Here is a 72,089-nt window from a genome sequence, read left to right on the forward strand (position 1 = left end):
TGCCTTGAGGGTTGTTTAGCATCATCACTGGCCTCCACCTTCCAGATGCCAAAGGTACCTGTCCCAGGTTGGCTGACCTCCCAGACAACCAAAAAGTTCTGCTCCAGACACTGCCAAGTGTCCCCTGGGGAGCAAAATCCTCACTGCTGAGAATTGCTGCATTAGTGGGGATAGAGCAGAAGGCCCGCCTTCCTCAGAGGGACTTCTAAATGCTGCTAGTGCAGGTCTAGTCTCTGGGCCATTCAGGGCGTTGCAGGACACCTGAGTCTTCTGCAGAGACGGACACTCAGCTGCTGAATGTGCTGTGGGGAGTGGGGTGGTCTCACCGAGAGTCTTTCTCATAAAGATTGTTGATGGATCCTCCTGGTTCTTGCCTCCTGTCCCACTCGAGGGCTCAACTCTCTCAGGCCTGAGCGCTACCTTCTGAGCCTTCCTGAGCCTCACCGCTCAGTCGTATCCTGCCTTCCTGTCCCTCTCTCAGCCGCCACCTCTGGGGCTCTGGGCAGCTGTGATCCCCAGCCTTCACACGTCTTCTCCATCCGCTTTCTCTCCACCGCTGATTGGACAAAAACCTCTTGTCTGAAGAAACTTCTCCCCTTTTCTACATCACTATGGGTTTATTACAAGAGAGTCCCTTACAACACTAGTTATAATCTCTTAAGAGAGGAGAAGTTAACCATGTGGTGCTGACCGGTTCATCTTTAACCGGAAGTCATTCCTCCCATTTGTCTTCTCCTCCCAGAAGCCCCTTGTCCGTCTCCCTGGGCCCAAGCAGCACTCTGGACTTACAGCTCCACCGCAGGTGCTTAGATTGTCTGTCTTTTGTCAGCCTTCCCGACTGGACAATAAGCTCTTTAATTCAAGCATCCTGTCTTTTTTCATCCTTAACATCTCCAGTGCTGAGGCCAGGGGTGCTCACAGTGCAGAGGACATGCTTAGCAAAGGTCATTGAATGCACAAATATCTTCAGCCTTGGGAAAAAAATCCCCTAATTGAAATTCAGCAGCAGTAGACTTTCTTGAACTTTAAGAAAGCTGAAGACAAAAGACTTTGGATTTTTTTGTCTGTGTTTCTCCTCCTGTCTCTGCTTTAATTTGTCAGAAGCTGCATTCAGCCTCTGGGGTTGCGCAGAAGCTCAGACTGGAAATCTCCTGATGTTTGTGATCCAGTGCATTCTACACTGGGATGAAGTCCGCTCCTCTGACGTCCCAGCTGGCATACCCTGCGATATTGCCACAGCGCTAATGCTGCAGATTAATGACATACCCTGACGGAGAGACACCTTTTTCCCAGTTGTGACTAATGTGATATTGATGGCATCCCCTTAGACAGCCATCTAAATATAGATACAGCAGGATGAGCTAAGAGAAGAAAATGCAAATATCAGTTTCTTTGTGTAACAGTTCCATAATATTTTCTGGGAGCCAGCCCAACATTATGAAAATCACTGAGAAGAATCAGACAAGCTTTTCTTCCGAGGGCACTTTTATATTTGCAAAACCACCATCATTGTCAGCTTTGATTAATATTTATCAGTACGGATCAAGGTTCATTTTATTAACTCTTCCCCAGGACTATTAAACTCCAGAACAGTTATGTTACAATTGAGGAAGCAGAGGTCTAAAGAGGTTTGGCAACTTGCTTAAGGCCATGTGGTAAATCTGGTATCAGATTGAGACTGGGAGGCACAGATCTTTAGTATTCAGTTATGGGCGCTAGTGGTAAAGAATCTGCCTGCCAGTTCAGGTAGATGTAAGAGACACAGGTTTGATACCTGGGTTGGGAAGATCCCCTGGAGGAGAAAATGGCAACCCACTCCAGTATTCTTCTGGAGAATCCCGTGGACAGAGGAGCCTGGCAGACTGCAGTCCAATAGGATTGCACAGAGTTGAATATGACTGAAGCAACTTAGCACACATGCACAGCTCTCTGAGAAGGGCTGCGGCTCTGGGTAAGCTCTGGGGATGGGGGGGTTGCCTCACCTTCGTTCACCCACCAGACAAAGTGATGCCGCCTGGTAGCTCTCCCAGACTCTCACAAGGAGCAAGCTTTTAAAATGAAGAGGAAGCCAGCTCTTTTTCCTGACATGCATCACGTCTCTCACTGAAGGAAGAGACCCTCTGCTGCCTGGATTGTGCACTGGGGCATGTCACAGTCTAGACAGCATATGAGAGACAAAAGGCTCACTTGTCATCCGCCTTTCACTGGATGGAGAGACAGCCTGAAAGCTCTGTGAGACGCCGCCCCACATATGAACTGAGAGGAGCATATGTAACAGTTCTAAGCCAGGGGCCATGTGTGGCTGTGGCACTAAAGGTGGGGCTAAATGGAGATTTGCTCAAGGTTTAGGAGACAGGTTCTAGGGTCAGATGCCAAGACTGAATCCATAAGATCATCTTGCCTGCCTCCATCCAGCCTGGTCCCCTGCTCCTTGGTGCTTCCCTTTGCAGCCTGGCTGGGTCCCTATCCCATCAGAAGCTTCCTGGGGGGAATTCAACTTCTTATCCTCTGCTCATAGCCCTTGAGACAGGCAAGGGAGGAAGCGCACCTGCCTCCTAGGGAGCAAGGACACATGTGCAGAGCAGTCTGGGATTGTGATGCACCCACCTGGAGACGCTGCTCAATGGTGAGACAAATCACACGCCTGTTTCGCATCCCTGCTTCTGCCTCCTCCTCCCTTCTATGGATATGGCTTTCTGTGAGTGCTCAGGAAAGAAAGTTATCCGTCCCAAAGCCAGGGACGGAAGTTGAAGCCTGCTTGCAACCTGCCCCTAGTTAGCTGTGTGACCTTAGGCAAGTTCCTTAACCTCTCTGAGTCTCTGAGTCCTCATTAAAATGAGAATGAGAGCGCCCATCTCATCTATGATGCAGGGTCAAATGAGATACTGAACACTGTATAGAAAGGATGCTCCTCGAACATGAATGCTGGTGATGATACCTTTACATCAGCTATGTCAGGTATAATACCCTTACTGTCTTAAGCTGAGGTTAAGAGACACAGAACCTCTTAGGCACCTCCCTTAGAAAAAGAGCTGGCTTCCTTTTCATTTCAAAAGCTTGCTTCTTGTGAGAGTCTGGGAGAGAGTCTGTGATTATGGATAATTATAACTATGAGGATTTGCTGCCCTTCTTGTATCATTATGCTCTGTCAGATAGAAAGACTAGGATGTGCCAATCTATCACCCTGGCAATAATTAAGCACTTACAACATTTAGGTAGACCTTGTGGAGCATAGAAAAACAGACCTCACACCATCCCTCCTCCTAAGGAATAAACTAGAAAAACAAGGCAAGAGTTGAAAATATAATATCTTCTGGGGCTAGCAGTATTCAATCTTTTAGAAATGCCATAGTCTCTTGGGCACCGAAGTGTCTAGAAAGTACATTTTATGTTGCTCTGCAGTGCTGCCCCCTGAATATCACCCCTTAACAAAGGCTCTCTTTTTTCCTTAACAGAAGTAAGGACCAAAAGCAAGCCTCTGATTTCTTTTAAGTCAAGAGACCTCCTGCCCTCTTGCTCAAAACTCTCCTTGTGGATCCTCCTTCAATCTTGAGGAGTCCTTTCTCTTCCTAAGCCCATGGTCCAGATGCTCGTGACACTCACTAGCTGTGGCTCCTGTCTCCGGCTCACTGGTCCCCTGTCCCCAACTCCTGAAGCCGGTGCCCCACAACACACATGCACTTTCTCCACTCTGCTTCGTAGGTGGCCTGGTTGTTCTCTAGCCCTATTAATAGCTTTTGGCCTGTAAAAGCTGAGACCAATTCAAGATTTGCATAACAGTCCAAAGCAATAGAGGATTTGTCATAAGGCAGCGGGTGATTAATCGCCAAATGAATTGCACAGACAGCCTCCTTGTTACAGGAGCGGAGCCTCCTTGGGTCCTTTTGGGGAGAAAGCAGAGCATGCATCATAAACAAGCACAAATGAACAAGCTGACTCAGAGGAAAGAGGTCAGAATGGACAGAGGAAATCTGAGGAACTGGCCCCTGAGGGGTCAGTGACCAACTGTACCATACAGGCAGTATTGGGTCATGAAAAGTTACTGCCATTTTAATAAGTCAAAAGCAGTTGAATATTACTTCACATGATTAAATGTAAACATTTGGGGATTTAGTAAGCATTTTTATTGTATTTTTAATTGGAGGATAATTGCTTTACAATATTGTGTTAGTTTCTACTATACATCCACATGAATCAGCCATAGGTATACATGTGTCCCCTGCATCTGAACCTCCCTCTCACCCCCCACCCCATCTCACCACTCTAGCTTGTCACAGAGCCCTGGGTTTGAGCTCCCTACAGCAAATTCCCACTAGCTATCTATTTTACGTATGGTAATGTATACGCTTCCATGTCACTCTTTCAATGCATCTCTCCCTCTCCTTCTCCCATCGTGTCCAAGTCTGTTCTCTATGTCTGCATCTCCATTGCTGCCTTGCCTTGTTCCATGAAGAGTTAACATGGCTCTTTCTGTCAATTAGAAGATAAGTCTGGAGCATAGTTTAGCTTTCTTATTTGGCCTTTAGTACTGATAGCTAGCATTTGTCGCATCCTTTCTATGTACCTTACACACCACATGGTTTGCCTTATTTCAAACTCATGAAACCTGTCAATTAGGTCATTTCTATGGAACTGAGGCTCAGAAAGGTTAGTTAACTTGCCCAAAGTTATACAGTTGGAAAGTGGTGGAACTGAGAATGGGACTTGAGCCCAGGATTCTTCTAGCTCCAGAGCCCACGTCTTGAAGGTAATAGAGCTTCCCGAGGATACAGCATGGATTCTTTGTTGCTCAAACCTTTAGCTGCTCAATCAGCTTTCCTATTTATAGTTGATGTTCAAGAAACATTTATTGAATCAAACTAAACACACACATCCAAAGGTTCAGTCACTATATCTTCTTCCAAAGCACAGGTATATTAACTGCTTATGCAGCCCATCCAAAACATTTCCCTTTCCTGTACACAGTTACTAGGTATCTCTGAACCACATTTTCTCTTCCAGTAAATATTTAGTGAATATATACTATGTGAAAAGCCTCATTCTTTCTGCTCTCATGTCCTCAATTTCCTCAATTAAAAATATACACATGCACACACAGCCTTGCCAGCCTCTATACTCTGAAAGCACAGAGTTGAATGAATGAGGTCTCCTGCTTCCCATGAACTCAGAGTCAAGTAGAGGAAGTAAACCATAAACCTAAGCCAGTCACTGTCCAACAGTGTGAACTGGAGCAAAATAATAGAGGAATGGATGCGGTACACAGGGTAAGATGTCAGGAGACAGGATGAACCACAAGGGCATCCAGGGGACTTCACAGAGAGCAACGCTTGACAGCTCTACAAGCCCCGGATGCAGTGCCAGGCATGTAGTAGGCGTGCAGTACATTTTGATAAAAAGAATCACATTAACTAAACCTAAAGTTTGAGAGGGACGTGACATAGAATGTGGCTTGAGAGTTTATACTGTGGATTTTTCTCTGCTGAGCACTGGGGCTCTGAAGAAGTTTAAATAGAAGAGCTCAGGCTCAGATTTGCTGGGTATGTGGCCGGTATGGGTGACATAGAAGAAGAGGTGGAAGGAGATGAACATGCTGAATGAGACCACTGCTTGTCACCCCAAAAGCAGGGACAGCGTGAGGAGGGGTGCATGTCTTGCAAGGGACGAGGAAAGAGAGGTTCCAGGGCCACTAGCCCATGGTATCTGGTGTTCTCTAGAACTTCTCTGATTGCTTTCTTTATTTCAGTGTTTATATTTATATCCTACTTTCTAAATTTGAGCTGGTTTATAATACAAGAAACATGTATCATAAGTTTATTATTTTTGTTTTATTTTTAAATTAAATTTTATTTTTTTATTGAAGTATAGTTGGTTTATTACTGTTAGTTTCAGGTGTACAGAAAAGTGATTCGATTATACATATTCTTTTCAGATTCTTTTCCATTATAGATTATCACAAGATACTGAGAATAGTTTACTGTGCTATACAGTAAATCCTTGCTATTTGTTTTATATGTAGTAGTGTGTATCTGTTAGTCCCATATTCCTAATTTATCCCTCTCATCTCCCTTTCCCCTTTAGTAATCGTAAGTTTGTTTTCGATGTCTGTGAATCTGTTGCTGTTTTGTAAATAAAGTCATTTGTATTGTTTTTTAGACTCCATATATAAGTAATAACATGGTATTTGTCTTTCTCTTTCTGACTTACTTCTCTTAGTGTGATAATTTCTAGATCCATTTACATTGCTCCAAATGGCAATATTCCATTATTTTTATGGCTCAGTAAAATTCCATTGTGTGTGTATGTAGGTGAATATATATTGCTTCTTATAATAAATGTATTAAAATAGAAACAGGTTAGGTATATCTCAGAAAGATACATTGTATATTGTATATATGCATATAAAAGTAAGATATCAGAAAGAGAGAGAGAGAGTCTGAAACCATAGTCTAGGCCAACTCTCTACTATTACTGAGTATTAAGTTCGGTCCTAAGCTTCCAAGCAGCCAAAGCGAAAAGCACAGACTAGAGTTATTTAGTCTGTATTGCTTTCTAGGAGAGACAACGTTTTCCTTGGTACTAAATTCTGAAAGGGCTTCTCAAGCTGGACCTTATCCGCGGTGCTAACAACAGCAGGGCGTCCACATTTGCCTCCCACCTGTCCTCAGACGACACCTCCTCTGAGGCCTGTCTGAATCTGCACCCTGCTTTCAAGCGCTGAAGGAAGTACAACCTCTGCTTGTGCACCGCATCTAGGTCTGCACAGTGTCAGCTTTGCCTTAGTTACAACTTAAGGTTACGTTTTCAATTTCTGTCGGGAATGGGTACGGCACAGGGAACTCTGCTTAGCGCGCTATGGTGACCTGAATGGGAAGGGAGCCCAACAGGGAGGGGATCCAAGGTCAGGTGTGGCTGATTCACTTTGCTGTACAGCACGAACTAACATAACCCGGGAAAGCAACTAGACTCCTATAAAAATTAATTGAAAAAAACAAATGCGTATGGACGCTAACACATGAGAAGTCTTTCTGCATTTACTGGAAAACTAGACATTGTCAAGTCTTCATTCCCCAAGTACTTACCGAGAACCCACTCTTGGCAACACATATTTAGGCAAAGATTGTGTGCCAGGGAAACACACAGGTAAAGTTCTCGCCCTATGGAGGCTGTATTTTTGTGAGAGGGCAGACAACACATAAACAAATAAATATATTCCATCAGGTAGGGACAGGTACTGATTGGGAAGACACGGAGCAGGCTACAGGGACCGTGTGTGCTACTTTGGGGCTGGCTTGCTCAGGAAGCCTCCTTTACACGGCTCAGCTTTCATCCCATGACTTTCTATGAGACTACATCACCTTTTCCTTAGCAACAGAACACAGAATAAACATTACAGAATCAAATACCTTTCACCAAGTTGACCGCTAAGGATGGCAGGAAAATGTTCTGCTACTATTTGAGGCAGAGGTTTTTGCCAAACTGCTCATAACAAAAATAACCATTCATACCAGTCCGGTCATTTCAATGGTAAATCTAATCTGAACCTAAGCTGCTGAATCCACGTTCTTTCTGAATTCCCTTCCAGGGTGCCAGAATAGAGTTATTTATGCACACTTATATGGGTCATGCCCTCAACATATGTTAGCTCATGGAAAGAGATTCTTAGTAATCATGAAAGGAAAGAGGCAATAGAGCAGATGGTTAAGAAGCTGGGTTTTAGGGCCAGATTGCCTGGGTCTACACCTGAACCCTAAGAATTCTTAGCTGGTGATCTTAGGCAAGTTATTTGACCTGAGATTGGTCTTCTTACTTTTAATGATAATAAATACCTCAGAAGGTTGTTGTGAGAATAAAGTAGTTAACATATAGGTATATGACATTTAGAATATATCTGGCATAAAACCCTTAACAAATGTTTATGATTATAACTCCAATTCACAGATGGGAATATTGAGGCTCCAAGAGATTAAGTAACCTGAGTTCATACAGGTAATGAATGGCAGATTTAGAAATTAAACCTAGGCTTTTCTGACTCTAAATTCATGCTCTGCTATGACTGCCTCTATCACCATCAATGGGAATTAAAATAATGTTTCTGATAAGAGATTTAGATCCAGATAACAGTAGCAAAACAGAGGCACTCATGAGAAGCTGAGGTCATGTTTTACTGGTGATGATCAACCAGCAATATTGATCAAGTGCTACTATGCCCCTCGGCCTCCCACTCAATAAACAGTGGTAACTCAAAGCAAATGGGTTTAGCCTTTGCCTGAGTTTTCCTCTTCATTCCTTCCTTTGTTTGTTGGTATAACATGCACTGAGCTGTGGGGGATTCACAGGAACAGATGGAATGGTCCCACTCTCAGTCTGGGGAAGAAAGGGCAGAAAACATACAAATGACAAACCAGCAGAGAAAATGGTCCAGTCACGACAGGACTGGAACGAGAAGGATGACCAATTTGTCCCGGGTGGGTCTAGTCTCAAACAGTTTGGTCTAGCCCATGCAGGAAGTGCCCAACATAAACTAGCTTGGGTTCTCTGAAACAATCATGTCACATTTAAGTCCCAGAGAATGAAAGGATAGTGAATAAATTTACGGGTAAAAGCATTACAGATTCAGGGCATGTTTTAGAAATTAGGTTTTATGTGATTGACTCCACATTTGTAACATGTTTTTAATCCATCAGTGTTTGTATGGGAAAAAATCTGATTTAGAAACCTTCATGCTAAAAAAGCTCTTTGGTTCAGCAACTTTTATATCAGTCAGGGTGAGGTCAGAAAATTTTAACAGGATAAATTTAACAAAAAAGAGTTGTTAACCAGATACGTTGTTAACCAGGCAACTAAAGCTGTAAAAAGAAAACTCTACAGTATCACGGGGACTTCCCAAGTGGCACTAGTGGTAAAGAGCCCACTTGCCAATGCAGGAGACCTAAGAGACATGGGTTTGATCCCTAGCTTGGAAAGATGCCCTGGAGGAGGAAAATGACAACCCACTCCAATAGTCTTGCCTGGAGAATTCCATGGACAGAGGAGCCTGGTGGGCTACAGTCCATGGAGCTGCAGAGAGTCAGGCAGGACTGAGTGACTGAACACACAGCACAGCAGAGTAAAATGGAGGTAGGAACTGCAGGAAGGAGTTCCCACCTCTGTGGGGGCTGGGAGGGGACAAGGGAAGAGGTTGGAATTATTAAAACTTAGAAGCTGGGAATGGGGTTTTCTAGGTACTGGGACCCAGACCTCTGAGGAGAGGGTGCTGGCCCAGGCTGGCGTCTCCCTGGAGCCACAAAGAGGCTGGTTCTGTAAGAGTTGGCAAAATTGCAAACTGGACTCAGCTGCCACTGTAGAAAAGTGAAGAAGCATTTCTGGACTGTTCCTCACCGGAATAGGAAGCAGACAAAGGCCAGGAAGCAGCAGATAGGAAGCGGCAAGTCCCTTCTCCCTCCTCCAGTTTTCTTCCACTTTCTAGCGCTCCCTTCGGTAGAGCCTAACGCAGAACTGGTTGGCAGTATGAACAAGAACACAAGACAAGGGTGAACGTGGAGTCAGCCCTCGTTTCAGCCTAGAAGGGAAGACAGACACGGAAACCAGAAGGCACAATACGGTATATGTGATACCAGAAGGCTCTACAAGTCTGAAGGGAGCATTGAATCAGAAATGATTCTTCTCAAGGGAGCAGACAGGAAAGGTTTCATGGTTAATTCCTGAACTGAGCCTTTAAAGGTGAGTCAGGCAGTACTGGTCACTCACGAGAGCATTCCATATAAGAGCAACCTGGACAAAGATATACGAGCAGGAAGGAGCGGGGTGCATTCAAAGTTCATGAAAATAATGCTGCCTGGCTGGACTGTGGGATAAGAAATGATGGATGTGGTAAGAGATACAGTTCATGCAGTAGGCAGGGGTCAGATCATGAAGACTTTCCTGTGCCGGCTGAATTGCTTGAACCCTGTTTTACAAGCAGTAAAAGATTTCAACGAGGGGAGGAATGTGAACAGAACTGTGTGTGAATGACAATGCTGATTTATTAGTATCATGGGAAGAGTTATAGGAGAGCAAAGGAGGACAGTGAGGAGACTGCTGTAATACTCCAGATGTGTAATGGTGAGAACCTTACCGACAGAAATAGCAGAAGGGATGGAGTGGAAGGGATGGACAGGAGAAATGCTGAGTGGGCAGAAATGAGAGCAGCAGGAACTGCAGGGGGAACACAACACCGGAGTCTGGGTTATTGGCTGAGGTCCCTGGATAGACGGCAGTGCTGTTCTCCAAAATGAGAGGTTAGTGGAGGTTGTGCTATGGGTGAGGGATGATGATGACTTAAGTGTTGTGCACATGGATATTTGAAATGATGAGGAGAGTGCCTTAAAAGGCAGGTGAGTTGATGCTGAACTCACCTTTAATAGGACTCTACAAACCGATGACATCAACTACTGCCTTCCTAAAAAAGTGTTGCTCATCAAGAGGATGGAAACCATTCAGTGATTCCAGAAAAGATCTCCAGGATCTTTGACACTTACAGAAGAAGTAGTCATCATTTCCCATATTATCATATTTTCCTTCTGTCCACATGATGATAGCAAGTTCTGTGTTAGCAATATGGCAGGTAACCACAAAGATTGACATGGGAATGGATTTGTCCTGGTACTTAATGACTAACTCCTTAATGTAACTTCTGAACTGAAACCTCCTAAGTAGATGTCCAGAAAATTCTTTTAACAATCTATTATCTTGTGCCTGAAGTGAATTCAAATCTCAGGTGATGATGTTACTGCCATTTTTAAATTCTTGGAAGGAACTGCTATTAATGCTGCTTTAGTGAGCTACTATTTTTATTAGAGCTTACATTTTCATTTTTTCAAGTCTTGTGCATTGACATAGCAAAGATACACACAGAAGTCATTGAAAGACAGCCCTGCAATACAGTTGTTCTTTATAAGAATTTCTAGAAGACTGGCTCTTGGTCTTATTTTTATTTTCATTCAAATCATCTTTCTTTACATACAATATTGTCACTTGAAAGGAAGAGGAGGGAAACACTTGTGGACACTTAGAGGGGCCAGAGATGTCCCGGAATCAGCAGAGGCCACCTCATCTGTCTTGTCCCTTCACTTCTGTGACTTCTCTTAATACACATCTTTATTCACCATTCAGTCATACTCTGCAAAGCGCACTCAAAACCACCTCTTCGGGACTTCCCTGGTGGTCCAGTGGTTAAGACTTTGCCTTCCAATGCAGGGGGTGCAGGTTCGATCCCTGGTCAGGGAACTACGATCCCACATGCCTCTTGGACAAAACCCCAAAATATAACATAGAAGCGATAAGGTAACAAAATCAATAAAGACTTCACAAAATTGCTTTAAAACAAAACAAAAACCATCTCTTTCTCCCCAGCTACTCAAACCCACAGCAACTCTGAGTTCCTGCAACATCAGGACTGTAGAGCTTTGCTAGCCCTGAAGTGTCAGTATGGAGCATGCTATAGCAACTTTTCATGGACATAATCTGTCTTCCTAAATAGAGTGCAAATCTCTGGAGGGCAGAGACTCTCTCAGTTACCCTGTTTATGTAACTTGTGCATACATTACTTCAATGATAGCCTTGACCCAAGGTCTCCTGGGCTAAGCCCTAGAGGTCACCAATATTTACTTAGTGGCTGATCTCTGTCCTCTGCTGTTTACACTCATGCCTCCTGTAACACAGCACACGAGTGTTGAGTAAGCTGCTTCCTTTCCTTAATCACCCCGTTTATCTTATTTATTCCTCCCCACAGGTGAGCCACTTTTTAAAATTTGCACCATATTTTATTAACTCTCCGTCTCCCAATAACATAAAACACATACCTCAAGATACACACCGTTTGATAAATGGAATATTCCACAGCGCTCGGAAGGAAATCAGCCGCCATAAAAGTTAATGTGTTTAGTTCATAAAGAAAAACTCTGCCCACGCACAAGGGTAGCTTGGAAATTGGCGTATTCGCTTTATGACCTCGTTTATTAGCCGGAACGATGCCTTGTTTGGTCTCGGAAACTTGTTTAGGATCATTAGGAAAGGGCTGCCGGGTGTTCCTCACTGTCAATTTATACACTGGCCTTGCGCACAAACTCGGGAAATGAAGACTAAGGAAAATGCAGTTTTTATTTCTTCTAGGCTGTAATTTCTTCTCTCTGACCAGTTATAGTTACAGATATTCTGAGCATCTTTGCAAGACTGTGTTGGTTTATGATTCCCACTTTGGAAAGGGGAGCATTTTTCCCAATAGTAGAAAGAGACTATTTAGGATACAATGGCTCCTTAGAAAAGTCAATATCAGGACTTTGTATCAGTAGTTGTTCTTTGCCTTCCAGCACAGGGATGCAGTTTCAGTCCCTGGACAGGAAGCTAGGACCCCACATGCCTTCAATCAGAAAACCAAAACATAGAACAGAAGAAATTTTATAACAAATTCAGTAAAGACTCTAAAAAACGGTCCACACTAAAAAGTCTTTTTTAAAAAAGAATTGAGCTCTAATATTACACTATCAAATATTATTTTCCTTTTTAAGTAGTTAGTTCCCTCTGCCCTGGAAATTTAGACGTATACTACCTTCCCCCTCTGGTGAGACGCTGGCTGTCAGAAATAGAATTTGAAGGAGCACTTGAGAAAACATAAGAACTGCTTCTATCTCTTCAGGTGATTTATCTCTGTCACAGAGGGTGAGTGGGAGAAAAACACCCATATAACTTTTTACTTCAACTCTCCACCGCTGATGGCCACACTACCTCCTGTCCCCAAAGCACCACTCTGCAAACACAAACATGTCATAGCTTACCTTTGCTTCTAACCTTAATTTTGTAGCAACAATATGTGTTGGATAAAATGAATTTTCCCCTCCATCCTGTATTTTAATTGAGTATTGTCTATGTACAAGAGGATATGATAGGAGAGCCTTTTCTAAGAAGTGGGTAAATTTGCAGTATTAACTCTGCTAGCAAGGCTTTCTGGGCTACCCCAAACCCATTATCAGTTTGTAACTATTTACTAATGAGGCCAAATGTGCTGATTCTGGGGATTGTTTGAACTTCAGAGGAGACTGATCCAGTGGCTCTGTGTTGTCCTTGATGATCTGATTTTTCAGCCTTCCACGGGTAAGCATCATGTTTTGTCTCATGGCATCAACAAGGTTGCTGCGGTTCCAAGCTTCAAATCTAAAGCACACCATCTAGGAAAGAGTCCTTTTTTTTCCCAATCATTTCAATAAAGGTCATGTGGCCATCTCTGAACCAGTGACTGTGGCTAGGGTTATGTGCTGCATTGGTCAGTTTCTGCTACGGAGAGCCCACCCCTGGCGCTGTGAGTCTGATCAGCTTCTCCTGAGATATTTACCTGTCTCTAGTACTCATCTCTTATTCAATCATATCCTATCATTCCAGGCCAGGCCTTCTCGTATCATGCCTGGTCACTTTCTGAGAATTTCCCAGCTGAATTCAGTGATATCTTTTCTCCATTCAGTTTATTTAGGTGTTGCTCAAACGTCTCTCATGTACTGTTACCTACTCTTTATCTTTGCTTCCTCTTCTTTGACATGTTCTAGGATTCTGTTTATTTCCCCCTACTCTTTGCAGTACCGATTAGACCTCTCTCCTCCTGGCAGGATTATTCCTCAGTCTCTCTTTTTTTCCAGCATGTTTTCCCCAGCTACCTGCTAATCCCTCCTCCCCTAGGACTCTCAAAACACACCCTTCCATTCTCAGAAGTAAAATCTCATACCAGAACACAGACAAATGTCACCAACAGTAGATGTTCCATATTTTAGAGCTACATGTAAACTGTCTTTACACTTCCAAAATGGCTATGTTATGTTTCTTCTACTTCATTATCTTTGCACCTAAAATTTAACCAGCACTGGCTCAGTATCTCTTTTCAACAAGTAAGCAAATCAATGAGAACCTTGATGCCCAAATCTTGAGTTCAGGACCCTGAACCAGAACCATAAATCTCACAATGAAATCTAGTCAGTAATAAGGGAATGCAACTTGGGATATGTAAATTACCTTGGTATTCAAATAACCCTCAAGAATTGAGATGCTTATCCTATTCCCAAGATGGAAAGTATCTTTCTTAAGATCTTAGTCTCCTCCAAGATTTGATGATCAATGTTATTATCCCTCTGGTAATTGTGAGACAGATTTTGTACATTTTCCAAAATCTATCAATATTATCTTTTAGGAAATGTTCTGTCCACATATTTCTTTAGTTTGTGGTCACTTCAGTTGGTGAATTTTCCTCATGAACTCTTCCCCATCATTCCAAAAGCAATTCTCTAGAAAATCTATTTTAGAGACATAGTTAGAAATGACAGGAATCAAGGAACCTGTCAGAAAAAACAGATGGTTACTTTCTGTGAGAAACAAATCCTTAAAAAAAAACTTCTTCTATTCAAAAAATTAACCAAGAGAGGCTGGCTCAACTCCAGTGGTTGTTGAGATCTCTGTCAGTTGTCTCTTTGTTAACACTGATGTCAAATCTTTAGGTTCACTGTAAAAAAAAAAAAAAAAAAATTTTTTTATTAATCCATTAAGGTGCAGGGTTGTAAATAGGGGCTTGAATAAATACATGAGTGGATAGATGGATGGATATGTATGCCATAAACCAAATAACCTAAATTAAGAATGGTAAAATATAGATGATGTTTTTTTTTCTTAGTTTTCTGTTTTTTTTAAATTTTATTTTATTTTTAAACTTTACAATATTATATTAGTTTTGCCAAATAGATGATGTTTTTACAGGTGTGCACTGTCTACTTTCAATTTTTCTATGTGTTTTAAATTTTAAAATTGAAACGTGGAGAAACACAGGGCCTTGAACATTGAGATGAACCAGGTGAGAGAGTACACGGACAGACTGTTAGAAGCCTATATCATTGGTTGGGGTGAGGGATTGGTTGGCAAAGGGATTATGGGGTAAGGGGTGGCAGTCACTAGGCAGGACAAGGGGAAGTAAACATCAAAGGTTCCTGCAAGAGATAATCAGAAGGCAGACAATAAAAAGAGCTAGTGGAGGATGTGAAGTGAAAGTCGTTCAGTCATGTCTGACTCCTTGTGACCCCCTTGTGAGCCCCACCAGGCTCCTTTGTCCCTGGAGTTCTCCAGGCAAGAATACTAGAGTGGGTAACCATTCCCTTCTTTAGGAGATCTTCCCAACCCAGGGATCAAACCCAGGTCTCACTCGTTCCTGGCAGACTCTTTACCGACTGAGCCACCAAAATCCCCTCTAATATACTCTGCTTACTACCATAAATTCCTCTTTTCTGAATGCTCAGGCAGAATGGAAGAGAAAGCTCTACCCCTCTGTGTCAAGAGATCTGCCTAAATTATCTCCTTTACTTTTTGCTGCATGCATGAAAGTGGGTTTTATAGGGTTTCTTCATTTGCTTTTTTGCCTTCACAGCATCCCTTACCTCCTTTTCAAGTAAAACCACACTGATCTTCCTTGGGAGACCAACCCTTGAACACTGAGCAGAGACCTGGTGCCCTAGCTTATCTGGTTAAAGCTGTGGATGTATAAGACAAACAAGTGAGGTCAGGGAGGCTCCATCTCCAGGGAGTTTGAGTCTTAAGCACAGTCAACCATGAATGGAAGATGGTTGGAGCTGACAACACAGAAGCCTTGAACAATACATTCATCAGTTGCTGCTACCTGAATCCTTTAGAACTCTCTGGATTCCTTTCATTTTGTTTGGGTGGTGGTGTTTCTGTTGCTTGCAAACAAAGAACTCTAACTGACAGAGGCAGTGTCGTTTCCATTTCAGAAACAAGGAAACCTAAGATCAGAGAGATTTAGTGTTTTGGCTCAGGTCACCATGTGATATCTTTAGGCAAGTCTCTCTGACTTAAAAACCTGTCTTCTTTACTTATTTTGCTCTGTTCCCTCAAATGTTACGGACTGGGGTTAAATCTCATCTCGGCCACTTACTAGCTGGGTAAGTTTGGGAAAGCTATGTGACAATTTGTAAATGTCAATGTCCTGATCAAAGTAGTCATACAGCTCATATAGTTGTGATAAAGATAAAATAAGCAAATTCATGTATTAAGGTACCTGGGACATAAGAAGAGCTTGATCAGTGTTAACTACTATGATGTCATTGATGATAACAATGATAATGATGATGGTATCAGTCAGGGTTCAGGCAAGAAAAAGGGTATATTTGAAGAGAGGTAAATAAAGTGTCTATTTAGAAAAGTGAGGGCAGGGCAGATTTAAGGGAAATCAAAAAGGGTTAGGTGAAGGACCCCAGCAAGCCATAGAGGAGCTCTGCCTAAGATGGACTGGGATCTCTAGCTATGTTTCTAAAATAGTGGTTATGACAGACACAGTCAACTGTAGCCTCACAAGGAGGGAGCCAGGAAAATAAATACCTGCCCTTTCCCTCTCAGCTTACCCTCTAGTCTCTTGCCAGTGCCTCGAATTGGCAAAAGCCAGCTAGAAGCCAGAGGACAAGAGAGTCTGGTTGATGTGGTCCATAGAGGTCAATGTCTCCAGATATAAAGCAGGGTAGAAAAAGGTGGAGACACACTTCACCTTAGCATTCTTTTATCTGTGAGAAAAAACACATGTCCCCAACATGGAGCACCCCCAGCTACCGTACATGGTAAGTGATATAAATTCAGTCAAAATCCCCCTGATATCTAAAATGTTAGCCACCACCAGTGCCATTTATGAAGTGTAACATGGAAATAAAGTTGAAAAAAGAAATGATCAGTATGAAGCTTAGCTGCCCAGGCCTGTTTCTGAGGCTGAGGACTAAAGTGATAAACATAGCTTCCTTCATCTACAACCAACCTGTGTTCTCCAGCCCTTCTACTGGGTTGGGGTACTTATGTGCAAGAACGTTTTAAGAATTGCAGAGTTCAAAGTTCTTGGTCTTGCCTGTGTCTGTCAAACATTCCAATCCCACACCCCAAGTTTCCCTTTTCTGCTCCTTAGCAAATTAGACTTTGATGTTGCAATTCTTAGATTCTAGATTGATCAAACATAGGCTGAAGAGGGTAAGCAATGTTTTTCAAGCTGCCACAGAGATTTTATACTTAGCCCTGAGTGAACCTTAATAACTTTTCATTAGTACTTTTATCCATGCACATTATTTAAAACTGATAGAAACAGCCAGCTCACACCACTATCTTAATAGTTACCGTTGTCACCATAGCAACTAAGGAAGATTACTCATTGGTCTTGCAACACCTTTCTCTCCACTTGCACTGCATCCTAAGCTTTGTTATTTGTAGTAATTTGAATAGCATACCATGGGTTATACATATTTCCTTTTCCTTCATCAAGAAGGTTTTCTGTTCTCAACAAATATGTTAGTAATCCGTGTTAGTTTCTTATTGCTGCTATAACAAATTACCACAAACTTACTGGCTTAAACAACACATTTATTATCTTACAACTCTGTAAGCCAAAAGTCTGATATGAGTCTCACTAGGCTAAAATCAAGGTGTCAGAAAGGCTACATGCTACCTGGAGACTCCAGGAGAGAGCTTGTTTCCTCGACTTTTCCATTTCTAGAGGCTCCATGCATTCTGTAGCCACATTTGAACATGTGGCCTCCATGTTCAAGGTCAGAAATGGTTGGTTTGTCTCTCTCACATCACACCACTCTGACACTGATCCTTCTGCCTTTCTCCTCTACTTTCCAGGGCCCTTGTGGTTACACTGGGCTGATTCAGATCCAATTCAGGATTACCTCCCGTCTTTAGGTCAGTTGATGAGCAAACTTAATTCCATCTTCAGCCTTAATTCTTTTTTCTCACATAACAGCATATTCAAGGATTCCAGGGATCAAGGTGTGGACATTTTGGGGAAGCCACTCTTCTGCCTACCAGTCTGCTGCTGCTAAGTCGCTTCAGTCGTGTTTGACTCTGTTCGACCCCATAGACGGCAGCCCACCAGGCTCCCCTGTCCCTGGGATTCTCCAGGCAAGAACACTGGAGTGGGTTGCCATTTCCTTCTCCGCTTACCAGTCAGTACAACCCTAATATACAATTTTAGAGGTCCATTTCCAGGAGGCCATTCATAGCAATATTACTGTATCATTCTGGGTCCTCTCAGAAAACAAACGGTGCATTCAAAAGGGATTATTGGACTCCTTTAATGGAAGGACAATTTACAATGTTGTGGGCAGGATTAAAGGAAATCAACAAAGGATGAGAAAGCACACTAAAGATAGTAACAGCAGAAAGGAGCAAAGATTGAGGGAAGCAGTTACCAGAACCAGGTGAGGGCCGTGATCTTAGGTAGAGAAAGACAGCCAGTGTCAAACCGGGTCCAGCAGGAAAGGAACTAGGAGAATAAACACCTTGACCTCTCTCTCCTCCCACACTTGGATCTCTCCCCTGTGCTTCCTGTTGGCCAAACCAGCCCAAGCCAGAAGGCAACGGACCTGGGTTGATTTGGCCAATAAAGTCAGCATCTCAGGACACAAAGCAGGTGAGAAGGTTGAATAACTGGTGTTGCAGGGACAGACAGACTGCAATGCACATACTATAGTTACATAATTCTTACAGAAGGATGAATGGGACCTACCCTCCAGTGGTGCATTTGTGTTTTAAAATAGCCAGCTGCTGCTGCTGCTGCTAAGTCGCTTCTGTCGTGTTTGACTCTGCGAGACCCCATAGGCAGCAGCCCACCAGGCTCCCCCGTCCCTGGGATTTTCCAGGCAAGAACACTGGAGTGGGTTGCCATTTCCTTCTCCAATGCATGAAAGTGGAGTCACTCAGTTGCGTCCAACTCTTCTCGACCCCATGGACTGCAGCCCACCAGGCTCCTCCGTCCATGGGATTTTCCAGGCAAGAGTACTGGAGTGGGGTGCCATTGCCTTCTCTGAAAATAGCCAGCTAAGCCCAAATTAATAAACAATTGAAATTATGGGGAAATGATTTTCTTTTATTTTATCAAATATAGTTGATTTACAATGTTGTATTAATTTCTAGTGTACAGCAAAGTGATTCAGTCACACACACACACACATATTCTTTTCCATTATGGTTTATCACAAGATATTGAATATAGTTCCCCGTGCCATCCAGTAGGACCTGACTGTTTATCCATCCTATATATAATAGTTTTCACCTGATAATCCTAAACTCTCAGTCCATCCCTCCCTCGTCCCCTCTCCCCACTGGCAACCACAAGTCTCTTCTCTATGTTGGTATGTTTCTGTTTCAAGAGAAGTTTGTTTGTGTCATATTTTAGATTCCACACATAAGTAATTATCATACAGTATCTGTCTTTCTGACTTCACTTAGTATGATAATCTCTAGGGCTATCCATTTTGCTGCAAATAGCATTATTTCATTCTTTTTGTGGCTGAGTAATATTCCTTTGTATATATGCCATATCTTCTTTATGTATTCATCTATCGTCGGACATTTAGGTTGTTCACAAGTCTTGGCTGTTATAAATAGTGCTGCAATGAACATAAGGATGCATGTAACTTTTTGAATTAAAGTTTTGCCCAGATATATGCCCAGGAGTGGGATTGCTGGATCATATGACAACTCTATTCTTAGTCTTTTGAGCAAATTACATACTGTTTCCCATAGTAGCTGTACCAACTTGCATTCTATGGGGAAATATTTTTGAGCTGCAAGCATAAACGAGTCCTGCTTATTAAGCCACACTACATAATGTGTACATCTCCAACTAAAATAAAATAAATAAAATGTAAAAATATAAAATAAAAAAAATATAATAAAGAAGTACCATATAGACCACAGAAGTATATGAACCTGGGAGAATTTCATTCCATCATAGTGATGACAGCAGTGATTCAAAGGGTGTAGCCATGAAGGAACCATAATTTTCCTGTCATTTCACCAGGCCTTTATAAATAAACATAAGAGTAGTCATCACATTCAGGACAAAATTCTAGTCTGTCAAAGCATACAAGTTATATATCACTATTTCATCTTCCTGTGGTTACCACAGACACATCAAGCCATATTTTCCAAAAACTACAACGCAAATACAGGTCCAAAAAGTAGGGAATGCAAGGAAATGAATGAGTGTTAGTCACTCACATGCTATGTGCATAAAAACATTATAAACCCAAACCAAAAAGTACCAACTTGGATAAATACTGTTCAGCAAAAAGAGTTTTCTTCACAGTTGAAGTTTCCAGTGAGAGACAGACACCATTGTCTGTCAGAGAGCATCTTGGTAAATGTAAAAATTTTCCAGGGAAAATTCAATGCAGAAGAAATTCATTTTCCTTCCTCAAACCACAGAGGTCTATAAATTCCTGCCTCCAAAGTATCTAGAAAGAGCAGCTGCTCTCTTATTCCAAGTGAAGTTCAGGAAAGAATCACGTTCCAAGGCTCTACACTGCATATATCTACAGAACAATTTTATTGGTGAAGATGATGTAGTGAGAGCATTTAGACATACAGTAACTAAGGTCTGGGTTCAATTCAGTTCAGTCACTCAGTCGTGTCCGACTCTTTGCAACCCCATGAACTGCAGCACGCCAGGCCTCCCTGTCCATCACCAACTCCCGGAGTTCACCCAAACTCATGTCCATCGAGTCGGTGATGCCATCCAACCATCTCATTCTCTGTCGTCCCCTTCTCCTTCTGCCTTCAATCTTTCCCAGCATCAGGGTCTTTTCCAATGAGTCAGCTCTTTGCATCAGATGGCCAAAGTAGTGGAGTTTCAGCTTCAACATCAGTCCTTCCAATGAACACCCAGGACTAATCTCCTTTAGAATGGACTGGTTGGATCTCCTTGCAGACCAAGGGACTCTCAAGAGTCTTCTCCAACACCACAGTTCAAAAGCATCAATTCTTCGGCACTCAGCTTTCTTTACAGTCCAACTCTCACATCCATACATGACCACAGGAAAAACCATAGCCTTGACTAGATGGACCTTTGTTGGCAAATTAATGTCTCTGTTTTCTAATATGCTGTCTAGGTTGGTCATAATTTTCCTTCCAAGGAGTAAGTGTCTTTTAATTTCATGGCTGCAATCACCATCTGTAGTGATTTTGGAGCCCAGAAAAATAAAGTCAGCCACTGTTTCCCCATCTATTTGCCATGAAGTGGTGGGACCAGATGCCATGATCTTAGTTTTATGAATGTTGAGCTTTAAGCCAACGTTTTCACTCTCCTCTTTCACCTTCATCAAGAGGCTCTTTAGTTCTTCTTCACTTTCTGCCATAAGGGTGGTATCATCTGCATATCTGAGGTTATTGATATTTCTCCCAGTCTGGGTAACTGAAGCCAAAGTAACCTCCTACTTTTGATTTTCTTAAAAAATGTTAAGAAAGATGTGTGCTTACTCTAAGACATTTAAGCAGTATGTGTATGTGTGTGTGAGTTGCTCAGTTGTTTCTGACTCTTTGCGAACCCATGGACTGTAGCCTGCCAGGCTCCTCTGTCCATGGGATTTCTCAGGCAAGAAGACTGGAGTGCATTGCCATTTTCTTCTCCAGGGGATCTGCCCAACCCAGGGATAGAACCCAGGTCTTCTACATCGCAGGCAGATTCTTTACCATCTGAGCCACCAAGGAATTCTGGTATAAGAAAAATACAAATTTTTCTTATATATATAAATAAAGCAGTATGGAAAAATACAAATTTCCAAGTGAAAGTTTCCTTCTTTTCTTTCTTTTTCCTCTTTCTCTCCCTCCATCTCTCCCTTCTAGTCTCTCTCTCTCCATATTAATATTTATCAATATCTATCTCTATGTGTGCATATACACATATGTATATATACACACAAAGAGACACCTACACACACACTTTGAAAGACACCTAACAGTCTGCCTAATTAACTTCAGCAAAAAAAAAAAAAAAAGGAATTTATAGAAGGATATAGGTTAGCCTGAATGATTTTTAGGAGGGCCTGAGAGCCAGGAATAGAAAATAAGCAACACTTAAGGATTCCCAGACTGCTGTGAACCCTCAGAAACAGTCCAGTGAAGATACTGCTGCTGGGGCCACCAGGATACTTGCCGTAAGCTGTCTGAATGTGCCGTAACTGGACACTTACTGCTCTCATTGCATCTTCTAGGCCACTGCTGTTGTACAAACCACTGCTACTCTTTCTGCATCTTCACATGACAGCATTCATATCTGAAAGGTAAGTAGGAGAGTCGGATTGATGAGATTCAGTCTGACTGGCTGAGTCCTAGCTTCCAGAGGGTAAGGAGAGAGAAGGTTTGGCTACTAGAGTGGGTGACAGGACCCTGCTTCCTGCTGAGGGTCCCACAATAGAGATCTCAAATTGGAAGAAGGTTTTTAACCGCTGAGCAGCCCAAGAGAGACAAACACCTACTAGCTACACTCTGTCCTTTCGGTGGGCAAGGTGTCTGTCAAGAGACCCAGTTCATATCTTTACAGTTAGCAACCCGAACCGAAAGAGAATATCTCTCTAAAAATATTCATTTGTTAAGGCCAGGGAAGACTCTGACTGACACTGTTGGATGCTCATTCCTGCACCAATCACTGAGGTCATTAGCGTGGAGCATTTTGGGTTTTTGTTCGTTTGTTTTCATTTGAATTTATTTGGCCGCACTGGGTCTTACGTGGCATGTGAGGTCTTCCATCTTCATTGTGGCACATGGCATCTTTAGTTGCAGCATGTGAAGCCTTGGTTGCTGCGTGTGGGATCTAGTGCCTGATCAGAAATTGAACACAGGCCCCTGGCATTGGGAGGATGGAGTCTTAGCCCCTGGATCACAAGGGAAGTCCCAGCATGGAGCATTTTGATTGGCTCCGCCTGGGCAAACATGCCTACATGTGTGACTGGGAGTGGTTGGGCAGGCACTGTAATTGAAAGTCATTTATAACCCAGAACATGGGAAGAGGTTGATTGTCCCAAGGAAGATAAACTGGAAAACAAACACATAATGTACATTTTAGAAGGTCTATATTTTGACTCACATTTTCTTTTTTTTAATTTAGTTATTATACCGTCCTTTTCAGTCACCTGACTATCACCATAAACACTCAGATGTCAGTATTAATGGATCCCAGATTTCATTCAGTGTTTCTTCAAAACTGTAGATAAAACTTCAGCCAAGATAGACTGACTGGTACGGATTTAACCCTCCTTCCATAAATAGGTAGAAAACTGTGTAAAATGCATGAAGCAACTGTTTTCAGACACTGAACAATGTCACATGAGATTGTGATCCATGAGAAAAGAAAACTCACAAGATGATTCCCACAGCTGTCATCTCTCTCTGCTTGGGGCCAACTTCAGAGTTTGGAGATTTTGAAGAGGTTAGAACCTTCAGGGCAAAGAAGACTCAAAAGTCCGGGTGAGGGTTTTTCATGAGACCTTGTCTAAGGACTGGGCTGTGTGTGTTCCAGGTGAGACCATGTGCTAGGTGTTCCAGAGAGTGGCTACTATGGGGTTGAGAGGAAAAAGGGATAATAGAGATCAAGCAGTCCTGGGAAATATTAGAGGTCTGGCCCAGCCAGAGGGTAGAGACCTGACTAATACTACAGGAAGGCCAAGCTTTAGGAATATGGACCATGCTACAGAAAGGCCTACAATAGAGCTACCCTGATGCTGCTGCTGCTAAGTCGCTTCAGTCATGTCCGACTCTGTGCAACCCCAGTGACGGCAGCCCACCAGGCTCCCCCATCCCTGGGATTCTCCAGGCAAGACACTGGAGTGGGTTGCCATTTCCTTCTCCAATGCATGAAAGTGAAAAGTGAAAGTGAAGTCGCTCAGTCGTGTCCGACTCCTAGTGACCCCATGGACTGCAGCCTACCAGGTTCCTCTGTCCAGGGGATTCACCAGGCAAGAGTACAGGAGTGGGGTGCCATCGCCTTCTCCAGACCTACCCTAACAGAACCTAAAAACAAAACTTAAAAAAAAAAGATTGGTAGGGGCATCAGAGTTTGGAAGCTGACTCTACCCAGGTTAGAGAGTCTTAGAAAAACCTCACATTTTCCTCATATCTGCCATAACAAAGTGTAAAACAAGTCCATTTAGGTTCCAGGTGTTCAGCCAATAATTAAACTACCTCCTGGAACAAAAATCAACAGTCTTCAGAAGGCTATTATGGAATCCCAAGAGCCTGTAATACATTACTCACAATGTCTATGATACAGTTAAAAATTACTAAAAATTTAACAAAACAGGAAAATGTAATTTATAGTCAAGAAAAAAAGAAGTCAATAAAAACTGATTTCAGTGTGATTCAAATATTTGATTTGTAGCAAAGACCTAAAGCAGCAATCATAAATATTTTCAAAGATTTGAAATAAACTATCGACGCAATGAGTGATCAATCAGGGACTCTAAACAGAAAAGTGAAAACTAATTAGAAAAGATAAAAACTCTAGAACTAAAGTGTACAATACCTGAAATAAAAAGTTCATTGGAAAAGATTCATAACTGAGTGGAGATGGCAGAAGAATTAATCAGTGAACTTGAAGACATATTAAGAGCAATTATCAAATATTAAGAATACTAAGTGAAATATTAAAAAAATCTAGTCTTAGGTGTATGTGCTACTGCTAAGTCACTTCAGTTGTGTCCGACTCTGTGCGACCCCATAGATGGCAGCCCACCAGGCTCCCCCATCCCTGGGATTCTCCAGGCAAGAACACTGGAGTGAGTTGCCATTTCCTTCGCCAATGCATGAAAGTGAAAAGTGAAAAGTGAAAGTGAAGTCACTCAGTCATGTCAGATTCTTAGGGATCCCATGGACTGCAGCCTGCCAGGCTCCTCCGTCCATGGGGTTTTCCAGGCAAGAGTACTGGAGTGGGGTGCCATTGCCTTCTAGGATAATTTAAAACAGTTTGACATATGTGTCATTGAAATTGCAGAAGGAGAAGAAAGTGAGAAATGTGCATAAAAAATAATTTGTAGAAGTTATGGTCTGAATTTTCCCAGATTTGATGACTAACATTAACTTATATATCCCAGAAGCACAATCAATTCCAAGCAGGATGACTATAAAGAAAACCAAACTTTAACACATCATGATCAAACCATTGGGTATGATATGTGAAAAAAAAATCCAATGAACAGTGTTAGAAAACAGATCAATGCTTCCCTGGAGCTGAGAGTGGTGGGAGAAGACTGAATGGAAAGGATTACAAAGGAACTTTTGTAACAATAGAAATGCTTGCATTTGTCAAAACTCACTTGAAATGTGTATATTTTATTTTATGGAAATTATTTTCATATAAAGTTGACTCACAACACCAGGGATAATATTAATACTTTTGATAACACTTCAAACACTTTTACTTATTATTTTCTGTCTTATTTTCATGGCTTTTGTCTATATTTTTGTTCATTTAATTATAGATTTTGTTGTTTTCTGTAAAAAAAAAAAAAAAGAACTGAACCACAAATAAAAATTGTCAACACTCAGATGACTGACATATGTTATTCGCCATTTTCTCCTTATTAAGTAGCAGGCCTCGGCCTATTCAAGTTTACTCACCCCAAATCCACTTGTCACTGAATACAGAATCTCTTAATAGGATGCCTCAGTTTCTGCATGTGCTCATTTGGACATTATATATTACTGTTACTATATGCTAAAATGCAGATTAAATAAAATTTCACTTTTAAAATAGTCATACATTATAAATGAATGTGAAAGTGCAATAAAAACAGCATGTGTTTATAATTTGCCATTTTATTTCTCATGGAATTATTTTAAAAATTAAAACCAGTATTTTGAATGTGATGTAATCTTTCATCTTATTTTTTAAATGTGTGCTAAGAATTTTATCCAATGTAGATAAATTTAAGATAATTCATGTGGGAGTAAAATGTTTTAAATTATTCAACAGTCATGATTGTTTGGAATTAGTTCTTCCTTTCCAAAGGAATGGTTTAGTTATAGATGAAGGCAAACTCTGGTTGAGGTTCTGCAATATTAAATTAATGATTAGCAATATGCTAGAAAAAAACAGAGGAGATACAGTCTCAATACATAAAACAATGGTAGCAAATATGCCTGTGAAGCTATTTTGGTCAGTTCTACTAAAATTTCTTTGAGAGGATGAAACTATAAGAATAAAACAAGGTAATATAAATAGAGAAAAATAGTACATTTGATAAAGTATCAGCTGAGGTAGAGATATTTTATGTTAAATAATACAGAGCAGGAGAGGAATGATGATAAACTCAAGCTGCAAGGCTTACAGTAAACTGGATAGATGCTTTCAGAATTTGGAACCAGGCTGATAGGCTGTATGGACGTGAGAGTTGGACTGTGAAGAAGGCTGAGCACCAAAGAATTGATGCTTTTGAACTGTGGTGTTGGAGAAGACTCTTGAGAGTCCCTTGGACTGCAAGGAGATCCAACCAGTCCATTCTGAAGATCAGCCCTGGGATTTCTTTGGAAGGAATGATGCTAAAGCTGAAACTCTAGTACTTTGGCCACCTCATGCGAAGAGTTGACTCATTGGAAAAGACTCTGATGCTGGGAGGGATTGGGGGCAGGAGGAGAAGGGGATGACAGAGGATGAGATGGCTGGATGGCATCACTGACTTGACGAAGGTGAGTCTGAGTGAACTCCGGGAGTTGGTGATGGACAGGGAGGCCTGGAGTGCTGCGATTCATGGGGTCACAAACAGTTGGACACCACTGAGCGACTGAACTGAACTGAACTGAACTGATAGGCTTAAATCTAGTTTTTATTGCTTAATACCTATTTGACTTCTCTAAGTCGAAACATCTTGTTTGAAAAATAGATCTAATAATAGCTCTTGTCTCCTAGAATTATTGTGAAAATTAAAAGATGATAATACATTCAAATTGCCTAATGTAATGCATGGCACATACATGTATCCCTCTAAACAGACTAAAAGAAAATGACCAGTATCCTTTTAATAGATTAGCTCTTGGTACTGGGTGTGGCACAGGACTTTCTTTCTGGCTTCTATGGACTTATAAAACTCAAGATCTATGGAAAAGATTTCTGTCATTGGGCTTATTAAGGTTCAAGAAGCCCAAATGTCCCAGAGGGAATCTTACATTCTAGATTTTCTAGGACCTAACCATTTATGCTATAAAAGGAAGGGGAAGCAATGTGAATTTCTTCTGAATAAGAGGAAAGCTGGTTTTATGTGCTATGATGATGGTAACAATGACAGCCATTTCCATAAGCAAGTTGACTATTAACTCAGAAGTGAGATTAAAAACTACACACTTTTTTCTCCTGAGTCCTGAAAACCTTGAAGTGAGGACTAAGGAAAGGAATGGGCTTGAGACCTGAATGTCTACAGAATGCTCTTCTAATTGTTATGTCGCTACAAACTTAATGCTCACAATGTGTGCACATTTTTATTTCAGACTTGAAATAATAATTTATTGATTTAATTATGGTAGGCAATGAAAAATGGTGACTACCATTTTCTGTTCAGAAATCTGAATTGACCAGCTGCTAGTAAGGAGATTGAATCTGCAATCAACAACTTCCCAACAAACAAAAACCCAGTAAAATGGTAAATTTACTTTTACTGGTAAAATTCTTTACTTTACTGGTAAATTCTACCAACTATTCAAAGAATGTATAATATCAATCTTAAATTTTCCTAAAAAATAAGAGGAAGGAACTCCTGCAAACTCATTCTCTAAGGCCAGGAGTACCTTAATACCAAAACCACACTAGGACGCCATAAGCAAATAAAATTACAATCTAGTATCCCTGATGAACATAGATGCAAAATTGTCAACAAAATATTAGCAAACTGAATTCAACAATACATTAACAGTATCATACATCATGATCAGGTGGGAATCATTCTAAGGATGCAAAGATCTTCAACATCCACAAAGATCTTCAACATCCACAACATTTATACACCACAGTAACAAAACGAAGGATGAAAATCACATGATCATCTCAACAGATGCACAAGTAGCATCTGACAAAATTCAATATCCAGTTATGATAAAAACTCAATGAAGCAGGTATAGAAGGAACATAACACAATAAAGGCCATATACAACAAGACCACAGCTAATGTCATTCTCAACAGTGAAAAACTGAAAATTTTTCCTCTAAGATCAGAAACAAGACAAAGATATTTTGCCTACTCTCTCCAATTTTACTGAACATGGTATTGGAAATCCTATTTGGAGCAACTGACCTCCCTGGTTATTACTTCACTTTAAAATTGAATTTTTAAAGTAATAAACCAAGGAGAATAAAAAGAAAAAAATAAACAACACATGTAGTACAACGATATAAAAAAACACACACATGGAAATACGCAACAGTGGTAAAGATAGTTACCTAGCTAAATATGAGAATCAGTATAACACACTGTCTAATATAACTTCATATTGTATAATAGTGTGTAGAATAATAACGGGCTTTCCTGATGGCTCAGATGGTAAAGAATCTGCCTGCAATGCTGGCAGGCATTAATCCCTGGGTCGGGAACATCCTCTGGAGAAGGGAATGGCTACCCAATCCAATATTCTTGTTGTGCCCATCATTTTAGTACTATACGATTTTTTTTACAACATGCATAACATATATAATCTAGTTTAATAAATACAAAATGTATAAATATGCAATTGAGGCAATAACAACATGAAGGAGGTGAGAAGCTCTAAATGTGCTGAGATTTAGCATCGAATTTAAATTAAGTTGGAATGTGAAAAAAGTGGTGACTACTATATTTGTGTCTCCTTAAGAAACTTGCCAGTTTTCTTATCCATTCTGGCATATTGTGTATGTGTGTGTGAGAGAGAAAGAACGAGACAGACAGACAGATTGAAAGAGAGAGAGACAGAGGAGGAGGGTGCAGCAGGGGAAGAACTGAACGTGAGTCAGGCAACCTTCTGCCACACTAAGGGGCCAGAGAACATAGAAGATCTTAAAATATACTCTTCTAGGAACTATATGTTTTTAAATTTCCATAGCAACCCCTATGGCCTTAAACAATACAAGTTTAAGGCTTTTCTTTTGTTTTTAATTTTAACTCTTTTTTTATCAAAATAATACTGTGCTCGGTAAAGAAAATCAAATAATACAGAAAAACTCACAAGCCCTGATTGTTTCCCAGCCAGCTCTGGATATATTGTAATTTCTTTTAATTGTTTCTGTACTTAGTTCTTTGGCTAGTAATTTCCACAAGTATCGTTACTATAATTATAACTATTTATCCTGATTATCATTTATATTTGTCAGTTAACTCATGAGAAATGAGAAGTTAACTCACATTAACTTCTTCTTTCCCATCATCTTGCCAATATTTAGTATTTGCATTATTTTAAATTCTTCTATTAGTCACTTTTATAATATTAAATAATACAATTACATATTTGTTTCCATCAACTTTCGACAGTGTCATTCCAACTTGGAAAATGAGTCTACCCATCCTCTACATACTTCTCCTAACCCCACAGGCCACCTTCCACCAGGTACATATTATTTCACATCATCAAATGTTTTTTGACAATTACATGTTGTCCTAAAATTTCACCAATATTCCTCCTGTGTCCTTGAATTGACTCAAATTTGAAAATTAAAAAAATAATGTTTACATTAGTTTAGCAATGCAAATATTGTTTACTGCTTGGCTAGGTAATATATTAGGATTGCTTCTCTACAGGTTCTGTAGTTCCAGTGTTGAGCCACTATCAAGAGGCTGTCCCTAGCGTCAAAGCCAAATAGCTTTTCCTTTTTTCTCTAGGTCATTTGCTTAAATTGACACCATATTTGGTTTGCCTCTTATTTCACCCCACTTTTCTTACAGTTTTTGTTTTTCTCAGAGTCCTTTCTGCCCCTCTTTTATCTGATAGGAAGGGAAATTTCAGTCTCTTATCATTCCTTGATTATTTCGATCACGTTTTATTTCAATGCCTCTTTTCTCCTGGTCTTGTCTGTTCTTCCAGTCAGGACTGCAGCTCTCTAGATCTGCTGCAAATATCCAGAAATTCCCATTTTATTTTATTTGGTTGTATTGACTGTTTCTTGAATCCTCTATCTTCCCTTTTCTTTTTTATTCTAATTGTGCTGGAGTGCATCCTCCAGTAACTAAGACAAGTTGCTTACAAATTACATTTTCTGAGTGCTTTCATGGTTTAATCTTCTCCCATTATTGGCCAGATAGAGAGTTTTAGGATGAAAATAAATTGTTTCAACATTCTCAAAGCACTTCAGCTTTTGTTTTCTAGCATCTAGCTGCTCTTTAGAAGCCTGATGACAGAATGATTCTCATTCCTTTGCACACAAACTGTTGTATCTTTCTGAAATCTTTGGGGAATCTTCTCTTTTTAGTGTTCAATGATTTTATGAGGATGTATCCAGGCGTAGGTCTTTTAAAATTCATTGTGCTGAACACACTACCCAGTTTTCAGTTCCAGGAATTTCTCCTCTCTTTATAATATAATTTCCTTCCTTATCTCTCCTCCTCTTTTCTGAAGTTCTTATTAACAGGACAATGGCTTTCTTGGATTACTCTTCTAATATCTCACTTTAAAATTTCGTATATTTTATATCTCTTTGACTTATTCTACATTTTAAGATACTTTCTCAATTTTGTGGATCCTTCAGTTGAATGTCAGTCCCTTTTAATATCTGAGGGTTCTTTCTTCTCTGATTGTTCCATTTTGTAGACCATCTGTGTCAACTATAGAGGTGCCCTGTTCAAATCTCCTTTCAAGAAGAATCTGCTGGAAAGAGTGCCGTTTACTAAGAGCCTCCGGGTACAGTACTGATGGAATCCACTGTAGTATTCGGCCCCAGCCCCGCTTCCTGGGAAGCTCCCAGGCAATGCCGAGCACAGTGGGGTGGTCTCACCCCACTGTGGTGAGTGAGACCTTCTTAGATTGCACTGCAGTCTGGAAAAGGAACTCTTTCTCTCCAATCCTCTATTCTCCCCCCTTTCCTTTCAAAGCTGGTAAAGGTTCTACATCACAGACTAAAGGTTCTCTCGCCTTACTCCCACTCCCCTTTATCTTTCATAGGTGTTACCTCCACTACATCTTTTATATCAATATTTCTTACTTCATCTTGGCTTCTGCTTCCCTGAGGACTGAGGTTGGCAGAGTATCCTATTCTTGCTTTATGGATATACTATCTTCTCACAACTCTCTGAATATATTTTACTTGTTCTTACAATGTCCAATACAGCTAACAGAATGCATTTTAGCTAGTAGGCTCAAATCATATGTAGTAAACTGAAATTAGGAAAAAAGAAGCCATTAACACATCAAAAAAGTAAAGAAGGGGGTTAGGTGCACACACACCCCAAGTTTCCAGAGGAGGCAAAATTTTTAATAAGTCTAAGAGATGAAATAAAATAGCAATAGTATGTGAAAGTATGATCCTGTTTCATCTGCTACTACAACAATTTCCAGATTTTGTGGCATGATATGCTGATACCTCATTCAGATAATTTTCAGCAGGAATCACGCAGTGCCTTGCGCTTCTAGTTATCACAGTCCTTGCCCATGTCTTGTCTTGCCACTGAATTCTAGAATTGTTGAAGGCAGGGACCTTGTCTCCTCTTCAGTGCCCTGTAATACTAGAAGTGGTTATTGCTGCTCTTAATTGTCTGCTAACCATATGCCAGGTAAGGTGGTAATACTTCACAGCCATTGTTTCAGTAAGTCTGTGCAAATATCCAAATTTGCATGAGAGAAACACTAAATCTCAGACAGGTTATGTAAATGGACCACATTACACAAGTCAGGAGGAGACACACACCTGCTCCCCGGGCCTTTGCTCTCAGTCACATCCATGCAGTGAGTCTGTGCCCAGCATGTAGAGGACACTCAATAGCTTCGCACATACATACAAACAGGTCATCAAAACCTCATTGAAAGCCCAGAAATAAACCCGCACACCTATGGGTACCTTATTTTTTGACAAAGGAGGCAAGAGTATACAATGGGGCAAAGACAGCCTCTTCAATAAATGGTGCTGGGAAAAGGGGACAGCTACATGTAAAAGAATGAAATTAGAACAATTCCTAACACCATGCACAAAGATAAACTCAAAATGGATTCAAGGCCTAAATGTAAGGCCAGAAACTGTAAAACTCTTAGAGGAAAACACAGGCAGAACACTTGATGACTTAAGTTAAAGCAAGATCCTCTATGACCGTCCTCCTAGAGTAACAGAAATAAAAACAAAAGTCAACAAGTGGGACCTGATTAAACTTAAAAGCTTTGGCACAGCAAAGGAAACTGTAAGCAAGGTGAAAAGACAACCCTCAGAACGGGAGAAAATAATAGCAAATGAAACAACTGACAAAGGATTAATTTCCAAAATATACAAGCAGCTCATACAACCCAATACCAGAAAAACAAACAACCCAATCAAGAAGTGGGAAAAAGACCTAAACAGACATTTCTCCAAAGAAGACATACAGATGGCTAACAAACACATGAAAAGATGCTCAAGATAATGAAAAGATTTCATTATCAGAGAAATGCAAATCAAAACTACAATGAAATATCACCTCACTCCAGTCAAAATGGCCATCGTCAAAAAGTCTACAAACAATAAATGCTGGAAAGGGTGTGGAGAAGAGGGAACACTCTTGCTCTATTGGTGGGAATGTAAATTGACACAGCCACTATGGAAGACAGTATAGAGACTCTTTAAAAAACTGGGAATAAAACCATCATATGACCCAGCAATCTCACTCCTAGGCATATACCCTGAGGAAACCAAAACTGAAAGAGACACATGTATCCCATTGTTCATTGCAGCACTATTTACAACAGCTAGAACATGGAAGCAACCTAGATGTCCATCAACAGATGAAGGGATAAAGAAGCTGTGGTACACGTACACAAAGAAATATTCAGTTCAGTTCAGTTCAGTCGCTCAGTCGTGTCCGACTCTTAGCGACCCCATGAATCACAGCACGCCAGGCCTCCCTGTCCATCACCAACTCCCAGAGTTCACTCAGACTCACGTCCATCAAGTCAGTGATGCCATCCAGCCATCTCATCCTCTGTCGTCCCCTTCTCCTCCTGCCCCCAATTCCTCCCAGCATCAGAGTCTTTTCCAATGAGTCAACTCTTCTCATGAGGTGGCCAAAGTACTGGAGTTTCAGCTTTAGCATCATTCCTTCCAAAGAAATCCCAGGGCTGATCTCCTTCAGAATGGTCTGGTTGGATCTCCTTGCAGACCAAGGGACTCTCAAGAGTCTTCTCCAACACCACAGTTCAAAAGCATCAATTCTTCAGCGCTCAGCCTTCTTCACAGTCCAACTCTCACATCCATATATGACCACTGGAAAAACCATAGCCTTGACTAGAGGGACCTTTGTTGGCAGAGTAATGTCTCTGCTTTTGAATATGCTATCTAGGTTGGTCATCACTTTCCTTCCAAGGAGTAAGTGTCTTTTAATTTCATGGCTGCAGTCACCATCTACAGTGATTTTGGAATCCAAAAAAATAAAGTCTGACACTGTTTCCACTGTTTCCCCATCTATTTCCCATGAAGTAATGCAACCAGATGCCATCATCTTTGTTTTCTGAATGTTGAGCTTTAAGCCAACTTTTTCACTCTCCACTTTCACTTTCATCAAGAGGCTTTTTAGTTCCTCTTCACTTTCTGCCATAAGGGTGGTGTCATCTGCATATCTGAGGTTATTGATATTTCTCCAGGCAATCTTGATTCCAGCTTGTATTTCTTTCAGTCCAGCGTTTCTCATGATGTACTCTGCATATCAGCCATAAAAAAGGAACACATTTGAATCAGTTCAAATGAAGAGGATGAACCTAGAACCTATTATACAAAGTGAAGTGAGTCAGAAAAAGAAAGATAAATACTGTATTCTAACACATATATACGGAATCTAGAAAAATGATTGGAGAAGGCAATGGCACCCCACTCCAGTACTCTTGCCTGGAAAATCCCATAGACGGAGGAGCCTGGTGGGCTACAGTCCATGGGGTCGCTAAGAGTCGGACACGACTGAGCGACTTCACTTTCACTTTTCACTGTCATGCATTGGAGAAGGAAATGGCAACCCACTCCAGTGTTCTTGCCTGGAGAATCCCAGGGACGGGGCATCCTGGTGGGCTGCCGTCTATGGGGTCGCACAGAGTCGGACACGACTGAAGTAACTCAGCAGCAGCAGAAAAATGATACTGAAGAATTTACTTACAGGGCAACAGTGGAGAAACAGACATAGAGAATAGACTTATGGACATGGGGCAGGGGAGGAGAGGGTGAGATGTATGGAGAGAGTAACATGGAATTACCATATGTAAAATAGATAGCCACGGGAATTTGCTGTATGGCTCAGGAAACTCAAACAGGGGCTCTGGATCAACCTAGAGGGATAGGATGGGGAGGGAAATGGGAGGGAGCTTCAAAGGGAGGGGCTATATGTATACCTATGGCTGATTCATGTTGAGATTTGACAGAAAACAGCAAAATTCTGTAAAGCAATTATCTTCAATAAAAAATAAATAAATTTTTAGAAAAAAACCTCACTGAATGTCAAGTAACACATCCTCAATAGATTTGTGATGGGGTGGGAATACATGAGTAGGGCTAAGGAAGCCACATACATTTTGAAATGATCTTCCTAAGAAGCACACTGTTCATCAATATCGAATCTTATCTCATTTGAAGTTTTCTGACCCTGTGGAGCTTGAATAATGAGTCACTTTTTAATCTTTGAAATGCAGATGCAGATTAGATGGCAGAACATAACAAGTCTTTTATTTTCCCTCTTCTGTCGTGTAGGGCCTTGGTGAGAGAGGACGTAATATGTTAACATTCACATAACATATTCTCTTATAGAAAACCATCTCTTTATTTATCTGAGCTTCTCCCCATGCCCCTGGAGAAGTAATTAGACCAAATCATTAACCTCTTCTGGAGCTGTTAATGAGTCAGTTTTCTTTATATGAAAGAAAGGTTTGGGGAAAAAGAAAATGTCACTGGTTCAGAATCAGAATAAATAAGTTCATAAAGAAAATATGCACAGGAGATTGGGCAGCAACTTTTGCGATCTTTTCCCCCAATATTCACAAGTATGAGCATTTATAAAAATAAATGTTCTCCTTTTTGTTTTTGGAATTCCTTTATGCATCATACATAGCTCATCAAGCATTGCTTGTCATGACAGTTACAACTTTGCATCTGCTGTTTATTAAAAGTTAGGATTTGCCTAGGAATTGAATATGTGTCTCCTTTCTCCTGGAGCTGTATAGTTATTTGGAGGCAAAATTGCTTTTGTTTTTCCTCCTAATCTTTGTTACTACCAGCCCATAGTACCATAACGTGTGTATTCAGCTCCCTAAACTCATCCCTTCAGAAGTTATCAGAGATTAGTAGTCATAACCCCAGAATATGAAGTGGTGATTTCAATCTTTAGGATTGAGCCGTGACTTGGACAAGGGACTGTATGCAAGGAATGCTTGGAAACTAAGGCAGGGTAGTGCCAGGGTACTATTTCAGTTGTGACCTACCTAAGGGTCCATGAAAAACATATATATTAATGCTCTCTTGACTCCAATTGCTGATGTTTAGCTTGTCTGTTTGAAAGTATCACATGCCTAATACGGAGCCAATCAAGGCTGCTTTTTCCCAAAACTGATTTAATGCCAACAAAACTTTCAAAATTTAAAACATTTAAAAAAATTATTTATTTATTTTATTTTTGGCTGCGCTGGGTCTTTGTTGCTGGGTGGGCTTTTCTCCAGTTGTGATGAGTGGGGGCTACTCTGGTTGTGGTGCACGGGCTGCTCATCGCGTGGCTTCTCTTGTTGCAGAGCACAGGCTAGGCACGCCGGCTTCAGGAGCTGCAGCACACGGGCTTAGTAGTTGCCGTGTTTGGGCTCTATGGCGCACAAGCTTCAGTAGCTGTGGCAATACAGACTCAGGTATGGCTCATGGGCTTATTTGCTCCATGGCATATGGAATCTTCCCGGACAAGGGATCAAAACTGTATCTCCTGCACTGGCTACAGACTGGGAGAAAATATTTGCAAAAGACACATCTGATAAAGGACTATTATCCAAAATATACAAGGAACTTAAAAAAACCAGCAGTAAGAAAATGAGCAGTTCAATCAAAAATGGGCAAAAGATCTGAATAAACAATATTACCAACATAGATAATACAGATGGCAACTTAGCCTATGAAAAGATTTTCAATGTCATCAGATTGTTTTATTTGCAAATTAAAATGATAATTAACAGAATCACATAAAAGGTAGAGATGCTAAAGGTAAAAAGAGTATTAATAGACTTCTACAAGGCGAAGCAAGATTTTGTAGTACACAACATATTTTGAGATATGCTGTAAATATATTCCTTATAGGAGTCCTTTCTCTTTGCTGTTCTCCCTAGGCATCTGACTAGTTAAAATGTAAATAAATCAATAAAACAATAATGAGATACCACTACACACCTATTAGAATGGCTAAAACCTGAAACACTGGCAACACCAAATGTTGGCAAGGATATGGAGCAATAACAATCTTCATCCTGGTGGGAATACTAAAATGGAGCAGCTACTTTGGAACTTTGGAAGGTAATTTGGCAGCTTCTTTCAAAGCTAGACATACTCTCACAATATGATCCAACAATTTCTCTCTTTGGCAACTTACCCAAGTGAGTTGAAAACTAACGTCCATACAAAAATCTGCATACAGATGTTTATAGTAGCTTATCATAATTACCAAAAGATGAAAGCAACCAAGATGTCTTTCAGTAGGTGAATATATAAATAAACGTGTGGTATATCCAGACATTGGAATGTTATTCAGCATTAAAAATAAATGAGGGCTTCCCTGGTGGCTCAGATGGTAAAGAATCTGCTTGCAATGCAAGAGACACAGGTTCGATCCCTGGGTCTGGAAGATCCCCTGGAGAAGGAAATGGCAACCCACTCTGGTATTCTTGCCTGGGAAATCCCATGGACAGAGGAGCCTGGCAGGCTACAGTCCATGGGGTCACAAAGAGTTGGACACAACTTAGTGACTTAACAACAAAATAAATAATAAATGAGCTCTCAAGCCATGAAAAAAAATGGAGAAAAAAGCCAGTATGAAAAGGCTGCATACCATATGATCCCAAAGATATGAAATCCTAGAATAAGGGAAACTACAGAGATGCTAAAAATATCATTTATAAATGGACATTTAAGTTGTTCCCACATGTTCCTATTACAAATAGCATTAATGCTGCAATGAAAATGAGAATGCAAATATTTGTACTTGATGTCAAGATCCTGATTTCAATTATTTTAGATAAATATTTAGAAATGCGACTGCTGGATCATATGGCACTTTTACTTTTTTAAGGGGCGTCCATACTGTCTTCCATAGGGACTGCACCATTTCACAGTCCCACCAACAACTACAAGGATTAACTTTTCTCAACATACTCATCAATACTTGTTACCTCATTTTCAAAACACACTAAGTTGCTTCAGTCGTGTCCAGCTCTTCGCAACCCTATGGATTGTAGCCTGCCGGGCTCCCATATCCATGGGATTCTCCAGGCAAGAACACTGGAGTGGGTTGCCATGGCCTCCTCCAGGGGATCTTCCTGACCCAGGGATCCAACTGCATCTCTTAAGTCTCCTGCCTTGGGAGGCATGTTCTTGACCACCAGCACCACCTGGGAAGCCCCATTTTTAAACCAGGATTGCTTTTATGCCTTTGAATGGAAGAACTTCCTTGTATATTTTGGATCACAACCGTTTATCAGATATATGGCTTGTATGTATATTCTCCCTTTCCATAGGTTGCCTTGTCATTTTGTTGTTTCCTGTGTTATACAGAAACGTTTTAATCTGATATAGTCTCACTTGACTATTTTTGCTTTTATTGTCTATGCTTTCGGTGTCATGTCCAAGAAATCACTCCCAGGAGCATTGTTCAACATTTTCCCCATATATTTTCTTCGAAGAGTAACTTTTTCAGGAGTTCTGTTTGTCTTTAAGCAATTTGTATAATGTTCAATAAGTATCTTTATTGAACAACTACAAACTGTCCATTCTCTATCTTAAACACTGCCCTGTTTCTGTGGCAGTGAAACCTCTGCCCTGACTCTGGCCTTTTTAGATATCCTGACTCACTTTACACCCTTTTTCCTTGATTCACTCTTGTTCCCATATAAATCCTACTCCTGGCTTCAGGATCCTAACTTCAACCCTACCTCTGACCTTTTGGACGAATGTTTGCATTTGTTTACTATTTGAATTTTATGGTACTTAAATTTGAGTATGAATCCCACCCTAGCTTTGTCCCAGGAAATCACCCCTAACAAAGTACACTTGCCTATCACAAGGGCTATACCAACACTGGCTATCCCATAAATCAGGGGAGGGGGTAGCAGGTAGGAAGTTAAGATGATGCACATTTTATGCAGAAAATATATTTATTGGCACAATAAGAGATTGGCATCTGGGCATGATTTCCAACCAAAGTATGGAATTTATAAAAGAGCCATTTGACTTTCTAATGTGACATGATAAGCATGTCTCCTTGTAAAAGCATTTTACAGGAAAACAGAATGGCACAACACCAGGATGACAGTAAAGACAGTTCTGTCAATAACCACTGGAGCTGTTCCATGCAGCATTTAAGAGCTGCTTGGTTCAAACATGCTGATTATATATATCCATATCTAGATATAGATATAGATATGGATGCAAAAGCCATACAATTGGTTGGAACACTGAGGAAAGAAGGGCATTAGGGGTGCATTTCCAGCCTAAGGGGCACATGGATTTGACAACCAGAAGTAACTCATCCTGATGTTTGGTCCTATCCAAGGTTTCTGCATTCTGTGCATTCTCAGTGTTTCCAACAGGCAGGGAAAATGAGGTGTCATTACTGTGTTTTATATTAACAGGCAGAATTTGTGCACCCAGACATGCTTAGCATTCGAAATAATTCACTGTACATTGACGTAGGAAAGAGAAAAAAGGTTTTTAAAAAGTGAGCATGTCTCCTGACTTGAAAACTCTATAACCTGGCATTTCTAGCCATTAGCATGGAAATATGTACCTTTGTATCCCTCAATATCATAGTTCTGCTTATTATTCTAGAAAATGCTTAACTTTAGACTGGTATTGTAATGTTCTTTTCTTACAAGTATATTTCCCCCTGGAATATATGTAAACCCATATACTATGAAAGTAACAAATATTTTTATTTCTTTTCCTCCTCCTCTTCTTCCTCCTACTTCTTCTTTCTAATGAGTTGTAGAAAAATCAGTAGAAAGTGTGCTTAATATAGAGAATCAAGATCAACAGAATACAAAGTCACACAAATTCAGTTTTGATACTCAGCTAATGATCGTAGTCGGAGAAGGCAATGGCACCCCACTCCAGTACTCTTGCCTGGAAAATCCCACAGACGGAGGAGCCTGGTAGGCTGCAGTCCATGGGGTCGCTAAGAGTCGGACATGACTGAGTGACTTCCCTTTCTCTTTTCACTTTCATGCATTGGAGAAGGAAATGGCAACCCACTCCAGTGTTCTTGCCTGGAGAATCCCAGAGACGGGAAAGCCTGGTGGGCTGCCGTCTATGGGGTCACACAGAGTCGGACACGACTGAAGTGACTTAGCATAGCATAGCAATGATCGTAGTAATAATTAATCAACAATTTCAAAATGCCCTGTGTTGGGGATTAACATAGGCCATTGCCCTATGTTACTCTTATACGTGGACTGGGTAATTTATTTTGCTTCACAGCTATGTCTTAAGGGTCCTCCAAGGAGCAATAGCAAAAGCCACAAAAGAAAAGATGAAAGGAAATAACATTTACAAAGTACTTATATATACCAGCCCTGTGCTAGATGTGTTATATACCTTAACTCTTACTCTTCTCAGGGCCTTATGAGCACTAGTGTCCCAGTGATGATGAAAGTCATGACAATGACCGTAGTGGTGATGATGGAGACAGTTATTAAGACTGTCTTTGTGACAGGCACTGAACTATCTTCACTGGACTGATACTTATTTATTCGGTGCCCACATTGTGTGCCAGGTACTGTTTTAGGCACTTGAGATACATCAACATACAAAACACACAAAATTCCTGCCCGTTATGAAGGTATACTTGGGGGACAGAGTGACACTGGAGATGTCCAGGCAAGACACATCTACATAGGGAAGTAGAGAATATGTTAGAAGGGGAAAGTGCTTTGGAAAAATAATAGATCATAGTACAGTGGGCCAAGATTGTGAGTGTGGGGTTCAAGGTGCAATTTTAAATCAGATGTTGGTTGTGGTGGTAGGCTTACTGAGACCATGACACTTGAAGCAGCTGAAGAGGCTGGCCACGTGAGTAAAAGAGAACTCCATGCAGAGGAACAGCTGGTGGAAAGGGTGTTGGGACCGTCCAGTGAACTGCAAGGAGGCTAGTCTGTCTGGGAAGAGAAGAGCAGTCCCATAGGCTAGATCCTGTAGGGCCTTGCAGGCCAGCAGGAGGAATTTGACTTTTACTATGAATGAACTGATACATCACTGGAAATATCTGAGCAGACAAGTGACATGGCCGAATATAAATTTTGGCAGAATCGTTAAAGTTGTCATGCTGAGAATAATACTCTACTTTACAATAGTGCTCTCAGGTTTCTAGAATTCCCACTTTACAAATGCTAAGTTGAGAAGTGGAAAAATCAAGTAACCTTTAAGTGAGTGATAGAGCCAAGGATCAAATCCAAACCAAGCATTGGCTGTCTTCCAGTCCTGGGCTCAGTTTAGGACCACCCTGAAAGAAGAGCTTCTAGGTTCATGTCAGTTCAAGTTCATGATGACTGAAATACAGGCTTCAGGTATAGGAAGAGGCTGTCTGATCTATCTGGCCTGATAGACTGAAGGCAAAAAAATAAATAAATAAATGTATTATTTCAGCAAATGACTACTGAGTTCCTATGTTTTAGTCACCATGTGAAGGATTGGAGGCACAGACTTAGCCCTTAGGTAGATTTTGGTCTGAAAGGGGAGAGATGGACATTAACAAATACATGCAAAAAAGTATTAGAGGAATCATTTAAAAAGAATCTACAAGCTGCAGCTGAGACCAAGGTGGCAGACTAAAACTAGGTGGGTAGGCATATTGTGCAGCTCTTGGCAGTTGTCAAAACCCTTTCTCATATTTAATGTTTTGTATTGTCTCATTGTCCACTGGCTCTGAGTTTGGTTTGAATAGCTTGAGAAGAAAGATTTCTTTTCTCTTGGGGGACTTTCCAGGAAAAAAAAGTGGAGATTTTCTCATTTAAAGCTTCCTCTCTGGGTGCTGCCACTTACTAGGTTTTCAATTTCAGTCTATTGAATTCTTCTGCCTGGGATACATTGCAGACTGCTGGAAATCGAGAAAACAGAAGGGAACAGAAGGCTGTCTGAGCCTTTGATGTCAGTGAACTCTACTTCATGGTGTGTGTCTGTGTGTCTGTTTCATGAGGGGTGTGTGTGTGTGTGTGTGTGTGCATGCACATACATCTCAGATTCTTAGAGAGTCTGCCAGGGCCGAGCAGTCCATCCATGGGACTCCCCGAGGAAATTTCTTGGTTTAAGAAGCTTAATTGGTGTTACATCACCATGTTGGAGCTGGTGCTGTGTTGGGTAAAGTATTCATGTTACCTTTCCAATTACCTCCGAGTGAATTCTTGACTCTCTGCTGCTTTTCCATCCTGCTGCCTTGGTGATGCCTTCAGACATAATTCTTCCAAGATTCCCAGCCAAGGAAGCACCATGAAATGGAAACAGGATGGCTTGTGGACCCCTGGTCTATGCTGGGGTAGAACTCCTGATCGTGGAATTTATTAAATTTGGTGACAGTGAAACCCATTCTCATCTGTAATTCAGACATGAAAGTGCCTACTTCACAGGGTGGTCTTGAATAAGATAACCCATGCAGTGGGCCTGGCTCAGTGAGTGTTAGCTAGTTGTAGGATCATTTCAGGGATGATGTCTTCTCACGTATGAACTGGCGGCAATTCTGAGCACTGGATCATACATAGCCTTGGCTGACAATAATAATAAGCCGTCCCCCTGTGCAGGACTTCCAGAAGGCTGGTCACTGGCTTGACCTGCCAAAAGGGAGCGGGTAGAAGGCGGAGGAACCGCAAGCCCCTGCTGAGGTTTCACCTCGGCTGCTTCCATCAGTAGCTTCACCCCAGGGATTGTGGAAATATTTTTGTGTTCCCGGAACCTCGTTCTGGGCACCATCCCAAGAGAGCTCAGTGTCTAGAATGCTGTAGAGCTCAGACATTACAAGGCAAGAGAACTGCACAGTGGATGGGAGCCTTCCTTGGAGAGTTTCTAGGGAGGGTGTGAGGAGATCATGGCCACAATCACTGACACACACTGACTGAATGTGTCCTTTCTCTGTGTCAGTTTACTGGGGGTCTTCCCGTCCTTGGAGTTAGCTTAGTGCTTACTTATTCCCTGCTCCACTCGCGGTAACAGTTGCTTAGACAGCATCCCTTTGACATGAGACATCAGAGACAGATGTCAACCCCAAATGTCTGCAATGGCTGCTCCCTGGAAGAATCAGTCACCGATTCATGGGCTTGAGGATGAAGCAGAATCCAAACTCCTCAGCAGAACCCACAAGCTCCATACAGGGAGTGCTTTCTGTCTTCCTAGGATGCACCCTCGGGAAAGCAGAGTCAAGGCACCCAGAGGTGGGGGTGGGGACCCGCAGAGGGGGCTCTCTGGAGCATGCATTCATTCCACAAACAAGCATAAAGTGGACCATCCCCATTTCCTGCAAGCTATGGAACTTCTAGCCTGGAGCCTGGAGTGGGGAGGAGGAGGACAGCAGGTGAGACAGGTAACTGGGTACAAGACAGTGAGATACACACAGTGCCGATAAATAAGATGCTCGGGGAACACAGTGGAGGGCCTTATAGGAAAGTAGCTTGATAGGATCTAGAAAATAAACAGGTTCCCCCGCTGATTTAAAAATTGCTGACTCACAAACTCCTGCAAGGGCAAGGCTCAAGCATCCTGAATTTGCTTCGTATCTTATCTGCTGTGGAGTTGAAAGCATGTGAGCAATGAATGTGAAGGAATTGCCTCGACAGTGAAGAAGGAGGCATTGGCTGGCAGTTGTGAGCCGAGCAGGGGAGGGGTACCCTAAGTATGGAGTGATTGACTTGGTGCCGACTAGGGATAAAGTGCCCTCTCTGCCCTCCAGAATAATTTTCATCCATCTTCATAGATGATTCAGGCTAACTCAATTTAACTTTGAATTTTAATCTCTCTAACCACAGAGTTGGAATTTGGCAGCCTCCCCTCCCCTCCAGAATCATCAAGGAGGCTTAGAATGGTTCTTAGAAAGGTGCTTTGTGTTTCCAGAAACAAAGATGTTTTGAGCATCTGACGTGTTATCCTCTGCAAGGCATGCTCACTAAAGGCATCATTACACTTGGGTAAGAAAATCAGACCTGAGACACGTGAGTCAGGAAAGCGGGTTCCAGCATGTCAGAAATAGCCCAGAAGGTCATCCTCAGAAATAAACCCCTGGAGCAGCGGAGCACTGGAATGGATACCTAGAATGTGGGAACGCTAAAGCAATCTTCTGTTTATGCTCAGATAACATCAGACCTCTCTAGGGTCATGTGTCTAATCCCAGGAACTTCAGAGAAAGGGCAGCAGAAATTGGATGGGCTTCAGAGCAAGGTTGTCAAGATGATTGAAGGGCTGGAAAAGAAGACTTACCAGAAAGGTTAAAGGGGGTAGATCTGGTACCAACCAGCTGTGCCACTTCAAAGTCACTTCAGTTCTGAGGAGATCCATTCCCTCTTCTGTGAAATGAGGACGGTGGACTGGCTGAGCGCTCAGGACCTCCTAGGTTTCACAACACTTTTGTAGTCCGAAAGGAGAGAGAGAGAACCAGGCAGTAACTTTACCATTCATCTGAATTGTGTGCTGCCTGTTACACATCTCTGTCTTCCTTATAGAAACCAAGTGAGAGAACAAAGTCTGAGAGGGCAGGAAGAGAGATGCAAACATAGGGAACAAACTTGTGGACACAGGGCAGGAAGCAGGGGGTGAGACAAGCTGAAAAAGTGTCAATGATGCATATACATTACCATGCTTCAAACAGCTAGTGGGAAGCTGCTGATACTACAGGGAACTCAGCTTGGTGTTCTGTGATGACCTAGACGGGTGAGAGGGCGGCTCAAGAGGAAGGGGATACATGTGTACATATAGCTGACTCATGTTGTGGTACAGCCGAAACTTACACAATATTACAAAGCAATTATACTCCAATTAAATAAATGAATATTTTTAAAAGATACTTTGTTGAAACAAAAGCAACGCAGTAGAGGGCTTTTCCCAAACGTAGCAGAATTCAGAAAAATGAATGGAGCTAACCTTTGAAGTTTTTGTTTAAAATAACCTTTCAGTTCTCACGTCTTCAGAAATTATAAGCCAATTTTCTCACATGGAGCCCTTTCCCCTTGCCCTGACCATGCTGCCATGACAGCTTCCAGGTACCTCCGCATGGGTCAGGTGAGACAGGAATCAATCTTTTATTTATTCCCAAGCAGATGCCAGTCTTCTGTGCCCACAGGCAGAGACCACAGGTCACCTTAGGGCAGGAAATCCGTGTAAAAGCGAGAGGGGAAAAGCTCCTACAGGAAAGCCTTGTCCTTCCTTTAATGGTGCTCCCACCGTCAGAGGCCTCCTGCTCACTGCAGTCAGCATGCCTCATGGCACTAGCCTTAGAATTCTACCCGCAATCTCTACCCCTAATATCTCCTTCTTTCTGGAGGAGCCGTGGATTGGGAGGGAGAGCAGGAGACATGAGGAAAAATCTGAGACTCCATGGAAAACTAAACTCTAGGGCCTACGGTTCCTGCTCACCACTGCCTTGGGTGAGTGACTCAACCTGATGCAAAGGCCCAGGGTCATGTTGTCTGGAGGGTGGAGCCCAGGCCGTGCTGACTGGGGCCAACACCCTGGGTCCCACTGTCCACCTCCTGGTCGTGCTCCAGGTCAGAACAGTGTTCAACCTTGGCTGCATTCTGCAATCAGCTGAGGAGCTTTTAAAAAATACTGATGCCCAGGCCTATTCGGAGAGGAATCAAATCAGGATCTCTTGGATTCCAGGAGGAATTGCCTTACACTATAGACTGGACCATGAACCACTATATGCTTCCTGTGGCAAATGAACTTAAAACACACAAAACATCAGAAGAATTACAAAGGAATAGAAAATCCCCAGTTTATCATATCTTGTTTCTAACATATATGTGTGTGAAGTCACTCAGTTGTGTCTGACTCTTTGCGACCCCGTGGACTGTAGCCTGCCAGGCTCCTCTTTCCATGGGATTCTCCAGGCAAGAATACTGGAGTGGATTGCCATTTCCTTCTCCAGGGGATCTTTCCAACCCAGGGATCCAACCTGGGTCTCCTGCATTGCAGGTAGACGCTTTATCCTCTGAGCCACCAGGGAAGCCAACATATATGTAACACTCCTTTAAAAATCCTCTTCTGGAGAGGTTATGGAGAAAAGGGAACCTTCTTGCACTGTTGGTGGGAATGTAAATTGATACAGCAACTATGGAGAACAGTGGAGGACAGAGATTCCTTAAAAAACTAGGAATAAGACTACCATAGGACACAGCAATCCCACTACTGGGCATATACTCTGAGAAAACCATAATTTTAAATGACACATGTACTTCAGTGTTCAATGCAGCACTATTTACAATAGCCAGGACAGGGAAGCAACCTAAATGTCCATCAAAGAAGATGTGATGCATATATACACTGGTATATTAGTCAGTAGTAAAAAAGAATGAAATTGGATCATTTGTAGTGGTGTGGATGGACCTAGAGTCTATCATACAGAGTGAAGTAAGTCAGAAAGAGAAAAACAAATATCATATATTAATGCATATATATGGAATCTAGAAAAATGGTGCTGATGAGCCTATTTGCAGGACAGAAATAGCGATGCAAATGTAGAGAACAGACTTTTGGACACAGAGAAGAATAGAGAGGAGGGGAATTGAGACGGTAGATATGCATACCCTGTGTGAAATAGACAGCCAGTGAGAAGCTGCTGTACAACACAGGGAGCCCAGCTCAGTGCTCTGTGATAACCTAGAGGGGTGGGGTGGAGTAGGGCGTGGGAGGGAGGGGATATGTGTATACATATACTTGATTCACATTTCTGTATAGCAGAAACTAATACAAGAGTGTAAAACAATTATCCTCCAATTAAAAAGCCTCTTCTTGTGGAGATGCTATATTTGTTATGCCTATGACGAACATGCTTTTACACAGTATCTTTTTATTAGCTTTGATTATCTGATGTACCTGAGGAACACATGCTCTCAATGAATTGTCTGCAAAAATAATTGGTTGCAGACCAGTCTTGATAGCCACTAACTCTGTTGATTTCTCCCAACGAATTTGATTTCGACATAGAGCCTGGCACTTAGTAGGAACTTAGTATGTTCTTGATAACTGATGAGCAGTTTTTGAACTTGCCTCTGAATATCTCAGCTCTCTAGATGCTTATATGCTATTAGGGTAATGTATTCAGAACTTAAAATGGTGGTAGCACTAAATCAATATTTCATATCCATAGGGGCTACTGGCTGTAGTGTAGATTTACAGAATTTCATTTCCATCTACAGTTTTCCTGCCCTATCTCATCTATCAGAAAAAGGGTTTGCATTTGTATTCTCACTGCAGGATGCTTTCACCTTGTCTGTATATGCGTCATTAAACAGTTCAAGATCAATTGCAGAAGAGGTAAATAGCAATCTTTCTCGCTGTTTACGGCAAATTTCAGAGCTGCAGTCTTTGAGTCCACCCAAACCTGGTTTTTGTTGTTGTTGTTATTAAGCATTCCTTTTCAGCTCTCCTATAGGTGCTAGATGATGGATGGAGCCAGAGTACCATCTATCAAAGCATCCTGCTGGCATACAGATTGCAAAACCTATTACGCCCATCATTGGTACCCACGTGGAACCCTTGTTTCTCAGCTCTGTTCATCTTTGTTCAAGCTTCTATCTCTTGAAAGTCTTCATTCACAACCACCCTCTTTGCCCCACCATCTCCTGATCATTCATCTTGGTACCTCCTTTCAGAAAGCCTTCCTTAGGAGGTTTTATCCTGGTAATATGCTCTGTTGCTCCCTAGGACCAACCTACCACTGAATTTGAACTCATTGAGGACAGAAATTGCACTTATTCACTGCTGAATTCACAGCACTTAGCAGATTCTAGACATTTGATAAGTGTTCAGTTAAGATATGTACCCCATATATAATTGTTCAGCCATTGTGCAAAAATACTATCTTCTGAGAAAAAAGCATTTTCTATCTCCTAAAGATAGAAACAAGTCACTATTCTTTGCGATGAAAGTCCCCAGGCTGAAATGGTGGTTCCTCTCTGACTCCCTTCTCTTCCCATAGTGAGTCCATCCTTCTTTTGGAATGCCTAGGAGTTGTCCCCAACTCACCACACAATTCCCCACCAGCCTAGCCTCACCTTCCTCTTACAGCTCTGTTCAGGATTAGCTTCCTCACTTGCCTTCACTGTTGGTAGTCTCTCTCACCACCCAATTTTGCAGCCAGCTTTCAGCTAATCTTCCCAAAGGAAAAGGCTTGCTTTTGCTTCACACTTGCTTAGGAACCTATAATGGCTCCCAGTTTGTGTTTGTTTTTCTCTAGAATTCTTTTATTCATTGTCTGATTTCGTTCAAACCACTTATCCTAAATCTGTGTGCTCCTCTCCCCCTTGCTTCTCCCACCCAACACAGACCATCTACTGTCCACTCCCGTTCAGTGGGTTGTCCTCTATCCCTCCCATCAGCAGGCCCTCCACTCACTCTGACTTGCATCCTGTGAGGCTGTGTTCAGCTCCTCCCTCAACATGCCATGGCCTCACCTCTGCTGTGTGCCTGGGAGCCCACCTACCCTGAAGGCTCATCCCAAGTCCATCTCTTACAGGATACCTACCCTCACCACTCCAGTCTCTACTCATCTCCTCTTCCCCTGGTTTCCTTTTGCATTATTAGGTGGTACCATGGCTGTTTAGGTTCCCTAAATATTACACAGGTTTTAGTATCTTTCCCTCCATCGCACTGTAAACTTCTGAGATCATGTATAACATTTCTTTCGTGTTCTTCGATTTGCCTGTCATAGTGGATCCGGCAAACTTGTTGATGCTTATCATCTCTTGGTCAGTGTGATCAATGGGAATTTTTGGAGAGATCAAGCTGAAAAGGTATCAAACACCAAGAAACAAACTCTGAATTTGTGTGGGGAAAATGAAATTGGTCCATGTAGGTTATTTTTTATATAATTTAGATACTTATTAGGCCAATTATTTTGATGATGCTAATCGTCATCCTCCTAGAAGCCAAAGTTTCAATACTTTGGCCACCTGATGCGAAGAACTGACTCATTGGAAAAGACCCTGATGCTGGGAAAGATTGAGGGCAGGAGGAAAAGGGGACGACAGAGGATGAGATGGTTGGATGGCATTACCGACTCTACAGACATGAGTTTGAGTAAGCTCCAAGAGTTGGTGATAGACAAGGAAGCCTGGTGTGCTGCAGTCCACGGCATCACAAAGAGTTGAACACAACTGAGTGACTGAACTGAGTAAGCTGTAACCATTATTTCAATTTAATTGAACACACATGACAACATCATTTAATGAGAATATACCATGTGCCAGCCTTGTAGTGGGGTAGAGCTAGAGGATCCCCAAATGAATAAGCTGTAGGCAGATAACAAGAACACTGGGTAAACTGTGGGTAAAATTATAATAGGGGGAAATAAAAGTTTAAACATATTTTGGCTTATAGTTTATGGAAAAACTCAAAGACTTAGGACATGGATATAGGATGTAGGAATTTTAAGGGAAGAGGGTAACATAGTGGGGACTGAGGGAGGAGCAAACTGCATAGAATTTGACATTTCAGGATACTTTTAGAAAATCGTTGGTTAAATGCCATTTTGTTGGAGCACAAAGTATTGGAAAAGAGATGGAATGGCAGAAAATTTGAAGAGTAAAAATGTTCATTGGTACCAGGTTGCATGGTCTTCAAGGATTTGGACTTTTCGTGTAAGAAAAAAAGAAGCCACTGAAAGACTTTGAGCAAAGTCCTGATTGCAAATTCTTATAGAATTCTGCGGCATGATCCCTTTAGGATGCTGGAGAAGCAAAAGCTTGGCCTAAGGCAATGAATTTCCTTTTTACTTGAAATGCTAGACTTGAGAGAAATATGTCATATGAAGCTGGAAACTGTCGAACATCTCAGACAGCCAGGAGTTTGCTCTCTAATGTGTGGGATTTTGCTAAATGTATAATATTTGCATGTTTCCAGGGTTGTCATAGAAGCAAATGGCATGTTTTTGAGAATGTTGCTCTCCTGTGGTGTTTCCTGGCTCGGACAGGATGTACTTTCACTTGGAGGGTTGGATATCTGGAGCCCAAACTGGAGTGGACTTTTACCTTCCAGAGTTGAAGTGATTGAGTTGAAAGGCAGCCACCATCTCCAACATGAACCATTCTTTCAATCTTTAGCAAGAGGGCCCCACTAATGGAAAAGTACATCAGGGAAGCTGAAGTCAAAAGGACTTCATTTTCACCAGCAATTTTGTTTGGATTCATTTGTTCAGAATTAATATTTGCTGGAAGTGGAAACTTGTGCTCATTTTCTTTGGATCGTTAAAATGTGCTCATCTGAGCCATAAACAAAGCCAGCCGTGCCCAGATATCAACTAGAACAACTCGATTAGTGATAATTGCTTCACAGCTCTCCTGTGTATGTCACGGAGGCTCGTTTGACTACAGTTACTAAACACAGTCTTGGCGGGTGGAGGGGGTGAGACAAGTAGTTTCCACCTTCAGACAGATTTGACCCGGAAAGGGTGCAGCCGTACAACTGCTCTCCCTCAAAAGCATTTCAATACCTCTGCTAGGCTGATAAGCAGAATACAGTATTAGTTTAATCATGGTAAATTTTTAAAATTTGCATTTTAGCTATTGTTTAGGGAAATACCCCATAATAAAGATCAGAGCCTTTGAGAAAAGACACAAAATTTTGAGGAAAGAGGTAGGATGCTGTGGAGTATCGGGGAATGCAGAAAATGGTGGAGTAAATTAATAATGTCATGACTCAAGGAGCAAATGACATGGGATTTGAAAGCATAGGATCAAATAAGCAAACAGAAAATATATAGTTATTGTCCAACTTTAAGCATGAACACTTTAAACAGGGAACTGGTGTCACCAATCGGAGCCCCATGAATTGTATTTTGAGAGCCATTTCTCATGTAACTGATACACAAAAACCAAATTGGAGGAATCTAATAAGCCAAGGAGAGGTGAAAGGATGGGTGAGAGATGACCCATGGGCTCGTTTTGGAGAGAACTAGCCCAAAGAGTCTGGGCGCTTGGCACTTCTTGGAATGGAGCACTGTTGATCTTGACTTTCAGATTCTGGGCTGTAGATGCTGAGACATACTGTCTTTCTGTGTGATCACTGAACCCTTCAAGGTCATGCACTTAGCATGTACTCAAAGATCCTTTGCTCAACCAATCCCCACAGACACTTCAACCTCACCCATTTAAGTGAATCTGACTGAAGGCAGGAGGAGAAGGGGATGACACAAGATGAGATGATTGGATGGCATCACTGACTCGATGGACTGGACATGAGTTTGAGCAAGCTCTGGAAGTTGGTGATGGACAGGAAAGTCTGGAGTGATGCAGTCCATGGGGTCACAAAAAGTGGGACTCGACTGAGCGACTGAACTGAACCTTAGTGAAGTGCTCTCCCTGTCTGCTTAGGGTCCCTGCTCTGTTTTCAAAAGGCACAAATGGTGAATTTCTCTCTCTGTTGATTTGTTCATAGTCGTTATCTATTTTTTGAATGTTTGTTTTCCCATGTTTTTGATAAAGCTGAATGGATTGCAAAGGTAAGATAAGAACTTCCTTTCCCCAGGGCTATATTCATTCTTCCCAGTTGAGCTGGAAAACACTATTATTAGTTTTACCAACCCTTGAAAGAACTTCTCCCTAATATATTGTTTCTAGGAGACACTGGGAAATTCTTAAGCCAGGGTAACCACTATGAAAGATCTGGAAAGAATCAAGAATAATGAGAATGTCTGAAAGAATTTGGTCTCTTGAGCAAACTAGCCTATTTCTAATAATTTCATTATTTTTACTAACATGATTTTTTTGAACTTCTAAAATAAATTTATAGCATAGTCACCTTCTCTCCTTGGAGCTTTAGAAATAATATCCACCATTTATGGAACATTCATTATGTTCTGGTCACTCAGTTCAGTTCAATTCAGTCGCTCAGTCGTGTCCGACTCTTTGCGACCCCATGAATTGCAGCACGCCAGGCCTCCCTGTCCATCACCAACTCCCAGAGTTCACCCGAACTCATGTCCATCGAGTCGGTGATGCCATCCAGCCATCTCATCCTCTGTCGTCCCCTTCTCTTCCTGCCCCCAATCCCTGCCAGCATCAGAGTCTTTTCCAATGAGTCAACTCTTCACATGAGGTGGCCAAAGTATTGGAGTTTCAGCTTTAGCATCAATCCTTCCAAAGAACACCCAGGACTAATCTCCTTCAGAATGGACTGGTTGGATCTCCTTGCAGTCCAAGGGACTCTCAAGAGTCTTCTCCAACACCACAGTGCAAAAGCATCAATTCTTCAATGCTCAGCTTTCTTCACAGTCCAACTTTCACATCCATACATGACCACTGGAAAAACCATAGCCTTGACTAGATGGACCTTTGTTGGCAAAGTAATGTCTCTGCTTTTCAATATGCTATCTAGGTTGGTCATAACTTTCCTTCCAAGGAGTAAGTGTCTTTTAATTTCATGGCTGCAATCACCATCTGCAGTGATTTTGGAGCCCCCCAAAAATAAAATCTGACAATGTTTCCACTGTTTCCCCATCTATTTCCCATGAAGTGATGGGACCAGATGCCAACTCAACACAGACCTAATTTGATCTTTACTATAATCCTATGAGAAACCTGCCAGAAACTGAGGATCAGAAAAATTAAATGATTTGGTCATATCTACTAACGGATGGATGGAGAAGGGATTTGAACTCAAGGCAAAATGAAGCTAAAGCTCATTTTCCCACCCTACTGGGCTACTTCCCTAAGACATGAGTACACCGTTCTGTAGCCCAACAGAAATTGAACTCAGTTAAAAATAAGCACACAGGCCAAAGACTTATCTTTCCAAGGGTAGATTGCTCGGTGCCTCTCAGAAAATTTCAGCTTAACACCCTGAGATTAGTTAGCCTTGCATCTCTGATCCATGGAGGTCTGTTTAATTCAAGTCACATGTGGGCATTTTGACTCCAATTATAACGTCAGTTCTAAATCTGTTGGTATGTCATAGAGGCGCAAGTTAAAACCCAGGAAAGAACTTGAGCCGTTACTGTTCCCAAGCAGAAACATCCTTGGAAGCTTATCTGAACAGAAGGCCTATCTGAAACCTTGGAGGTTTGCCCAGCCTTGGTTTCCTGTCTAACTGAAAGCAGAGAGACCCAGACTTGGAGCCAAGAAGTTTGCACTTGTGGGATCAGCAACCTAAATCTGAGGATCTGGACTCGTAAGGCCAGATGCAGCCTGCAGCCAGGACCTTGCCGGCATCACCATTGCAGTGCACTCAACAGTAAGAGGAAAAACTTGCAGAAGAAGATGTCATAAATGAAGTAACAATACAGCAACGCGAACCAACCTCCCAACTGGCAGAGGGGAAAACACGTCCCCCCGCCCGGGATTATATTTATAGTTTATTCCGCTATCCTTGGCATCCAGAAAACATCTTTTGCTATCTGTGATCATGCTGGGAACTAACATGTACTGAGCACTCGCCATGTTTGTGATGCTCTACTTAGCACCTTGCACATATCATTTTAGTGGTGAGGGATTAGAAAGAAAGTGGCTGAAAAGCCAAGTGTCAAGTGCAAGGGTTTCTACAGAGGGTATGTTTTTGGCACTATCTTTGCTAAAAAGGAGCCAGCTCTGTTTTTAGTGCTGAACCACCTCACCTGCCTGCACTGTCTTCTAGACCCCAGCCAAAGGTCATCTTGAGTCAATACGCTTCGTTGTCGGGCCATGGCCATGACTACAGGAATGACCCCATCACCTACTTTGGGAAGCAGCACCTCTGAGGCATCCAAGGTCCTTCAACAGACGTTTCCGGCCACCTCCCAGTGATGCTTCCTGCTTTGGCTACACTTAACCCCACAATCAAACCGTATCTCTTCCCTGCTGAATACCTTCCCTTGGATTAGAGGAGACATGGCAACATCTGTGGGAGAAGAGGGAACCTTTCCTCTTGTATTGTTTTCTTAAGGAGGAGGAAATTTCCTGGATATTTCACAGGAGACTTCCTGTCTCAATGACCAGAATTTATCATGACCTATTTCTAAATCCAGCCTTCACAGGAATGGGATTATCTTAGACTCATTGGGATCTACCAATGAGCTGGGGATGGGGGTGACGTCTCCAGAGTCATGTGAGCAGAGGTAAACACCACAATAAGTGGAGGTTGGGAAGGGAAAGCCAAAGGGACAAAACCCTGTGGAGCAGCCACCTGCGTCCTACACAGGCCTCCATATTTCACACCTGGGACTGTCCTTCCCACCTCTGCCCCAGACAAAGTCTTATGTTCCTTCAAGTATCACCACTCCAGAGCTGGGTCTCGCTATTCTTTTTTTTTTTTTTTTCCACTGAAGTATAATCACTCTACAATGTTGTGTTAGTTTCTGTTGTACAACAAAGTGAATCAGTTAATGTGTACACACATAGACGCCAACAAACACATGAAAAGATGCTCAACACCTCTAATTGTTAAAGAAATGCAAATCAAAACCACAGCAAGGTATCACCTCACACAGGTCAGAATGGCCATCATCAAAAAAAATCTGCAAACAATAAATGCTGGAGAGGTCATGGGAAAAAGCCAACTGTCTTGCACTATTGGTGGGAATGTAAACTGGTACAGCTCCTATAGAGAACGGTAGGGAGATTCCTTAAAAGACTAAGAATAGAGTTATCATATGATCCAGCAATCCCCGTACTGGGCATATACCCTAAGAAAACCATGTTCCCACTGTTTTCAAGGAACAGAATCTGTCCCTCTTTATATTTCCATGCCACTCTGTACCCTCGTGGGTTTTCCTCATGGTTCAGCTGGTAAAGAATCCGCCCACAATGCGGGAGACCTGAGTTCGATCCCTGGGTTGGGAAGATCCCCTGGAGAAGCGAAAGGCTACCCACTCCAACATTCTGGCCTGGAGAATTCCATGGACTGTAAAGGCCATGAGGGTCCCAAAGAGTCGGACAAGACTGAGCGACACTCACTTTCAGGCTACCCACCTCTATCACAGCACTTACATCTTCTTCTTTTTTATAGATAACCTTCTTCTTCTCCACTCATTCATTTTTTTAAAAAATTTATTTATTCTTAATTGAAGGATAATTGCTGTACAGTATTGTATTGCTTTCTACCAAACAGCAACAAGAATCACCCATGTCCCCTCCCACTTGAACATGCCTCCCACTTCCCTCCCCAACCCACCCTTCTAGGTTATTACCAAGCCCCAGTTTGAGTTCCCGAGTCATACAGCAGTTTCTTATTAGCCAGATACCTTCTTTTTACACGTATCTCTTCCAGATGGGCTAGGAGCTCTCTGATCAAAAAAGCCATATATTAGTCAACGTTGTATTTCCAGCATCTAGTTGAAATAAAATAGGTGCTCAATAAATGTTGGCTTGAAAAGATTTCTGAAACTTCTCTGTGAAAGTCTATTTTATCATTACTTAGAATGGAGGGTGGGGGTGCAGGTTTGGTTTAAAAAGTGGAAGAGAATAAAGAATGACTCTGTTATTGGTTTGTTTGAAATAATTTTTAACCTGCTTAATTAAAAAAAAAAAAGAGGTGAGGGAGCAGGGGTGCCAGGTATTATGTATCGTGCCTTGTGTCACTGCGCCTGTATCCCCCACAGCACACAGGAGAGGGTGGGCTGCAGCAAGTCAGGCCTCATCCGTCTATGCTCAGATTCAAAGACTGACACATTTCCTAACTTGCCCAAGGCCCTGGCAGGGAAAACTCGGCTCCCCAAACTCAGGTCATTCTAGTGCAGCAATAACCAGCTGGGTTTTCAGCAACTTGGATGGAGCCATCTGTTTTCCCAGCCCACATAAAAATATGCACAAGAAAGGTGCAAATCAGCAAATCTACAGCTTCCAGGGGACCCAGCTGGGATGCGCCCTCCCTTTGGGGACCGCTGTAAGGTAAATCCGGTGCTGGAAGACAGAGGGCCAGCAGCAAGAGTAAGGGGGCTAAGCCAATCCAGACTCCAGGGTCGTCCCTTTCCTGCCCGTGCCTAGAATAGAGCCCATCTGGCTCCCTGGCCACGTGGCCATTGTGCCTGTGTGAGGGGCACCGCTGAGCTTGCTGAGAGCCCGGAAAATTACCAGCGGCCTCACGCAGTTCCCACCAGGCCACCGGGAACTGGCCACAGAGGAACTCCCTTCTCTGACACTCCTGGGTCCTCTGACTGTCTGGTCAACGCTCGGATTCCCACATAACCAGCGTGGTGAGCCCAGGTGGTCGGGAACAGAGGGGCTTTTTGTGTCCTGGTCTTAGAGAAGAAAGCATCTTAGCTTTTCCCATGTATCTCCCTTCCATGGCTGCGGCTTCTCCTTTCTGACCACGCCACATCACAGAAGGGGATTTAGAGCTGTCTTGGCTCCCTGGCAAAGCCACAGAGAACAGTAGATTCCACATGAAAAACGGAATAAAATGGGGGTGCTGTTAGCCAGCCACCCAGGTGCAGGCAGCTTTTGGCAGCCCAGGACCCAGCAGTGATTTAGAAGGGTCTTTCTCCAAGTCATTACAGTTAATTGTCACCGAGCTATAGATTCATCAGCAGGAAAAGAGCCAGCTCCAAATCCCCAGGGAATTTCAGATGGATTAATAAGCAAAGTGGCATGCATGTAAGGCATCTGATCCTCTATAAAGAAATGATTTCATTATTTCTTTATGCCTCACTCCAGGATCCCGTGCTTATTATATTGCTCTCCTCCACATCGTGGACGGCATCTGTCCAGCAAGGCTCCGGGTCAGGGGAAATTACTGTGCTCCTTGTTTCTAATTTAGCAACACACTTTCACCACAGGATTTAGTGCGCTTTTCACGACTCCTGACTCATCTCAGAAAGACGCATTTCAACCTGATCACCTTGTAGACTCAGTGGTATTTTGTTGTTGAACCAAAATTCTGCATAGAGACACTGATGCAGTCCTAACAGATAGCATGAATGGCATCACCACAGTTTGTGTATAGAAAGCCGTGTGCGCAGTTGGGAGCCAAAACAGTAGTTTAATTGACATCATACACAGAAACAGGGGATTTGTTAATTAGAGCTGGTGCTGAACAAAAAAGACATGTACTGAGCTTTGAACATAACTTCCTCTTACAGTTTCTTTTTCTTTGATTTTTGTGCTAAGGTCTCTATCATTACTCCTGAGAAGAAGAAATCTCAGAATTATCCAGAAAGTATACTGCTGTTTGGCATAAACTCCTCCTGGCTCACTCTGCCCCACAAACCCTGCTAGTCCAGAGGTGAGGGAGAGAGTTGCGTTTTGGCTAAATTGCACTTCATGGCAAATGATTGGTGCCTGGACTCGTCTTACTTTGCTGCTTGTGAATTTTCACTCTAAGCCTTCTCTCTGTCACATTAACCCAAGAAGCACAAGTTAATGAAAACATGAAGAGCTTTACTTTATAAATGAAACATTCTCTAAAAAAGCAGAAACAAAGAGAACTAATATCTGTACTGGAAAAAGAAAAGTTTGTCTGAATTGTTTAAGAGTGATGGTTTAATGACTGTGTTGCTGCTTGAAGATATTCATCTTTTGCTTATTATTGCCACTTCCTATTTAAATTTTTCAATGTGACTGAGGAGTCTATCATACCAAGCCCAAGCTTCCAGTATTTAAAAATTGCATGATAATAATGCAAGTAGATAATAATCTACTTGTTCCCAGCTCATAAACTAGTCAGGCAAGACTGGTGGACTAATACTTCATGGCAGGAGTTGGCAGACTTTTTCCATATAGAGGGCCAGAGAGTAAATATTGTATGCTCCATGGGCTACGCAGGTTCTGTTTCGGGCTGTTCCACTCTGTCCTTGTTAATACAGAAGCAGAGATACCCAATACATGAATGAATGAATGTGTCTGTGTTGCAATAAAACTTGTATAAAAACAAACCACAGACCAGATTTAGCTCCTAGGTCATAGTTCACCAACCTCTGCTTCATAATGAGGCCCTAATATATTTTCTTCTTTGGCTAAACAATGAGTGGGAGCTTGCAAAATCAAAACCATTCTGAGGGGATAACACATCCGCACATGAGACGGTAGCCAGCACACGACAGAAAACTGGATTTCTTCCTCCTACTTTCTAACGATAATAATAACTGACAATTTAGCAGCTGCTTTCAGCTTAGAAAGTACATATTATCTACTTGAAATGCAGTTTCTGTGAGATATTAGTAGTATCATCATGAGATATTAGTAGTATCATTGTAATGCAGATTGGTATTGTCTTGGACTTCCGGTTTCTGGGCCTAGCAGGTAGGTTAGCTAAACCAATTATCCTATGGAAAAAAACTATGGAAATGCTAACTATAATACAAAAAACATCAATCTAAAAGCATCCAAGAGCTAACAAGGTAGGAAGCCGCTACCAGGCCTAAATGGAGACAAAATATTAAACTAATGCGAAAGCGACTTTTGCCCTAGTAATATTTGCTGATCCTGGCAACGTTGAACTTTCCTTTTGGTGACTTTATCAGATGATCAGGACAGAAATCAAAGCCTAGGTCCCATAAAGCTAGAAAATCTACTGAGAAACCACCGCTACAGTAAACACGAACCTCAAAGGAATAATCCCTGGGGTAAGAGACCCAGAAGTGAAGCACCCTTCCTGAAAATTAACAGATTTCGCATCCCCAGGTAGATCAAAGACCCTGAAGCCGTGAACTTAGTTTAAGGTGATAGTTCCTCCAGCCATCTTTCCAAAGCAAATGTAAATTATATCTGGAAGAAGACACATATAATTTATCCTAGGCCTCAAATTACTCCAACAATTTTCCAAGTACCAGGATCTAGCATATGTCAAGAAAACTAGCTAATAGTTAAAGCGTCAGCACATCAACTAAAAATAGACTTGCCGATACTTCAGCTATGAGTTACCAGAGACAGTTTAGAGAGCAAGAGTATTCACTATTCTTAAAGGGAAAAAAAAGAGCAGGCTTGATAGCCGAAAACTATAAAAATGACAGGGTACATTTTTCTTTAAAAAACCAATTGAACATCTAAAAAGGGAGAGAGAAGTGACACTTAATAGAAGTTTTTAATAGTGGATTAGACATACTAAGAAAGAAAATCAGATGTTAGTAGCCTCATATTTGAAGGAGAGGTACCCCAATATCCCACAATTAGCAAGTGTTCAAAAGTGATGTTGATTTCTTTGGATCAGAAGTCCCACTAGCTTTCCAGTATGGCACCAACTTTGTTGTTATATGTATTTATATCACTAAGGGAGAGAGAAAAACTTACCTTCTTCTCTTGCCACCTTAAGCTGATAATTTTCAATCCAGCTTTGGAGCCCCATTCTGCCCCTTAACAACAAAGTCTCTGTCAGGTCACCAAGACATTGATCCTTTAGTCCTATCTAGGAATTTTGGTCTTGTGAGCAAATTCACTTGATCTACCACAATGGAATTCAAGTTCTTACCTTTAGTTTTAATTTGTTCTAAATAATGAAATGAAAAAAGAACAGCCTGCTTCTCATCAGAGGGCCCTTATGTCTAATAGTGTGCATGCTCAGTTGTGTCTGACTCTTTGCGACCCATCAGTCTCCCCTGTCCATGGGATTTCCTAGGCAAGAATACTGGATTGGGTTGCCATTTCTTCCTCCAGGGGATCTTCCTGACCCAGGGATCGAACCTACATCTCCTGTGGCTCCTGCATTGGCAGGCAGATTCTTTACCACTGAGCCACCTGGGAAGTCCGCTTGTATTTAATAACCAAACATTTAAAAGTTGGGAATCGAGGAAAAAGCAATGAAAGAAATGTTAATAAAGTATTTCTTCCATGAAATTAAAAGACGCTTACTCCTTGGAAGGAAAGTTATGACCAATCTAGATAGCATATTCAAAAGCAGAGATATTACTTTGCCAACAAAGGTTCGTCTAGTCGAGGCTATGGTTTTTCCTGTGGTCATGTATGGATGTGAGAGTTGGACTGTGAAGAAGGCTGAGTGCCGAAGAATTGATGCCTTTGAACTGTGGTGTTGGAGAAGACTCTTGAGAGTCCCTTGGACTGCAAGGAGATCCAACCAGTCCATTCTGAAGGAGATCAGCCCTGGGATTTCTTTGGAAGGAATGATGCTAAAGCTGAAACTCCAATACTTTGGCCACCTCATGTGAAGAGTTGACTCATTGGAAAAGACTCTGATGCTGGGAGGGATTGGGGGCAGGAGGAGAAGGGGACGACAGAGGATGAGATGGCTGGATGGCATCACTGACTTGATGGATGTGAGTCTGGGTGAACTCCGGGAGTTGGTGATGGACAGGGAGGCCTGGAGTGCTACAATTTATGGGGTCACAAAGAGTCGGACACGACTGAGCGACTGAACTGAACTGAATTGAACTGAAAATTATTTAAAATTCTATCAATGAGAGTATTAGATCTACTGGTATTCCCATGGCCAAGAGAGAGGGCTTTGGAATCTTGTAGTCAAACAGCTCTTGACACTGCCCTTAGCCTGATGCTCCAAAGATACCTTGACTCCTTTTGTAACTAACTTTACTGTGACTGAACTCTGCCCAGATGACTTCACAGGGGTCACAAAGTCTCGGCCAAATCAATAAGACTGAGGTTTTTTTGGCTTCCAATAACAGATGATGGCTTCCCTGGTGGCTCAGAGGGCAAAGCATCTACCTGCAATGTGGGAGACCTGGGTTCGGTCCCCGGGTAGGAAAGATCCCCTGGAGAAGGAAATGGCAACCCACTCCAGTATTCTTGCCTGGAAAATCCCATGGATGGAGAAACCTGATAGGCTACAGTCCATGGGGTCGCCAAGAGTTGGACACGACTGAGCTACTTCACTTCACTTCATTTCAACAGATGATAGTCCAAACAATATCCCTACACTAATTTTGTGTTATAGTTTTCATGAATTTTAAGCCCCACTAAACTAACAATATGCATTGTATTTATTGTCTACTCTTTCTATTGGTCCTCATACCTTTTGGGATTTCTGGGATAACTTTCCTGCTGTCCAAAGAGTTCCCTTTAGCATTTCTCTTAGTGTCGGTCTTCTGGTGGTAAATTCCATGTTTTTATTTGTCTAGGAAAACACTTATTTCACTTTCACATTTGAAAAGTATTTTCACTGGGTAATCAATTCCTGGTTGATATCTTTGTTTTTTATTTTGCACTTTGGAGGCACATTGCATTGTATTCTGGCTTTTATTTCTCTTTTGAGAAAATAACTATCAGTCTGATTGATGCTTCTTTGAAGGTAATGAGTCAGTTTTTTCTGGATGCTCTTAAGACTTTCGTTTGCAGAAATTTTACAATCACAAGCCTAATCGATTGTGACTTCTTTTGTTCTTATCCAACTTGGAGTTAGTAGCACTTCTTTGATATATTTCATCAGTTTTGGAGGAGAGGGAAACCTTAGCTCTTATTTTTTTCATATATTGCTTCTGCACTGTCATCTCTTTCATTTCTTCTGTGACTCCAACATTATGTACATTGAATCTTTTCTCCATGTTCTATGTATCTCTTATGTGACTTTGTGCATTCTTCAACCTTTTGTTCTCCTTCAATCTGAATACTTTATCATCTGATTAAATACTAAATCATCTGATAATTACTGATTTATCATCCAGTTAACAAGTACTCTTTTTCATGTTCAGTTCAGTTCAGTTCAGTTCAGTCGCTCAGTCATGTCTGACTCTTTGCGACCCCATGAACCGCTGCATGCCAGGCCTCCCTGTCCATCACCAACTCCTGGAGTCCACCCAAACCCATGTCCATTGAGTCGGTGATGCCATCCAAACTTCTTGTCCTCTGTCGTCCCCTTCTCCTCCTGCCCTCAATCTTTCCCAGCATCAAAGTCTTTTCCAATGAGTCAGCTCTTTGCATCAGGTGGCCAAAGTATTGGAGTTTCAACGTCAACATCAGTCCTTCCAATGAACACCCAGGACTGATCTCCTTTAGGATGGACTGGCTGGATCTCCTTGCAGTCCAAGGGACTCTCAAGAGTCTTCTCCAACACCACAGTTCAAAAGCATCAATTCTTCAGCACTCAGCTTTCTTTATAGTTCAACTCTCACATCCATACATGACCACTGGAAAACTATAGCCTTGACTAGACGGACCTTTGTTGACAAAGTAATGTCTCTGCTTTTTAATATGCTGTCTAGTTTGGTCATCACTTTCCTTCCAAGGAGTAAGAGTCTTTTAATTTCATGGCTGCAGTCACTATCTGCAGTGATTTTGGAGCCCAGAAAAATAAAGTCAGCCACTGTTTCTGCTGTTTCTCCATCTATTTGCCATGAAGTGATGGGACCAGATGCCATGATCTTCGTTTTCTGAATGTTGAGCTTTAAGCCAACTTTTTCATTCTCCTCTTTCACTTTCATCAGGAGGCTCTTTAGTTCTTCTTCACTTTCTGCCATAGGGTGGTGTCATCTGCATACCTGAGGTTATTGATATTTCTCCTGGCAATCTTGACTCCAGCTTGTGCTTCCTCTAGCCCAGTGTTTCTCATGATGTACTCTGCATAGAAGTTAAATAAGCAGGCTGACAATATACAGCCTTGACGTACTCCTTTTCCTATTTGGAACCAGTCTGTTGTTCCATGTCCAGTTCTGACTGTTGCTTCCTGACCTGCATACAGGTTTCTCAAGAGGCAGGTCAGGTGGTCTGGTATTCCCATCTCTTTCAGAATTTTCATGTTCAAATGTGATTAACTCTTCTATTTTCATCCTAATTTCAGTTACTACTTTTTTCAGTTGTAGACATTCCATTTGATGTTTTTATAGACTTTAGTCCTCTAGTGAAATTCTCCCTTTAACATCTATTTTTCTCAAATATATTACTCAAGTTTTTAAAAAAATCCATGTCTCATAATCTTGATAATTTAGGGGCTTCACTGGTGGCTCAGATGGTAAAGAATCTGTCTACAATACAGGAGACCTGGGTTGGACCCCTGTGTCAGGAAGATCCCCTGGAGAAGGGAATGGCAACCCATTTCAGTATTCCTGCCTGGAGAATTCCATGGATAGAGGAGCCTGATTAATATATTAATCAGGTTTAAAAAAAAATACATGTCTCATCATCCTGATATCTACATTAACTATGGATCTATTTCGATTATGAGATTTTGTTTAGCATTCTGTTCCTTTGTATGGCTCAGTTCAGTTCAGTCGCTCAGTGGTGTCCGACTTTTTGCGACCCCATGAATCACAGCACACCAGGCCTCCCTGTCCATCACCAACTCCCAGAGTTCACCCAAACTCATGTCCATTGAGTCAGTGATGCCATCCAGCCATCTCATCCTCTGTCGTCCCCTTCTCCTCTGCCCCCAATCCCTCCCAGCATCAGGGTCTTTTCCAATGAGTCAACTCTTCGCATGAGGTGGCCAAAGTATGGGAGTTTCAGCTTCAGCATCAGTCCTTCCAATGAACACCCAGGACTGATCTCCTTTAGGATGGACTGGTTGGATCTCTTTGCAGTCCTAGTAATATTTTATTGACCATACAATGTTGTTTATGAAAAATTGCAGATTTTAGGATGATGTTATCTTTCTCCAAAAGTGATTTATCCTATCCTTTGGCAGACAGCCATAGTAAACAAGAAACTGGGCTGATTCACACAGCTTGTTGTCTCTATAAGTCTTTATATACCTCTGGCATGTAAACTGAGAATCTGGGGTATTTACTAGTGAAACCAATGGTAGTCATCAGTTGGATCGATTAAACTATTAACAATAATTAAGTTGTTATTAATAAATAACAAACTGTAACCTGCCTTCAATGATCAAGCTCACTGCAGTTGTTTTTGCAAAAAACATATCCTCCAAGTGTCATATAGTGTAAACAATAAGATGTTTGCCTGTTATTTTTCAAGAACTTGGAGTCAGCAGTGTCCAGGTCAAGCTCCAGCCTATAAAACTGGCTGGAACCACCAACCTACCACGTGGGCATGTGTGAGTGTCTGATTCATGACTTTTTGGTGTTGAGGGCCCAAAACTCCATCCTCAAGACATGCTAACGCTACCATTTTCTGAATATGCATCCCACAAAGAAGCATGTATCTTAGCTATGTCTGCACGGAATGATTGCCTCATCTTTCTCTCACCTCCAATCACCTTTCCCCGCCATGCCTCAGACCACCCTGCTTCTTTATCCCAGAAATATCCCAAGCCCCTCACCGACCGAGAGATAGATTCAAGGTTGGTTCTCCTGTCTCCTCACTGGGATGCCGCGTGAATAAACCTTTTCTCTGCTGCAAACCTCAGCCTCTCAGCATTTGTTGTGCAGCACGCCAGGCAAACGAGCCTGGTTCTGGAACACAGGAAGTCTGCCCAAGCAGACCTTGACCTCCAGGTTTTATCTTCTCACCCTCCCAAAACTGCTCCAAACTCCGTTTTGCTTTTAACCTACCTCTTGACTTTTTAGTCTCTTGCCGGTACCTCTTAAGAATTTAACAAATGCCTCTAGATGAACACCAGAGTACCCTTTACATCTCTCTTATCTCAGGAGATCTTGGCCTCAGGTCCCCTCTTCCTAGGCAGTCCCGAACTCCAATTTTTGTCTGTGTGAGGCTGCTGGAAGCTCTGATGGATTCTCTGCCTCTTAGTATCTACCTTCTGCCCAATTCTCAGCTTTTCCTTCTATGCCCCAAATTGGTAGATTCCCTGAATGTGGCCAGAGAATATTGTGCATGTTAGTCGCTCAGTCGTGCCTGACTCTGCAACCCCATGGAGTGTAGCCCACCAGGCTTCTCCACCCATGGGACTTTCCAGGCAAGAATACAGGAGTGGGTTGCCATTTCCTTCTCCAGGGGACCTTCCTGACCCAGTGATCAAACCCAGGTCTCCTGCATTGCAGGTGGATTCTTTACCAGCTGAGCTACCAGGGAAGCTCAGAAAATATTGGATTTACTTAATAATTTCTCTCCTTCTGGGATCTTGACTTCTCAAGTCCTGGATATTTTGGTTGCTTTTGATGTCTTATAAAAAAATGTGTACTTTGTGTTTTTATATGGGTTTTCTAGGTCTTTTCAACAGGAGACTTGATCAGCTGTGAGTTACTCCATTATAGTCAGAAGTAGGATAAGCTTCCTGTAATAGAAACATAAAATTTTTCTCTCTCTGTTTCATCTTTCTGCTTATATCAGGTACAAGAAAATTAGGCTCTAGATCCCTTTTCAGATATATTAGAATCTTCTTCCAACACCACTTAAATGTCTTATGGCCTCATTACTTAACTTACTTTACTTTACTTACTTACATTACTTACTTTAGGGCTAAGCCTACTCTTGAGAGTCTCTTGGACTGCAAGGAGATCCAACCAGTCCATTCTAAAGGAGATCAGCCCTGGGATTTCTTTGGAAGGAATGATGCTAAAGCTGAAACTCCAGTACTTTGGCCACCTCATGCGAAGAGTTGACTCATTGGAAAAGACTCTGATGCTGGGAGGGATTGGGGGCAGGAGGAGAAGGGGACGACAGAGGATGAGATGGCTGGATGGCATCACTGACTCGATGGATGTGAGTCTGAGTGAACTCCGGGAGTTGGTGATGGACAGGGAGGCCTGGCTTGCTGCGATTCATGGGGTCATAAAGAGTCAGACACAACTGAGCGACTGAACTGAACTGAACTGAACTGAAACCTACTTGGTTCATGACTCTGAATACGCCCAGACCTTCAAGTAAGAGACTGAATCACTTGTTTCCTGAGGTGTAGGCTTCGAGTTCAACGTCAGGGCAGTCATAATTCTCTAATCTTTGTTTTCAAGCTTTAGGTTAATCTCTGCTAACTTCCAAATTTCTCTAATTTAATGAGGTTCTTCTTAATGTCTAGAGACGGGGTTTCCTTATTTGTTCTGCAAAAATGTACTTGGCCCTGATAACTTCTTGGTCCTTTGCTTGTTGAGCCTATACATTCATTACAGAATACCTCAAAAGGAGGAAAATATGAGGCAATTCTATGTAAATCTGTTCATATGCCCATTACTATTCTTTCATTTCTTTTGTGACTCTTTTTTAAAAAATGTCTTTTAACTATATTTAGAATCCATCCAGTGAGGCTCATTTATTACAATCCCATTAGTCATTATTAAACCAATTAAAATATATCATTCAGTAGACACTGTATTGAGCCTCATTTTAAATGCATATGTTGGAACCATAATGGATCACTGTGTTGTCAGATATGGTGGGTTTTCATCTGTTGCTGATAAAGATGAAACTGTTTTTTGAAAAGTAAAAGCCATCTGCAGCTGCTTTGAAAGTCAACTGACATTTTGTTAATTAGCATTTATTTACAGTAGTTGAATAACAATATCAAACTACAATAAGAAATGAGCAGTTAACATTAAAAAGAAAAAAAGCTGGTGACATTAAGTTTCATCATTTGGCATCAAGTTAAAAGCACAAATTCCTTCAGAGACTAAAAAGGGTGTTGCTGAAGTCTGTTTAAATGTAAAATAAACTAGAAAGGGAAGGGGAGATCTCACAGAGGTGGAGTTAAGGTGTAGCTCTTGGGTCTTAGAATTGAACAGATGAGCAAACCACCGGTTGAGTAGCCACTTAATCGAAGGGGGAGGATAAGAAGTAGACAAAATTATTTCCTTGTTTAGTGGCTTTTAAACACAAGCCAAATTATCACTAGAATTTTGGCCGAGAGCAGATTCCAAATGACTTGATGATCAAATTAAGATGTCACACTCCACTCAGGTCCTGAACTGTTACCATCAGCCTCCGGACTGAAGCAGTTAGAGAGTGAGAGGAAAAGAGAGGGGCTGGTTTTGTCAGGAACACTTTGACTTGTTAAAATTAGGCGTCAGGAAAAAAATGCCCGCAGTTTTTTTGACTTCTTGCTTGTTTTGTTCCCTCCGTATGACTCCTAGAGTATGGAAGTATGAAAGTCAAAACTGGAAGCAAGTAGACATTTCGTAAGACATAGTCAGTGCTGTGTTACCAACAAACAAATCACAAACCAATATTCCATAGTGACAGACATTTGCCTCTTCTATAGTCCTCCCCATAACTGGCACCAATACTAAATGTTCATTGAAGAAGGAGAAAAAATATTCTGCTGCTTTATCTTTTAGGAATGTTAATGTACTTTCTAACACAGGTCCAAAGTGTCTAAACTTTTGTATTGATAAACAGGGCTGTTAGCTGCTTTCTCTTTCTTAAAAATGCTGGCTTTGCCTCACAATTTCAATACTCTGCAGCATTACTTTTTTTTCCCAGGAGGCCAACAAAATAAGGCCTATTTTCAGTTCATGATTTCTATGATTGTAAGCATGCAAATGGCTATGCATTTATGGATCTAGACATCCATCCTCTCCTATCTCTGCAAGTTTCGTATAATTTTGCTACCCAACCGTGATTCCAACTCCATGAAATAGGATGGATAATTAGTGATTTGGGACAGTGCCTGTCAGTACTGGGCAGAATCTGTGATTCTTCCCATTTTAATGGTCACGTACCAGTTAGGAACACCAATATAGAACATTTTAATAGAAAGAAAAAAGGCATCAACTTTTCCACTCCTCAGCTCACTCCAGCCAAGTGACACTGATGGATGAGCTCTGACCAGGAGTTCAAAACTAGTTTTTTAAACCACCCTCATTTACTGACAAGCAACTGATGAGAGACCATAAAGGCCAGTTACTCAGAGAATTTTCACACCATTGAAGGCAATAACTGTAGCTTAAAAACTTTAATTATTAATCTCACTTTCAGCAGATGTGTTCTAAATCTGGCCACCTACCTGCTGGCTTCAGCCAAGTGAATTATTTCCCGTTTTATGAGTGCAGAATGCTAGTAAATAAAATATTGGTACTATGAAGTATTTCTCTTATAAATATGACTAGCTAAGATCCATTAGTTTTCCTAAAGATGTGAGGTAGGGAGATTAAAAAAAAAAAAGCCTGAAGTGTGCTTTGACGACAGGGGCACCATCTTATTTCATTCACTGGTTCTCCATCTAGTATTAATATTATTCCTGTTACCTTTTCACTCCAAAACATGGAAAGATTTTTTTTTTTATTCAACATTTCCCTTCCTTATCAGTAACTTTACTTGAGATCTAGATAGCCCTGAACTCGCTGGCCCTTGTTGTTTCACAGGAAACCAGTGACATGAAAAATAAAGCATCTTGGGACTTCCCTGGTGGTCCAGTGGTTAAGAATTTGCTTTGCAGTGCAGAGGGTGTGCATTCAACCCCTGGTCAGGGAACTAAGATCTCTCCACATGCCACGGGGCAACTAAGCCTGTGCCCACTAGAACCCTCATGCCAACTAGAGAAAACCTCTGTGCCAAAATGATGAGGTGGCCAAAAATAAAAAAGCATCTTTTTTGTAGTGTATTACCAACAATTTCATATTAAATTAAAGTGTGCCATGCCAGGCACTCTAATATACACCTTCTTCTTTAATGTAAGTCAGTTCTTCAATAATCTTATACAGTGGGCATTATTATTCCCATTTTATGTGTTAGGAAACTGAAGCTCAAAAATGTTAAGAGAGGAGTCCAAAGTGACACAATTGAAAGCAGCTAATGACAAATCAAACCTCATTCCAGGGCTTCATCTATCTTAGAACATTTGGCTCATTTTCATGAAGATGATCAGAAAGATAGCTGATGCTATTAAGATGATGCCCTTATCCTTAAGTTTTTAGCACAGTTTTGAGCTATCCTATCTTTATTTCAATTAGATCACTTTTCTATTAAAACTCAGAACTAATGCCAAATGCTCCATTATCATTAGAACGTCCAGGAAAGGCTGGCAGAAAAGGCTTCACCTTTTGCCAGTTTAGGAATAAATTAGGCATATCTGCTACTGAGCTTTCAAATTCAGAAGTCAAAGAAACCCAAAATGATCTATGGAAGTTAACAGAAACTTTCTTATCCTTGAGCTTCCCTGGTGGCTCAAATGGTAAAGAATCTGCCTGCAGCGTGGGAGGTCTGGGTCCAATCCTTGGGTTGGGATGATCCCCTCGAGAAGGGAATGGCTACCCACTCCAGTATTCATGCCTGGAGAATTCTATGGAGGAGCCTCCTCGCCAGAGGAGCCTGGCGAGCTAAAGTCCATGGGGTCACAAAGAGTCAGACGTGACAGAGTGACTAACACTTCACTTTCTTATCCTGTGCTAGCTCATCCATCTCTCTTTTTTGTTTTAGGGACCATTTCTTCCTGCTTTCTCTTCCCACAGCTGAGTAGTATCTGCTTTTTCTTAGATGTTCCTCTGTCTGGAGTTATGAGTATTTCAAACTCAGTGAAAACTGGCCCTTTAAAGAAAATATGGTGTAGAAGAGAAGATAGGCTTTGTCACAGACAGGCTTGGCATCAAGTTCTTTATGTCATGATGAAGAATAGACTGTAAGAATAGGCAAGATAGTGACCATTGAGCCTTGGTTTCCTGATGTTATTTGACCTACAGAGTTTTTGTGGAATGAGTCAACTTAATATCTGAGACAGCAGGAACCCTTTACTGTAAAAATTACTCCATTTCCCTGTGTTAGTTCATCTAAGGCAGCTTAGTTTTTCTAAAGCCATTTTCTCCATTGCTGCTCTTTCTGGCCAGGACAGGTAATTTTATTATTATCATTGTGGAGTTGGCAGTGGTGGTGGTAAAACACACATAACACATACGATTTTCTACTGGGACTTCCCTGGTAGTCCAGTGATTAAGACCCTGTGCTTCCACTGGAGAGGGGTGTGAGTTCAATCCCTGCTTGGGGAACTAAGATCCCACATACCACACAGCATGGCCCCCCAAAATTACTCTTTTAACAATTTTAAAGTCTACAGTTCCATGGTATTAAGTACATTCACATTGTTGTACAGTCATTGCCACCATCCACCTCCAAAACTTCTTTGTCTTCCCACACTGAACCTCTGTACCCACTAAACAGTAACTCCACGTTTCTTCCTCCCTGCAGCCACCGGTGGCCACCATTCTATCAATACTTTCTGTCTCGACGAGTCTGACTACTCTAGGTACCTCAGATAAGTGGAATGTCACAATATTTGTCCTTATTTCTCTCAGCACAGTGTCCTCAAGCTTCATTCATGTTGTAGCATGTGTGAGGATTTCTTTCTTTCTTAGGCTTAAATAATATTCTGTTGTATGTATAGACACATTCTCCATACACATTCATCTGGACTGCTAATTTCGATAGCATGGATGCCTGGACAGAGATGTGACAGAAACCATCTTCTTTCAGGAAGGACGTGTAGCTCATTCTGGGGTTGGAGAATTTGAGAGAGAAAGGACCCCCCAGAAAGACTAGCGTGAGGTGGGTTGTCCTCAGCACCTGCCCCCCCTTTCTCCTCTTATTATTCAGCACTTTTTGCTTATTATCCTTCCCTGCCTCTGTATTTGCTGCATCATTTAAACAGCAATAGCCTAAATTAGGAGGATGAGATTAACATACACGCACTACTGAATATAAAATAGATAACCAACAAGGACCTACTGTATAGCACAGGGAACTCTACTCAAATTTTGTAATAACCCATATGGGGAAAGAGTCTGAAAAAAGAATATACATATATATGTATGTATGTGTACATATATCATCTGTATCACTGTGCTGTACATCTGAAACTAGCATGACATTGTAAATCAACTATACTTCAATTAAAAAAAAAAAGCCGTGGTCTAATCCAAGCCCTAAACCCATACCGTCGTTTCAACAATAAATTAAGAAGCCACCCATTGTGAGGACAAGGTAAATAATATTTTATTTGAGTTTGAAAATCTCCCAAAACAAAACTTGGATATCTATGACTCAGGATTTTTATAGCTGCGAGATTAGCAAAGAATCCATTTTCAAGTATCTCTTTCTCTGTCCCCCTTCTCTCCTCCCTCTCTTTCTTTCTCTCCTTTAACCCTCTTTCATTTCCTTCAAGATATTTCTTTGGCTTTTGTGATACATTTGAGTCTATGTTCTTTCCCTGAAATGGCTGCAAAGAAACGTAGTACTAGCCTAATTAAATATTTGTCTAGCTCAAGAAATTCTCCCTCTTTAGTTCATTTCATTTTGTATCTCTGGACCTCCAAATCACAGGAGGAAGAGAAAAGTGAAATGCTAAATATCACAGCACTATATTGAGTAGTTTAATGGGAATTTAAAATAAAGGAAAATCTGGTACAAATACAATTTGCTATATCAAACTTCCAAGTTTGTCCTCAAGACATTTATCTTTTTAAAGAATTGTTTCTACCTCAAAACCTCTGTGAGTAAAAAGAGCACATGGAGCATCATCTTTCTCTTTAGAAAATGAAGAAATATAAATCAATCTTAGTTTCTTGCCTTCGGAACACTGTGAAAAATCACCATGGGAGATGTGTGTCCTTCCCAACCTTTGCAGCTCTCTAATTCTCTCTTCTTTAAAGGGAAAGAGTGATTTTGATCAGAAGCTTTTTAAAGACCAATTTGCAAAGCAAAAATTTTCTAAATCAAACCATCTCTAGAAACACATCTACCACAAACACTGGATGGTTTGGTGCCACAAAAAGAACTGTAGAATTTTAGAGTTGAAAGTATCTTGGTCCAAACCTCTAAATGGATGCTTCTTTTCTAGTCCACAAAGTGGAGGAGACAGCACCGTAAGAGTAGGTGACTCTTGGGACTCTTGGGACAAGGGACTATGGCTTGTGTGACCTGTGATCACTGTAGAATGCTGGAAGCAGATCAGTGTATTTGTGCAGCATGAAGGTGGAGGAAAGAAAGGAGAGAGGGGGAGGAAGGAGGGTAAAATCAGAGAAAACAAGGCAGGGAGGAAGGAAGCAGAGAAAGAGAGACAGCAGGGTCAGCAGGTAAGTAGTATTTATTACACACACACATACATACATATATATATTACACACATGTATTACATATATGTGTGTGTGTGTGTGTGTAATATATATATATATATATATATATATATATATATATAATTTTTGACCAAGAGCTTTTACTGTTTAGATTAACTAATTGAATTATCTTAGCAAACCACTAACAAAGATATTAATATCCCACATTTAGTGTTGAAGAAGTTTAAGTTCAAAGAATGTAAATGCATATATTTCTAGCTCATTGCAGGAAGGAGACATTGATGAAAGAGGCAGAATTCCTCTTGAAAGGGACACACGGTGAGAGAAAGGCAGAGAAGGTGTGTGTGGTAGATCCATACTTAGGAAATGCTTCCTTATGCGTCCCATAAATCCATACTTATGAAATAATACTCTAATGAAGAGATTGCGGCCATGCCCATGAGTTACATAGACCCCGAATTAGTATTAATGGTGATTAATCTCCTCCTCCTCCTTTGTCAGATATGACAAAAGAATAGGTGACAGTAGGCTTTGCACTGTTTTCCTTTCTTCAGTTTCTGCTGCTGCTGCTAAGTCACTTCAGTCGTGTCCGACTCTGCGACCCCAGAGACAGCAGCCCACCAGGCTCCACCACTAATGTCTCCATGAACCTCTTACCAATTGCAGTGCATGCATGGGTGCTCAGTTGCTCAGTCATGGCTGACTCTTTGCAACCCTATGGACTGTAGTCCACCAGGTTCCTCTGTCCATGGGATTCTCCAGGCAAGAATACTGGAGTGGGTTGCCATTTCCTTCTCCAGGGGATCTTCCTGACCCAGGGATCGAACCCAAGGCTCTTTTGTATCCTGCATCGGCAGGTGGATTGTTTACCACTGTGCCACCTGGGAAGCCCACTTGCAGTGCATAGCACATTATAGACACCTAGGAGGAAACGGCCTAACACCAATATGTAATGCTAAAAAGGAGGAAAACATCACTTTGATCCAAGCAGTTTGT

The 72,089-nt window shown here is 41.6% G+C and overlaps 1 long non-coding RNA gene across 1 annotated transcript; it reads left to right on the plus strand.

Moving 5' to 3' along the window:
- The first annotated feature begins 16,132 nt into the window (after window positions 1–16,132).
- On the plus strand, window positions 16,133–56,816 carry LOC133227427 (uncharacterized). Its single transcript, XR_009729814.1, has 3 exons — window positions 16,133–16,631; window positions 22,053–22,121; window positions 56,455–56,816. It is a non-coding gene; the product is annotated as an uncharacterized LOC133227427 (long non-coding RNA).
- The last annotated feature ends 15,273 nt before the right edge of the window (window positions 56,817–72,089 follow it).

Source organism: Bos javanicus, chromosome 16, assembly GCF_032452875.1.
Source record: "Bos javanicus breed banteng chromosome 16, ARS-OSU_banteng_1.0, whole genome shotgun sequence".
Classification (NCBI taxonomy): Eukaryota; Metazoa; Chordata; class Mammalia; order Artiodactyla; family Bovidae; genus Bos; species Bos javanicus.